Raw genomic sequence first — 72,089 nt, 5'->3', positions numbered from 1 at the left:
GTCCCTAAAGTCTTGGTGCCATTTAGCTTTAAACCATACTGTGACTTTTGGGACAACACATCCATACAAAATAAATACAAGACAGCATTTTTTTAAGAAGAGGAACTGTAGCAGTTGAGGGGGAAATCAGGAAAGGTTTCATCTCAAAGGTGGCACTTAAAGTTTTGATGGAAATTTGGGGTTCTTAGATGTAGACTATGAATGATTTCAGACACGACAGGATAGCCAAGGGTAATGCACCAGGACTGAGAGATGGAGTGCATATTTGAGAAACACCCAAAAGTCAGTTTGGTGGGACTGTAAGGGAAGTATGGGAACTGGAGTCATTCTGTAAGAAGGCTTTTTAAAAAGGGCTATTGGGAGGAGATTGCAAAAGGGCTTTAAAAGTTAAAACTGAGGAGATTATAGTTGATCCTCGAGGCAATGGAGAGTGACTGGATTTTGCTGAATAGGGCAGGGATAGGGTCAGATCTGCAGCTTGGGAAAATCCCTGGCAGCTGAGTAAAGGACAAATCTTAGAAGGAAAAGACTTGAGGCAGGAAAACCAATTAGTCGGCAACTGCCATAGTGCTGTTGAAAATCCGAGGGCCTGAACTAAGGTGATCCCCATGTGAGGGCAGCGCAGGGGGACATCTAAGCCAATTGCTTCAATTTTTTCAATGAGGCGTTGGGAGGGGAGAATAAGTGTAACACCTACTATGTGCCTGGCACTCTGCTAAGTAAATTTTATAGATATTATCTCATCCAGTCCTTCCAATAGCCCCAGGAGATAGGTGTTGTTATTATTTTACAGTTGAGGAAATGGAGGCAAATAGAGGTTAAGTGACCTGCCCAGGATTGCACAACTAATAAGTGTCTGAGGTCAGATTTGAATTCAGGTCCTCCTGATCCCAGGCCTATTGCTTTGTCTTCTATGAAATAATCATTAATGATAAAAACACACATAGTGCTTTAAGGTTTGCAAAGAATTTTATACATATACCTTACTTATTCCTCACAACAACCCTGGAAGGTAGGTACTATTATTCCCATTTTATAATTGAGGAAAGTGAGGCAGAGAATAAATGATGGAGAGGGGAACGTTGCTAGTGTCTGAGGCCAGATGTGAACTCAGATCAGTCTTCCTGCCTATGAGTCCAGTGCTCTATCCACTGGGCCACCTAGCTTTCACTTCCTTTTCACCCTCACAGTAGTTCCCATTCCTTACTCCAGTGTAGCCAGGGAGGAAGGAGGCAAAGATCAAAGAGTCTGGGTTGGTGGTCTGCATACCTAGTACTAGCTGAGTGGTTAGCCAAAAAGCCCTTCTCTAGCACACAATAGGTAAACAGAAAACAATTAGAGCATGCTCTGAAGTAGAGAGCAGGACCCTCCATGATGCATCCTAGGTGGAGGCTTAATTAATATCTATGTGGGGCAGAGTGTAAATGGGGACTCCTGGGCTCTGACTGGTCAGTCCTTCCCACCCACCACCCACCCTCCCTTACAGGAGTGTGAACACAGGAGTATTGTCACCTGAGATGAGGGGAGGAGGAAGTGTGGGAAGCTGGAAGGGGGAAGGTCTTGAATAGCCTCTGTGGGAATGGGATAGAGAATCAATTAGGGAGGAGTAGGATTATATTGCTGTGGTGAGATTTTTGTAGTAAACCCAGTCTGTTTGGCTGCCTGGTTTCCTCTATTTCCATTAGGCAGCCTGTGAATAGAGGAAAGGAGGATGGTAGGAGTCATCCAGGCTTGTGGTTTGGCCAAGAAGAAGAAATCTTGGGACAAAGGAGAAAAGGATTCAAAAGCAGAGGACAGGGTAGAGTTGATCTGCTTAATTATAGGGCTGAGTTTAAGAAGTGAGGAGAGAGGAGTTAGAACTCGAGAGAGGAGTGAAGGGTAGAGGGAATCACATTCCCTATCAGCCCATCCATCAAACTGCCCCATTTATTAAGTAGGGAGGGGAGCATGTGAAGTCCTGGGGATACAGAACTATCATATGGAACACAAAATGAAGTTCTAGAATTTGAGTCAGAAAGACCCAGGTTAACTCCTGCCCCTGACACTAGCTGTGTGACCTCGGCAAGTCACTTAATTTCTCTCAGCCCCAGTTTCTTCATCTATAAAATGGGGATAAGTAATCTGTACAGTAGCTACCTCAATGGTGTGAAACTCAGAGGAAAAATGTACAGAAAATGTTTTGCAGGAGCAGCTAGGTGGTGCAGTGGTTGGGACACCAGGCCTGGAGTCAGGAGGATCTGAGTTCAAATGTGACTTCAGTCACTTACTAGCTGTGTGACCCTGGGCAAGTCACTTAACCCCACTGTTTCCACAGAAAAACAGAAGAGGAAAAAAAGGGGAAAAAATCCCTTGCAAAGGAAAGACTATATAAATATTAGTTATGAATATTATGGAGCTCACGGCACCAGGGGTACCTCCATTCCTACATGGCCATTTCAGACAAGCTACCTTAAATTCAAGGTTTCTCACCCACTGGAAAACATAGCCCTCAAACTTCCGCTAACATATTCACTTTTACTAGTCAATCTAAAAGATAGCTTAGTTAGTTAAGCTTCTGATAACATGGCGCAGAAATAAAGATAGCAATAGAAATTACCCCCCTTAAACTCGGAGCCTTCTCTTTGACAAATACATATGCCATCAGTGAGAAGAATAAATGAACTGACATACAAGAGAAAGAAGGGAACAAGGATTTATACAGTGCCTAACACTTCCAGGCACTACGCTAAGTGCTTTTTATAGATAATATCTCATCTGATCTTCACAACAACTACATAAGATAGGTATTTTTATTTTATAATTATCTATACAGTTTAAATATATTTATTATAAATTATTATAAAATCATTTTATATAACATTTAAATACTTATCCATTTATATAATTATAAGCATCATAATCCTTATAATTAAGGAAATGGAAGCAGTCAAAGATTACATGACTTGTCCAGCTAATAAGTGTCTGAAGCTGGATTTGAATTCAGATCTTCCTCATTCCAGGCCCAGTACTCCACTCACCATGTATCCTAGCTGCCTTAACATGTGTTACCTGTGTGAGTGTATGTATGTATGCGTGCATGCATACCAGTATTTTCTACCAATGTGATCAATGGCTCTGCTTATTTGGGGGCCTTTCTCTGCTGGTGCTGCTCTCTGCTGGGCCTGCTGCCCATGAGTGTGGTGCAGTACCATGGATAAAGTGCCGGCCAGATCAGGGAGCATATGTTACTGATCACACTCGTAGGAAACACCTATGGCCAGGGAACGCATCTAGTCAGGACAACTCATCTTCGTCACCGTAGAATTGTTCTCCGTTGAGTCTCTGCTGGAGAATCTCTATTAATCTATTCCTGTTTAGCATCTTCATAGGCTTCCCAATCTCTTCAGCATAAGTGAAAAGGGCTGACAGCTCTTTAGTTTATAGCCCTAGAGGCAATAGATATCTCTTTTGTGATGCAGACCTCAGCCAGATACCCCTAGATACCTAATGAAAGAAGTCATTTGATTTTTTGAGCCTGTTCTTCTCTCTACTGCCATCTGTGTGCCCTTGATCTAAACTTATATGATTCTATATGCTTTCGAATTTTAATTAACCTATTTCCCCTTTAAATGATCCCGGATACTCTGCTTGGCAAAACTGCAAAGGAACTGGGTGAAACTTGTATGAGGAGATTCCTTTCAGTTCTCATAATGTTCCTGGTTTAGTTTTGAGAGTAAAATTAGAAAGATAATTGCATGGAGATGGTGACTTTTGCTCTGTTTCTCCCCAGAAACCCAAATCACTGTTTTCTTACCATTAGGTGGGGTGTAATAGGAGAAAGGAGAGATCCAGCAAAGAGATCTAGGAAAATTCAAGGAGTGAAAGAACACTTTCATCTCAGGAGATCAGAGATGTCATGGGGAAGGGGAAGGCTTCTTTTACTTGAGCTGAGAGCACCAGAAACACTAGGATTCTGAAAGGTAGAGATGAGCAAAAAGGAAATTCCAAATATGAAAGAGCTTGTTCAGATTTATCAAGATGGAAAATGAAATCAAATTCAGGGAATGACAAATAGCCCAGTTAATCTGGAGTTTAGATTGCATAACATGGAAAAAATTTGAAGCAAGTCTGGAAAGGTATGTTGTAGCTGTGGATGTCCCAATAAGTACAGATTTATTTTGTGACTCCCCCTTCTTTTGCAGTCACTGGCAGCAGCAGCAGCAGACAATTCTTGCTCCCCAGAGCTCATCTATGAGCTGGTCCTGTGCTACCCTTGAACTCCATTCCTTCCTACATCTCTTTACTTGAAAGTTTCCAATTCTATGTCCCATTCCTAGTTTCCCTTCTCTAAAAAGAGAAGAGACTCATGGCATCCCTGTTCTATACCAAGCATATTTGAAAGAATATATGCTGTCCTACCTGACTCTCCTCCCAATAAGCAAGGCTCTTTGGAGTTTTTTTTTCCTTTTCCTGGTTTCCACTGAGTCATCCATCCTCTGATCTGGTTGGTTCCATTTGTGATCACAAGGTTCAATATAGCCAGCTGAGTTAAAGGTGTCAGTGGGTCAAAGTCAAGCTAGCTCTCCCACTTGTGAACCAAACCCATAATCTTGGGTGTAGAAGCTCCATGTTCTAAGTTATTGAGCCAAACAGTTCCAGACAAAACACAGCAAACCTCCTCACTGCCAAGACTGCTGGATAGAGCTGCTCCTGTTTCGTACCTCTGGTGACATTTCAAAAGTACAAGTTACCCTATAGGATACTCCCGATGGGAGCTGAGCCTTTCCTGAGTTCTCCTTCAGAGGAGCGCAAGCCACAGCCTGAATGATCCACTGTCTCCCCTCTAAAGGAAGGACACTTATTTCTATGTTGCAGAACCAGTCCCTGATGGGAGAGCACGTGATCCACTACGTGGACCCTGATGCTTATTTAAAACTATGTGGCCTCAGGCCAATCACCAGCTTAAACCTAAACTAGGCTCAGTTTCCTGATCTGTAAAATGAAGGAGGTATACAAGATCCCGGTGGGTTCTTGCTGTTGCTCTGCTCCCAAACTCCTGTGCTTGATGCCTTATTTCCCACTATCTCCTTCCACAAACTCTACATTCCAGGCCAGCTAGAGTCATGCCAGCTATCTCTAATCTCACCCTGCACTCTCCTGCCTCCATGCATTTGTGAAGGCTATCCTCCAGACTTGGGATGCACTCATCCACAGTTCAATCAATGGAAATCCTTCTCTTTTTGCAGGGCCAAACACAAGTGATCTGGCCCCTAATGGGCCTGCTTGGATCTCCTCAGATCAACGGGTTATAGATTTAGACCTAGAAGGAACCTTAGAGATCGTCGCTGGTTCCAACTCCAGGTCCTGAGGCCCAGAGAAGGTTAAACTATGATCTCTCCCATCTAGGATCCTATGACCCTCATATTTCTTAGAATGCTTTTTTTGGGGATCTCTCCTTTGCCCTTATTATACTCTCTTTTAGTCTATTTTTTTCTTCTTACATTCCTTATCCTTCTATTAGATTATAAGCTATCTGAGGAAAGGGACTATTTATCTCTGGTACCTAGTTCAGTGCTTTGCAAACCATAGGCACTTAATAAGTGTTTGTTAAATTGAACCAAAATGAACTGAACTGAATTCATTTGAATTGAACGGGAGGCAACAAAGAATAGTGAAAAGAGGACTGTTTGGTGTCAGAAAAAAACTGGACTCAAATCTTGTCTCTGTCAATACTAGTTGTGTTACCTTGAGACATTGTTCCTCATCTAAAGAGGCAGCTAGGTGGCTCAGGGTCTAGAGCACTGCTGGGCCTAGAGTCAGAAAGATCTGAGTTCAAATCTCTTCTCAGACACTTTACTGTGTGACTTCCGGACATGTCACTTAACCCTGTTTACCTCTCTTTCCTCAGCTGTAAAATGAGGATAATAATAGTACCTACTTTCCAAGGCTGTTGTGAATATCAAATGAGATAATATCTTCAAATTTCTTAGCACAGTATCTGGCATATTTCATTATTGTTCAGTCATATGCAACTTTTTGTGGGGTTTTCTTGGCAAAGATACTGGAGTACTTTGCCATTTTCTTCTCATTTTACAGATGAGGAAACTGAGGCAAGCAAGGTGAAGTGATTTGCCCAGGGTCACACAACTAGTAAGTGCCTGAGGTGAGATTTGAACTCACAAAGATGAGTCTTTCTGACTGCACCACAGGCACTTAATAAATTCCCTGCATGATCTCTGAGGTCTGTTCCAGTTCACATGATCCTATGAATATCTTTTTTAGTCTTCTTTGCACAAGGCACAGTCCTGGACCCTGGAGGGAAGGTTAGGGACTAGACCTAATTTTTATTTTATACGCAACTCCCAGGTAAAGTAATTCCATCTACCAATGCAGGCCAGCACTGTCTCTTCAGCTTAGAGTGTTAGAGCCTTACAGGTCTTAGAACACTAGAGGTGAAGTGATTGGCATATATCTAGTAAGTGTGAGAGGGAGGATTTAAACTCATCTTCCTGACTCCAGGCTAAGTGCTCTAACCACTGCGCTACCTCTGACCACCAGCTCAGCATCCTTTCCAACACATGCAATGCACTTAATACTCTCCTAAAACTGGCTATACCAAATCTGCTCTCTTTTATTCAAGTGCCTGTCTCTACTACTTGGGTTAATCTCTTAATCCTGTACTCTAAGCTGGTAACTTTGTCTTCTATATTACTGAGATGAAAACCATTTGAATCACAGAATTTTAAGAGGGAGAAGGCCATTTAGAGCAAACCATGTCAGAAAAAGAATCCCCACTCCAGCAAATCCAACACGTTGTCATCCAGTCTTTGCTGGAATTCCTCCTCTGAGGTGTAACTCATGACCTCCAAAGTCAGCCTATTTCACTCTCGAACAACTCTAATTATTAGAAAGCTTTTCCTCACATCAAGCCCACATTTACCCCTTTGTAACTTCTACACAGTGCTCCTAGCTCTGTACTCTACAGCCAAAAAGAATAAGTCAAATTCTTCTTCCACATGGGAAAAAGAGAGAAGGAGGAGGAGGAGGAGCAGGAGGAGGAGGAGGAGGAGGAGGAGGAGAAGAAGGAGAAGAAGAAGGAGAAGAAGGAGGAGGAGAAGAAGAAAGAGAAGGAGAAGGAGGAGGAAGAGAAGAAAAAGAAGAAGGAGGAGGAGGGGAAGGAAGGAAGGAAGGAAGGAAGAAGGAAAGAAAGAAAGAAAGAAAGAAAGAAAGAAAGAAAGAAAGAAAGAAAGAAAGAAAGAAAGGAAGAAAAAGAAAAAAAGAAGGGAGGGAGGAAGAAATGGAGACCCTTTTCTCAGCTCTGTTACCCTGTTTCCCTTCTCCCCTTTATTGCTAAACCTCTAGAAAAAAAAGCCCATTGCCTCCACTTCCTCACCTCCCACGATCTCTTCCGTCTCCGTTGTTCTGGCTTCCACTATAAAACCACTTGACAAAAACTACTCTATTAAAGTCCTCCAATGACCTCCTCATTGCCAGATACACTTGACCCTTTCTCAGCCCTAGTCCTCCCTGCAGCGTTTGACACCAGTGACCCTCCCCTCCTTCTTCATACTTTCTGTCCTCCCATGGCTCCTGTGATACTTGAGCTGTCACATTTCTCTTCGAATCTCCCTAACCAGTTTATCTCCATCACTGAAACATCTTCCTCCTCCTGCTTCCTAAATGTAAGAGTCCCCCAAGGCTCTGACCTTGATCCTTCTCTTTTTCTATCTGCATGTTTTCCATCAGTAATATTATCTTTGCCCATGACTGTAGTAACACCTTCCTGCAAATGACCCCCGAATCTAGCTCTCCTGATCTCCTGAATTCCAATCTGCACCCAGAGGTCCTGAAACTTCTCAGGATCAAGATGCCCCAACACTGAGCTTATCATCTTTACTGTTCCTCCCCAAATCTGCGCTTCATCCCATATTCCCTATTTCTATTAATGGCATCATTATCTTCCCAGTAGACTCACTCTCCAGATTGCACCTCCTCAGCAGCCTTACCAACCTTGGGATGACTCTACCCTGGGACCTGGTCTCCTGATTGTTGTATCTCTGACTGAGACCACCATTTCTTGTGGACCCTCAGTCATGTTCACTACATCCCAAGCTCCACTCACGTGCTCCATCTCCTGAGCAATGTCACCCAGCACAGATATCCTAACCCTGCCTTGCTCACTTTTATGTTTTATCAGAATGAAAGGTCCTTTAGAAGTTATTGATAAGGAGAAAGTGCCCAAACACACAAAAATATTTAAAACAGCACTTTTTGTGACACCAAAAAATTGGAAACAGATACCCATAGACTGAGGAATGATGAACCAAAATATGGTACGTGAATGTAATAGACTATTGCAGTGCTGTAAAGAATATGGCATGAAGAGAAGCATAGGAAGATCTGTATGAACTGATGCAGAGTAAATTAAGCAGAACCAAGAAAAACATACACAATGACTACAACAACGGAAATGGAAAGAAGAGCCACCAAAAAATCAAAAGTGAATATTACAAAATTATTTTAAAAAACACATATAACTTGGAAAAAGAGATATGAAAAGACACTCCTGCGTCCACAAGTGTTGTACATTCCACATATTTTCAGGCTTTTTCTATATATTAATCAGTTCTGCTGACTGTTTCTCCTCTTTCTTTTCTGTCTTTAAAAAATATTAATTATATAGGATGGATCTCTGGGAAGAGGAAAAGAAGGGATATTGAGGGAAAGTAATGTAATATGATGTAAAAAAAGACAATAAATAATCGTTGATAAAAACTTGGAAAAAAAGAATGTCAAGTTTTTTAAATTAGGGACAGTCCTATTTTCTTATATTTGTATCTCTAGCATTTTAGCACAGTGCTTGGCATATAGTAAGCACTTAATAGATTCTCTCTCTTTTTCTCTTTCTCTTTCTCTTTCTCTCTTTTTCTCTTTCTCTCTCTCTCTCTCTCTCTCTCTCTCTCTCTCTCTCTCCATATATACATATATGTATGTGCATGTGTGTATATATCCCAGTCACTTGGACTTAGAATCAACTTTGACTACTCTCTCAATCCAATATCCAGTTATTCCCAAAATTCTATCAATTGTAGTTTTGTATATGCTTCCCTTCACATGCTGCACTATGCATAACAAGAACAAAACAACCCTGTTCTAGCCACCCTTTTCCATCTTTGTACATTCTCTCAGAGGGAGCAGCTAGGTGGTACAGTGAATAGAGCACTGGACCTGGAGTTCAAATCTGGTCTCAGACACTTACTAGCTGTATGACCCTGGACAAGTCACTTAACCCTGTTTGCCTCAGTTTCCTCATTTATAAAACGAGCTAGAGAAGGAAATGACAAACCACTCTAGCATCTCTATGACAAAAACCCCAAATGGGATCACAAAGAGTCAGACACAACTGAAAAGACTCAACAACATTTTGCTCAGGTCATCTCCAATGCATCCTCCCCCTCTTCTCTCATATCTCTGCCCTCTGAGATGCTACTCATTCTTCAAGATTCAATGTCCTCTCCTCCATGAGCCTCTCTGATAGGATGAGTGATCTTTCACTCTTTAGATGTCTCATAGATTGAATTTCTCCTAAGCATTTCTCACACTCTATTTTGAATTAGTTATTTAGGAATGTATGCACTATCTCCCCTACTAGGTTGTAAATTCTTTGAGGTTCAGAATTATATCCAATTTATCTTTGTATTCAGTTAGTCAAGAGGTATTTATAAAGCACTTACTAGGTGCCAAGCACCGTGCTAAGAGCTGGGGACTCAAGAAAGGCAAAAACAATCCCTATCATCAAAGATCTCACAGCTTAATGAGAAAGATCCTGTAAATAATTAGTTTCTGAGTCTGAAACTGTCCCTTCTCATCTCTACCTCCTGGCTTCCTTCAAGCCTCACTTCTACAAGAGACTTTTCCAGTCCTCCTTAATTTCCTTGTCTTCCCTCTGAGATGATCTCTAATTTATCATGTATATAATTTTGCTGTTGTGTTGTTTTCAGTTGTGTTCAACTCTTCTAGATCCTCTTTAGGGTTTTCTTGGCAGATACTGGAGAAGTTTTGCCATTTCCTTCTCCAGCTCATTTGACAGATGAGGAACGTGAGGCAAACAGAGTTAAGTGACTTGCCCAGGGTCACACAGTTAGTAAGTGTTCAAGGTCAAATTTGAATTCAGGTCCTTCTTACTCCAGGACTGACACTCCCTAATGCCTCCTAACTCTCCTTATTGTACATAGTTCTTTACATGTTTTCTTCCCCTTTAGACTGTGAGTAGGGACTTTTGAAAGTTTTGTTGTTTGGTTGGGTTTTTTTGTTTTGCTTTTCTTTGTCTCCCCAGAGCTTAGCACTGTGCCTGGAACACAGTCAGAATTTAATAAATTCTAGTTGGCTGACTGAGGTGCATGGAAGATATATAGAAGGAGGGTGACCTGAGGGAGAAGGAGCTTGGGCTCCAGGAGGACCTTCCATGGAAGGTGGAGTTTGAGCTAATCTTCAAGGTGATCAGGGTAACAAAGAAGAGAAGAGCGGACAGAGCATTCTGAGTATGGGAGACAAGTAGTGAAAAGGTACAGAAATGGGAGATGGAGCATGATGCTTGAGGAACAGCAGCAAGTAAGCCATGAGAGGTGATTAATCCATGCTGAAATAAATTAAATTGAATTTAAAATACCTTACATAATATGCTTTAGAAATTTTTACATCTATGATCTCAAATTTTCAGAAGAGTCCTGTGAGATGAGGTAGACAATTATTATTACCCCCACTTTATAGATGAGCAAATAATGGCTGAGTAGTTAAGGGACTTGACCATGGTTACACAGCTAGAAAAGTGTTAGAGGAAGGACTCAAACTCAGATCTTCTCCCTCCTGGTGCCATGTTCTTTTCTCTTTTTTTCTTTCCTTTTGGAGGTAATGGGATTAAGTGACTTGCCCAAAGTCACAGAGTTAGTAAGTGTCTGAGTCCAGATTTGACAGGTTCTCCTAACTTCAGGGCCAGGTGCCCTATCTACTGCTTCACCTAGTTGCCCCATCCAGTGTTTTTTACCAGGAAATCATAATGGTAGCTAGAGTCTCTATCCTCACTTTTTTAATTCCTGATTTTCTTGTTCAAAGATTTTTTCCTAGGGACAGTATCCACCAGTGACTAGCCCAAACCTCAGCTTTTCCCCCTCCTCAGGATTCCTCAAAACTTCCCCACCTCCTAGTTCTTGCCTTACCCTTCTAGAGTCCTGCCATCCCTCATTCATCGAAATAAAACTGACCAAACCAAGCACCTTTGGAAGGATGGAGGGGTTTCTCCTCGTTGGAGGCATCTAAGGGTAGCCTACACAAGCATGTGCACACATACACACATCAAGGATAATGCTAAGTGTTCATAACTTGAGTAAGGAACACTGGGGTTCCCTTCAACTATAGATTTCCATGATTCTAAAAATTCAGGGAACAGTAGACGAGCAGAAGTTTGAGCATGTGGAGGTAATGGATGTTGTTTCTATGAAAAATCATCCTGCTATCCCATAGCACATTCTACCAAATTCTTGCCTCAGAACCAATTCCCTCTCTGACTCCCTCCTTGCCTTGAACATATGTCCTTGCGAACTTAGAGGAAAGATTGTTCTTGTGATACTAGGTTATTGTCATAATCCTTTTGCATGTTTGTCTGAGGATGCCCCCCATGCCCATCTCCCCAAGAAGAAAAGGATGTAAGTTAGCAATCAGGTGGGAATGCATGGGCCACTGCCAAAGGAAGTTTGCCAAAGCTTACTCAGTGGTCAGGTAGCTTCCTGATTATCCAGATTTGTCATGGTTTTTTAAACAAACCAATGGTCTCTGCCCAGAAAGGAGAAGAACAAGAAGGACCCAGAACAGCATGGAGGAGAAGCCCATCATTCCTCAAACTGGGAGCATGTGAGGCTAAGACATTAGCAAAAAGTATTGAACCAGAACTGTCTCAGTCATGGAGACTGTTCTGGGCAGTTTTTCACTCATAAAGATTTTTTAGACCCTTCTGATTCTTCTCTAAATTTATTCAAGAAGTTCTGCATAGGATGCAAATGGATTGGGATTAGTTAAAGGGGAAGAAGGAGATTAATGAACCAGAGATTTAGAGCTGGAAGACACCTAAGACTCCAACCTTCCATTTTATAGGAAAGGAAACTAAAGCTGTGAATTTGTAAATATCTGATGGTAGTAAAGGAAGTAGGAGGGTCCAGAATTCCTACTGGGGGGCAAGGACATCTACATCAAGATTCCTCAACACCTTTCACTAGGTGGGCCTATGACGAATGAAAGGACAATTTAGGAGGTAGGGAAGGAAAGGGATTTCCAGAACTCCTATGGTTTATTGGTGTAGGAAATATAGCCAGCATGCATCAGAAGCAACTCTTGGGCCTTTGTCTTTCTTGCCCCAAAGACTAATCTAAATCAGCTATACCAGAAAAATAACAACTCATTTATATGGTGCATTCCTCATAACAACCCTATGAGATAGCAGGTACAAGAATTATTATCATGCATTTTATAGTTGAGGAAACTGAGGCCCTGAAAGGTTATGAGATCATGGTTCTGGGGCAGGAAGAAACCCTCAGAGCTCATCTGGTCTGACTGAAAAGGAAAAAGACTTTCCCAAGATCACCCAGGCAGCAAGTATTTGCAAAGTCAGATTCCAACTTGGACCTAATTTGGCAATGCCCATTATCACACAGCTGGTAAGTGTCTATGGAGAGACTTAGATGCTATTCTCATGACTCTAAGCCTAGCATCCTAGCCTCTCCGTCTTACTGCCCACTAATCCTAGCCTTCGATTAGTTTCAGCTGGGTGGGGTGTTTCCCTACACTGTGTTCAGAGCCTTATACTAGGTAGCAGAGGTCAGAGAGATACCGAAGGATGAAGCCCTAGAGTCAAGGACTTTCCAACCAGATGGAGAGGACAGGATGCTCAGAAATACATGTTTATAAACATAAATAACAGAATCTCCATCAGCCAGACAGAAATTTGTTTCTGTGTACATATCCTTGGACAGTCTTAGTAAGTTCCAAGAAGCTCCCCACCAGGTTGACCATGGGTTGATATCAGACATTACATTTGAACCATAGCAACTATTGAATCAAGCTTCAGAGAGGTTGATGTGATGATGCCTCTCTCCTCCTCAAGAAGTTCCAAGGGCTCCCTATGTTTTATTAATTTATCATTCTCTTTCTCAATTCTAGGAGGAAATCCAAAATCTTCCACTTAGTATTTAAATCTTTCACAATCTTATCATCATTTACCTTTCTAGGCTCATTTCAATCTATGTTTACTCCACTGCCCTGAAATTATCCCCCCCCCCATTTACACCACATACATCTTGTATGTACATAGCTGTCTGTGTGTTGACTTCTCTATTCCAATGGGAGACGCCCGAGGGTAGAATCATGTGTTTGCCTTTCTTTGTATCCCAAGCACTTAGCAAGGTACCAGGCACATTGTAAGCATTTAATAAATGCTCATGGACTGACTAATCAACGAAAGCACAGATCCTTGAATTGGTAAAAATATACATATATACTCATTATAAATTTTTTTAAAAGATTATACATTCCTATGGCTTTACACACAGATGCTAAGGGTAGGATGCTGAAGGGACTGGAATGAGCAGAACTAGATGAATTTCTTAAAAAGAGATTAATACAAAGTTTAAAGAGAGACATGACTTGGCAGAAGATCCAGAGGGAAGGGGGGAGAGCATTCCAGGTTGGGAGGAAAGGGCCTGTGCAAAGGTGGGAGGTGGGAGAGGCCAAACCATTTGCAGTGGATGGGGAACAGTTTGGCCAAGCATGACCTGAAGAGTCATGGAAGATCACGAAAGGGAGGAGACAGTTAAGAAGATAGGATCATTTATTTGATTTGATGCAAAAGGTAATAGAACGGTTGAGGGGTTTAGAGAAGGGAAGGGACATGTCCTAGAAATCATTTTAAGAAAATAATCCTCCATGCTCCCAGTAGGGGAGTGAGGGGGTAGGTCAGGAGGAGAAAGACAAAGGACAGAAAACTGGCAGAGAAATGGGAGGAAAAAAAGTCAGGGTGAGAGAGCAGAATGAGAGAATTTAAAGTGGGAGAAGACACAGTAGTCACAGTGGAGACTAAATCAGATTCTATAATTCGGGTGCCCATCAAAGACAAGAAACTGATAATTCTTGATTATAGATGGAAAAAGAGACCACCCAGAGAAAGGACAAGGAAAGACAAGGAAGCTGGGGAGATGCAGACACTCTGTTCATCCCATGCCCCTACCCCGGTCTCTGCCCCACACCTAGAGGGGTTCGCGAGCCTGATGTCTGACTCTTGGCAGGGAGTTGGCTGTAATTAGCATCTCCTTTAATCTGTCTGCTAAATGGGCTGTTGTCAAGATGCTTTGCTGGTGAATTCCTCTCCAGCAGTACCTGCCTTCTCTGGGAGATAGACGGCCATCTGCATCTCATTTCTGACGAAAGCAACAAGTATTTCCTAGAACCAAGCAGCCTAGGACCCCAGCTGCCCCTCTCTCCCAGGATGGTGTTGTCTGGGTAAGTAGATCAGACTCCCAAACAGAGACATTGGGACCACAGCACGAATCTTCCTGGGCTTTGGGAACATGAGCTAACTCTGCCCCCTGGCGTTCAATATAGGAAAACTCATTGGTGGAGGTGCCCCACTTCCTAGGGAGGGTCCCATGTTGTTTGAATTATAAAGAAGACATCCAGACTCCCCACTCCTCCACCCTTGCATAAGGCATTAGAGTTTCTTATAATACCAGCTGTCATCCACAGGTAAATTTCAGCGCTCAGTCCAAACTCTTTAATTTGCCACTCAAAGTCCTTCACAATCTGTCACTACCGACTTCTGCAAATTTGTTTTCCACTGTTTCCTTACATCAGGAGTTCTTAATCATTTTGTGCTTCATGGACCCCCTCTGGTGAAGCCTATCGACCCTTTCTCCTAATAATGTTTTTAAATAATTGAAGGAAATGCTAAATTTCAGTTAATGAAAACAAAGATACTTTCTTCCCACACCCAAGTTCCCAGACCCCTTGAAATCTATCCACAGAACCCTTGAGAGGAAGGTGATCTATGGACTTAGGGTTAAGAACTTTTGCCCTCTGCTCTAAGTCCCTCAAGAGTGTTTTGTACCTTTTTAAAATTTATTTTTCTATGATATTCCCAGATACAACATGCATTTGGATGGGCAGTCCATTGAGTTAGTCCATCAGTACATACATTTTAGACAGTCAAAGGAAATGAACAATGGGCACAAAAAGGAGAGGAGAAGAGTGGGTCAACCTGCCACCAACATCCCTTTTCTTTTTTTTAACACCAATATTCTTTCGGTGATGCTACATACGGCTGGGAATCATAGAATACTTTGATCTTGCTGGGAACCCAAAGAGCAGCATGGCAGGCATAATAAGGAAGCATCAGCATGGTAGCATCCATAACTCATGTAGGAAGTACGCAGAGAAGATACCATCAACTCATGACCAGAAAATCAGGAGGACCACACAGGAAGCAGGAGTGTGGGACACGTGGTGGACAAGACTGAATGTTTGACTGATATTCATGAAATACAAAAATCCCTACTGGAAGGCAGGTTGAGTAGCACCTCAGAGGAGGATTATGGAAGAGTATGGATGAGCACTGCATAGTTTGAGAGGGCATAAATTATTACAATGTAGGCTAGTGGAGGCCATGAATTTACTGAAGTCAAGATTCCCAATTCCAGTCTCTTCCCTGTCTAATTCATACTCCACCCAGCTGGCGAACTGATATTCATAAAATATTGATGTAACCATGCTCCTCTCCTCTTCAAGAACTTTCAAGGGCTCCCTAACATCTCATTAATTTATCATTCTCTCATTTGGTTCTAGGATGAAATACAAAATCTCCTGCTTAATGTTTAATTTTTAATTTTTTTTACAATCTGACTCCTATTTACTTTTCCTTATTTCATATTTTCCCTCATTCATGCAATGTTCCATATTCATGGAATGTTTCCTCATTCATGCAACTCGATGTTTCAACCAAATTGGCCAATTTGCTGCTCTCTAAGGACAACTCTTACTTTCATGCCCTTTCAAAGGCTGTCTGTAATTCAAGCCTCTGCCTCTTGAAACCTCTGGCTCCCTTCAAGACTCAACTCTGGTGCTGCCTAAGCAAGGCTTTGCCACTAGATTGCATTATGGTGAAGTCAGGAAGACTCATCTTCCTGAGTTCAAATCCGACCTCAGACATTTACTGGCTGTGGGATCCTGGGCAAGTCATTTAACCCTGCTTGCCTTAATTTCCTAATCTGTAAAAATGAGCCCAAAAAGGACATGACAGGCCACTTCAGTATCCTTGCCAAGAAGACTTCAAATAGCATCAGACAAAACTGAAATCACACAACATGAAACCACAGATCTAATCTCTGTTAATTATCCTACAAAACTAAAGACAACATAAAAAGGGCAATGAAAAGTAAAAACAAGTCAAAAACAATAGCTGAAGCAAAGCAATATGTGTCCTAGGCACCTTGTTGAGTTTCCTGGAAGAAAAGGCAAAAAAGAAATCCTATCAGGGTATATAGTCCTCTTTCACTGAGAAAATAAGCACACAATTTGGCCAAGACAGACGTTTTTCCAGGAAACAAAATCAAAGAGAAATTTGCTGCCTGGGTCTTCTTCACATAAGGGGCATTCAACAGAATAATGGGCTACGTCTTCAGCTTTGGTTTTTTGAAAGCCATAGAAATATTGATCAAATGTATGTTTCATATAGAAACCTTTCATATGTATTTTGTTTTTTCTTAATTTTGTTAAATATTTCCCAATTATATCTTAATCTGGTTTGGGATATAAGCAAGTGTTGTGGGCTCCATGCAGCCTGCAGGTCATATGTCTGACAGCTCTTTTACAAGGATAACGTCCAAGACCCATCCTGTCCTAATTGTCTTAGCCTTTTATCTAAACCTGTTGTTCATCTGCAAGTCCATCTTTCTCCTTTCTCAAAAATCTCAGTACCTAGCTAACAATAGTTCTTTCCATTTCTAACTACCTGCCTTCATCGCTGAGGTCTTTAATATGAGTTGATGTTCCCTCAAAAACCCTGGGAATTCCATTACATCAATCCCTTCCACTCCTATGACCTATATGTTCACCACCTCAGTCACTCACATTGATATGCATACAATTTATCTCACACATTTGAGGTTTTCTTGGCAAAGATACTGCAGTGGCTTGCCATTTCCTCCTGCAGTTCATGTTAGAGATAAGGAAACTGAGGCAAACAGGGTTAAATGACTTGCCCAGGGTCACACAGCTGGTAAGTTTCTGAGGCCAGCTTTGAACTCATGAAAATGATTGCAAGCCCACTGAGCCACCTAGCTGCCTGTACAGAAATGAGAGGTATCACATTAAATCCTATTTTGGTGAAGGCTTTTGCTGCAGATAGCTGATACAATATGTTTCTTTTTTTTAAAATGCAGTATTTGCTGGTGATTTGATGTTATAGTGCATAATCCACCCAAGGGTATTAATTAATTCCATAGAAACATGAAATTAGGTGAAGCGGTGTTAGGGGGAGCTGTTATTTCCAGAAGAATAATGTTATAAATAGAACATAACATTCCTGGGTGGCTGAAATCTGGACTACTAATGCTTAAAATAAGTATCCACAGAGACCTCAGATGATAAGAAGAAATAACAAAAGTATAGGGGATGGACTGTGCAAGGTGGAGCCAATCTTGTCAGGCTGACTTGTAAGATATGGCCAGAAGAGAAAGAGGAATAACTATGCCAACAGTTTATAGTACCTAGAAGGACAAGCCAGAGCTGAGTGGATAAAAAGTGGCTGCATTTGGTAGACAGCGTTTAGGGTTTGTGTCTCTCCCCCAACATGGCCTCAAAGTCGGGAGCCACAGGAAATATAGAGAGACTTGGGGACAGGGTAAAGGAAAGGTCTTTCCTGATAACTACTGCTTGTAAATGAGAATCTGAATATCATATCAAGGCCGTGAACATCCCAGAACCTCCACTGCCACCTAAAAAGGGTTTGGACTAACTATCCACAGAGGAAAAACCAAGTGAATGAAGAATTTCTATTTTCCAGATTATGGCATGTAGGCTGAATATATAGCCTACACAGCTCACGCATCAGCATGCATACACATATCAGTGTACATACATTTACAAAAACATATTATTAGCAAATAAAATGTATATGCCATGTGTTATGGCATATACATGTTTATACCTACATGTTTACATATGTATGTACATATATTATATAGAGAGAAATAGTTACATACATGTATGGATATCTACATGGTCTGTGCACATACATGTATAACATTTGTCTGAATATATGGCATATATGCATACATTATATCTATATGTGCATATATCTATATATTTATATACATTGTATCTATATATAGATCTGCACATCTATATATAGATATATCATGTATGCATACATGCCATATACACACCTATAATATATGTACTATATATGTGTTTATATATTCCATATATAGATACATGCATCTCCGATAAATAGAGATATATAGATGGGTGCACCTCTGGGGACAGACCTCCATATCCAGGTCCAGATGGGCCTGGATTTGCTTATCTTTAGCTCACATAGCTCAGATTTATAAGAAGCTCTGAAGTATGCAAAGTGCTTTTTTGAGAAAAATCTCTATGAGACCAATAGAGCAGCTATCATTTTAGAGATGGGGAAGCATATGCCCAGAGTTACACAAACATAAAATTAAGCAGTTAAGTTAGATAATTCTGAAGGTCTCTTTGTAGCCCTGAATCCTATGATCCTATGCCAAACCTACCATGGGTGAGCCAATTCCCTTCTCAGTGGTCCTAGGCCACTGTCTCAAAAGAAAGATCTCAGAGATGCTACTAATTCTTCTACATCAGTAGACACACAAGGAGTTCCCTATACCTGTGAAATGATGAGTCCAGATTAAAAAGAAAGGGGCGGGAGACACATTAAAGTCCCTTTGGAGCTCATTCACTTCCATGTCTCTTAGGTGCAATCAATCAGAAGTGTGCTGGAATTAGCTGTAACTGACTTGGGAAAAAAGATGGTTAAATTTTCCACGTGAGCCTTGACACCACAGAAATCAGCATTTGCTACAAGTCAGGTCTTGATTTATGGTTTTATTGATTTTACAGACTTGAGAAAATGTCAATAGTGCAGATTAAACTTTAAAATGCATGCGCATACATTTCCCAACCCCAGAAAGTCCAGTTGTTAAACATTCACCAGCACATTCCTGTATTGTTGTAAAAATGTTGCTTATGCTCGCCAGGATTCAAGAAGTTTCAGGGAATGAAGTCATCACCAGACAGGAGGTCTCATGACTGTAAGATAATAACCATGCTTATTATCATTATCATTAAATTATTAACTTAATCCTAATAATAATAACTGTTATTTATATAGTCTTTCAACATTTGCAAAGTGCTTTACATTCATTATTTTATCTGAGCTTCACAAAACCCCTGGGTACAATTCACATTCTCTGACTGAACGTGACCCCTGTAGCTTCATGGTTCTACTCCACCCAGAGAATAATGTCCAAAGGTAACCCAGGGCTATGGCATCAGCTGTAACCCACCCCCTACTTACCTTAGGTCCTGCAAAACCTCAGAGAGACCCACCAAGGTCTAGGACGGTTTCACTTTTGTCTTCATATGTCCACCACCCAGAATTGTACCCTGCTTAATAACTGTTTATCCATTGGTGTAACTAATGTTAGCCACCAGAGGGCACTATTGGGAAAGGTTTGTCTAAGTAAGTGGAGCCACAAGTCAGAAATACTTACACCCTCCTTCCATCTCACCTTTGAAATTTCAGCAAGCTCTAGCCCAAACTCCCAAAGCACACCTTCTTCCTCCTGCCAGGTGGCAGAGGAAACATGACTTTTCCTTGGCCCATGTCTCCATGTCACCCTAAGTTTCACTCATACTGGAACATGGTTTATCAATAACCTATGCCTAAGGATGCATGGTCCAGAGTCATATGGCTTGTATACTTCTGCTACTGAGGAGCCTATAATGATTATTTATGAAAATCAAAATCAGAGATTCTCTCTCACATCAACCCCAGTTAGGAGGAAACCCTAAGGTTTTATAGTCTTAGACAAAGAGTTTTATAACTCTGTCTTCCCTCTTAGTCTCTTTCTCCTCTCCTTCTTTCTCCCTACTCTCTCTCTTTCCCTTCCTTTATCTCTCTATTCCTCCTCTCTTCTCTCCCTCCCTCCTTTCTTTTTTCTCTGTCTCCCTCCTTCCCTTCCTTTCTCTTCCCCTCTCCTTGTCAGTCTCCCCCTCCTCCAATTCTAAATCTAACACTATTTCCACTGAACCATGCTACTCCTTAGCTGTGCTTGCAAGGTGGCATCTTCCTCAAGCAGGGCAGTGCTTTCAGTCTACAACACACAGAAGCCACAGGGGGATCTACACTGTGAGAACAGGTCAATCAGAATTTATACAAATTGAGAATGACAGGGCTAACAGGGTTCTGAAGCAGACAAGAGGCTTTGGATTTTACCAGGAACAGCAGGGGGCAGCAGAGGGCCTCCCTGCATCTGGTTGATGGACCTAACTGCTACAAGATCCTGGATCACAGGAATACACATTTGAAGGCACCTAAGCTCTGATTTGGTCCAGACATTCTCAAAGTGTGGTTCCCACATACCAGGGGGGCCTGAAACCCTTTCATGGAAAAAATGTTACTCTTCCTATTAATCTTTTGTTTTATAAAGTATAAGTTTTTTCATAAAAATATGTCATTTGTGTTAACACATAAGTATACTATTGTTCCTTTAATACTAATTAATAATAAACACTTTAAAAATTGTCAGTTTTAATTTCTAAAACAGAAATTCTTGATAGCTATAATCCACATTAAAAAAAAAAAAAGCTCCATGAGGTTTTCAGTAATTTAAAAGGTCCTGAATCCAAAAATTTTGAGAACTGCTGCTCTAGTCCAACACTCTTGTTTTACATATGGGGAGACTGAGGCTGGTTGAATGACTTGGTCAAGATCACAAGGCACTGACAGAAGCAAGAGTTGAATTGAGATCCTTTGATTTCAGAGCAGTAAATAAACTAAGGCCCTGACCCATTCATTAAGTGTTTTGCCCAAGATCACAAGAAAAAAAGATGGCAGAGCTAGAGTTTGAACTCGTATGTTCAGATTCCAAATTCAGTGCTCTTTTTTGGGGGGAGGAGGGAGGCAATAAGGGTTAAATGACTTGCCCAGGGCCACACTGCTATCAAGTATGTGAGGCTGGATTTGAACTCAGATCATGGTGACTTCAGGGCTGGTGTTCTATCCACTGTGCCACTCAGATGCCCCAAACTCAGTGCCTTAGACCCTTCGACCATGCACTCTTTAGATGTCACTCTGGATGTAAGAGGATAAACATCAGAATACCAGAAGCATGCTTTGTCCCTTCCGCTCTTAGGGGAGATCTTGGTAGAGAAAGAGGATGCTGGATAGGAAGGAGATTATTAATGGTGGTTATAGAGAGAAATATATCAGACATACACTCATTCTATTTGGGAGATGGGAGAGGGAGGATTTCTTAAGCACCTGACCTTTTAACCTAGAAAGGGGAATTTTCTGAATAATGAAAGCCTTGTGGGTTCCCTAAGTAACTCCAAGTACAAACTCTGGGGACTCAGACTTCTATCTGAAGAAAGGGAATTTCCTAAGCAATGTGTTTCTTAAGAAAAATGAGTCCGCACATAGTTGGTTCCCATTTCTGGAAATATTAGTGGCAAGGGCCAAAGGCAGTGATGTAGAGAAGCAAGGACCACCTGGATTTTGTGCTCTTTTATTTCAGTGAGTTATTTGGATAGTACAGTCATCAAAAAATGAAACTGGCTGCCTAGCAGCCCCAAGTATTTCTCCTACAAGGCAAGTCCAAACCACAGGATGATCCTATGAGTCTGGAAGGGACTATTTAGAACCGTCTGGAAAAGTGAACCCACCCAAGAGGGAGAAGAGTTGTACTAATTATTTATATGTCATTGTGAGTCCTTTGCATTTTTTCTAGGATTTATAGGGTGGATCAAACGTTGTCAGGAATCTTAAAAAAAAAAAAAAGGGTTAGCAAAGGTCAGGCATCAAGTCAGAAAGGAGGAAGAAGGTATCGATTGAACAAAGCCAGAGATAGCAGACAAGCACAGGCAAAATGTCTGAAACTGGGAAAGGCAAACATTCAGAAGTCAGAGAGGTCACTGGTGAGAGGGAATTTTCTAACTTAGAGGGGTCTTTGAGTGTGACCTCAGTACTAGTGGCCCTCATCCCTCTAGTTGTTAAAGGGGACTCAGCCTTTGGGCATTGGGGCTAGAATGAGGTGGCATGGGCACTGGACCAAAGAAGGAATTCAGTACAGTGTAAAGTCCTAGAAAGATGATGGGGAAATGGATGGATCTGAGACCAAGAATGATGCAGGAATTTTTGCTCAAGAGAAGAAAATGAGGACGTGTCTAGATTATGCTGATCCATGACCAATAGGTAGAATTCAATTCAATTTATTCCATATTTTTTAAGCACCTACTATGTATCAGGCACAATACTATATGTCAAGAACACAAAAGAGGCAAAAGGCCAGTCTAACGGGGGAGACAACATGCAAACAAATATATACCAAGCAAGTTATATACAGCATAAATAGGAAATAATTAACAGAAGGAATATCTTGGAATTAAGGGGACTTAGGGAAGGCTTCCTGTAGAAGGTGGGATTTTAGTTGGGACTTAAAGGAAGCCAGGGAGGTCAGCAGTTGGAGTAGAGGAATGAGAGCATTCCAGGCCTGGGAGCAGACAAAGAGAATGCCCAGAGCTGAGAGGTGAAGTATCTTGTTTGTGGAACAGCTAGGTGGTCAGTATCACTGGACAGAAGAATAGATGTTAGGGAGTAAGATATAAGAAGACTAGACAGGTAGAAGGAGGCTAGGTTATGAAGGGCTTTGAATACCAAAAAAAAGTATTATGTTTTTGGTCCTGGAGGCAATAGGGAACCACTAGATTTTGTTGAGTAAAGAGGTGACATGACCAGATCTACGCTTTAGAAAAATCACTTTGGTGGCAGACTGGAGTGGGGAGAGACTTAAGGCAACTAGACCCACCAGCAGCTATCACAATAATCCATGTGGGGGAGTGATAAGAGTCTGCACCAGAGTGGTGGCCATATCAGAGGGGAGGGGGGGCATATCTGAGAGAAGCAGCAGATGTTGCTGCCACAGCCATGGTAACAGATTGGATATCAGAGGGAGTGAGATAGTGAGGAATTCAGGATAACTCCTAGGCTGTGAGACTGAGGGACTGGGAAGATGGTACTGTCCTGGACAGTAGTAGAAAAGGTAGGGGAGTGGGGGGAGGGAGAAAGAGCATGAGTTATGTTTTGGACATACTGAGTTTAAGAAGTCTACTAGACATCTACTTTGAGATGTCTGAAAGACTGTTGGAGATATAAGATTGAAGGTCAGCAGGGACATTGGGACAGAAAAGACAGATTTGAAAATCATCAACATAAAGATGGTAATTAAATCCATGGGAGCTGATGAGATCACCAAGTAAGGGAGTATAAAGGGAGAAAAGAAAAGGACACAGGACAGAACCCTGAGGGACATGTGTATATGTGTGTGTGTGTACATATATATATATACATATATACATATATGTGTATATATACATATATACATATCTATGTATATATACATATATATGTGTGTATATATATATATATATGTACATATATATACCCCTAAGGGCATGATGTGGAGTAGGATCCAACATATGAAACAGAGGAGTGGTCAGGGAAATAAGAGGAGAACCAGGATAGAGTGGTGTCCCAAAAATCTAAAGAAATAAAAAGTAGCAAGAAGGAGAGAATGATCAACAGTGTCAAAGATTGCAGAGAAGTCAAGAAGCATCAGAATTGAGAAAAGACCATTGGATTTGGCAACTAAGAGATCATTAGTAACTTTGGACAGAGCAGTTTTGGTGGAATGATAAGACTGGAAGATAGATTATAATGGGTTGAGAAGAGAGTGAGAGGAGAGAAAATGGAGGCACCTATTTTCCAAAATCTTTTCAAGGAGTTACGAAGGGCAGGGGAGAAATAGAATGAGAGTTAGCAGGGATGAAAGGATCAGGTGAGGGGTGGGTTGGTTTTTTCAGTATGTTAGACATGGGAATGTTCTAGGCACTAGAAAGTGAATCATTAGAGAGGAAAAAATTGAAAATAAGTGGGGGAGGGGGTGGAAGAACCAAGATGGCAGAGTACAGGTAGCAACTCAGCTGGACTCTCCCAACATTCCCCTTCAAATAACTTTAAAATACTACCTCAAATTGACTTCTGGAGTAGTAGGGGTAACAAAAGGTCAGGGTGAATCAGTAGAATAGATTGAGTATACAATAACAGTAATAAATCACCATAGTAACCTAGTATTTGAAAAACTCTAAAGATCCCGGCTTTGGGGATAAGAACTCACTATTTCACAAAAATTGCTGGTAAAATTGGAAAGCAATTTGGCAGAAACCAGGTATAGACTAGGCATAGAGCAGCTAGCTCATGCAGTGAATAGAACACTGGACCTGGAATCAGGAAGACCTGAGTTCAAACCTGGTCTCAGACACTTACTAGCTGTGTGAACCTGGGCAAGTAACTTAACTCTGTTTGCTTTCCTCAACTGTAAAACGAGCTGGAGAAGGAAATGGCAAACCACTCCAGTATCTTTGCCTAGGAAATTCCAAGTAGGGTCATGATTATACCTGACTGAAACCACTAATCAACATCTCACACTGTATACCAAGATAAGATCAAAATGGGTATATGGTTTCAACATAAAATGTGATATCATAAACAAAATAAGGAAGTATGGAATATTTTACTTGTCAGATCTATGACTAAGGGAAGAATTTATGGCCAAATAAGAGATAGATAGCATTATGGGACATAAAATGGATAATTTTGGTTACATTAAATTTAAAAGTCTTCGCACAAACAAAACCAATGCAGCCAGATGAGAAGGAAAACGGAAAAATGAGGGGAAGTTTTACATCCAGTTTCTCTGATAAAGGCTTCATTTTTCAAATATGTCAAGAATTGAGTCAAATTTATAAAAATACAAAAGACCAAAGGATATAAACAGGCAAAAGTTATCGATAGTTATATGAAAAAGTGCTCTAAATCACTACTGACTTAGAGAAATACAAATGAAAACAATTCAGAAGTGTCACCTCACACTCAACAGATTGGCTAACAACAGAAAAAAGAAAATGACAAATATTGGATGGGATGTAGAAAAAATTTGGACACTAATGTACTGTTGGTATAATTGTGAACAGATCCAACCACTCTGGAGAACACTTTGGAACTATGCCCAAAGGGCTATAAAAGTGTATATACCCTTTGACCCAGCAATATATCTACTTGGTCGGTATCCCAAAGAGATCAAAGATAAAGGAGAAAGGTCTGTACGTATAAAAATATTTATAGCAACTCTTTTTGCATTGGCAAAGAACTGGAAGTTGAAAGGAAGCCCATCATTTGGGGGATGACTGAACAAGTTGTAATATATGACTGTGATTTAATATTGTTGTGCTATAAGAGATGACAAGCATGATTTCAGAAAATCCTGGGAAGACTTACACAGATTCATGCAAAGTGAAGTGAAAAGAACCAGATCATTGTACACAGTAACAGCAATATTGTATAATGATCAACTGTGAATGACTTAGCTTTTGATACCAACATAATGATCCAAGACAATTCTAAAGGACTTATGATAAAAAATTCTATCCACATCCAAAGAAAGAACTGATGGAGTCTAGATGCCAACTGAAGCATATTTTTTTGCATTAATTTTATTGCTTTTTTTCCAGAATGGCTAATGTGCAGATATGTATTCCATGATCTCACACATATAATTATGTCACATTTCTTGCCTTCTCAATGGGTGGGGGAGGGATGGGAGAAAGGAAGATAATTAAGAATTCAAAATTTTAAAAAATTAATGTCAAAAATAAATAATAAATTTGAAATAATTAAAATAAGTGAGAGAGCTTCAGAGAAAGAACTGGTGAACCCTAAATACAGTGAAGCATACTTTTTAAAGAATTTTCTTTCTTTATTTTCTTTTGCAACATGGTTAATATGGAAATATATTTTGCCTGACTTCACATGTGTAATTAATATCAAATTGCTTGCCTTCTCAAGGACAGGAGAGGATTGGGAGGGAGGGAGAGAATTTGAAACTCAAAATATTTTCAAATAAATGTCAAAAAATTTATATTAAATATTTAATGAAATAAACAAAAATATACTAAAAAGAAAGTAGCTAACAGAGTGGAATCAAAGCTACCCCATGGCGGGCTTGAGTCAGTACGAAGAACATTTTAGCAATCAGAGCTGTCCAGCAAGATAATGTGCTATTCCATGAGATCTTGTGAGTTTTCCATCACTGCAGGTACTTGAGTAGAGACCAGACAGCTGCTTGTCAAAGAATGTGATAAAGGAGATTCTCACATCAGGTTGAGGGTTAGATTAGATGATATCTGAAATTCCTTCCAACTTTGAGATTCTGTGATTTTGTCACTGACCCTATTGATGGCACAAGAAGGAGTCAAGCTGTAGGGGTAGAGTGGAAATAGGGACGGCCAAAAGTGGGAGGAAGTTTCCATTTAGGCAGGGGCTGAAATCAACCAACACATCTTCTAAGAGGGGGTGTTGTAGCATCATCTCCTTAAATCAGTGCCCACATTTCTAGTTTGGAACCCAAACTAGAGCAAGGTGAGTAAACACAAAGAGTAAGGACAGATCTTGGACACAAATAAAAAAGCAAGGTCACCCTAGCTTGAATGATAATGCCTTCTTCTTTGTGTGTGTCTCTGTGCTTTGTTGACACCCAGATGGAGAGAGAGGATAACCAGCAGAGTGGGTCTCATGTATATTCTCTTTTATGTATCTAGTGAGTCTGCAGCCACACTGACAAGTTGGCTAGAAAAAGCACATAGAAAATCAATAGGGCAACAGTAAATTAAACTTCTTGAGATCAAAAGATGTTTCCCTTTTGTCTTTGTGGGCCCTATACCTAGAACAGCACCTTGGACATAGTAGATGCTTAATGAGGGTTTAATAAATAAAATCAAATTAAACAGAATTGATTAAATTTCATACACCAGGCTTACTTTTGAGACATGACTGAACCAGCATTACTAAGAACATTCACTTTCCCCAACAGAGCAACAACAGAGTCCAATGACTCTGTTAGTTTTTTTTTTTCTAACAGAAAGGAAATTGTTATTGTTTCATGTGCCTGGAATCCTAAGGGGAAAAGAAGTCAAGTACCCAAATTGACAATGTGAACAGATGTTGAGGATAATAACCCCTAAGGAGATGCTCCATGTGGATGAGAAAAACCTCCATTATATTCTTTGTCCAAAAGTCTCTTTCCTTTGTCTTTCTGAGCATACTAGCATTCACATTCATATTAATATTCATCATCTTAATTGTCATCATCATCATCATAGTTGTCATCATCATTCTTGGCACCAATGGCATTTATATAGTTCCTTGAATGAATGAATAAAAATTACTGATGAATTGTTTACTGTGTGTCAAATATTGTGCTAGGTGCTAGGGATACTCATGGCTCAAATGGATCCATGATCCCATTAGGTTGGAAGTTCCTTCCAATCCTATAAAATGCATCCCATTCATAGATGCCCATCCTCTTGTTCATGGCCTGCCGTTAGTTCAACATGGGCTCTACCTAATATGTTAGAGGCTTTCTTCATTTTCTTCTGACATTGAGAAGAGACCTTTGCCTTTGCCATGTGACCAATTCTTTTCTTTCTATCACATAGTTCCTTAATGATGCTTTTTTCTCCTGCTCTAATGAGTCTCTCATTTTTTATATGTTGAAACTTCACGTAAACCATGTGTTTTTCTTTTGCCTTCTGTATGATATTTATGTTTAATTCTTTGGAAACCCTCATATTCAATATTTTGCTTCCATACAGCAACACTGGTAGTATTTTGGGTTTAAAAAATTAGGTCTTTGATTCCATAGAAATACAAATACAAAACATGCCTACTCCTGCCCTCAAGGAATTTATATTCCAACAGAAGGATACAACACGTATAGGCAAGTGGTGGCCAAGGTGGGGAGTTTATTTTCAGAAGTCATAGAATGGTGAGCAGAGCCATAAGGGAGTTGATTGATACACTCTTTCCAGCAGCAAAAGCATTATTGATTTGATTATGATCCCAGACCTGGAAATTGAGGTAGTGGTGGAGGAGATCAGGAGTGGGTGTCAGGGAGAAGGGTAGAACCTGAAGCATAGTTGGAGCAGATCCTTTCCACATACTCTGCTATCCACCTGCAATGGTCTTCCTGCTTCTTCTGCCCCTCATGTCTGGAAGACTTTTTCTCTTCACCTTTGCCTCTTCATTTCCTCAACTTCCTTCAAGACTCTACTCAAAAAAACCTTCCGGAGTCCCCTTCCCCTCCTCACATGTTATTGCCTTCCTTTTGTGCTAACTTTACATTTACACTGTAAATGTTCCATATGTACAAGGTTGCTTGCATGTTAGAACAGAAGCTCCTTAAGGGGGGTGACCCTGGTTTAATTTTCTTTGTATCTCAAGCACTTGGGATATTAAGCACTCAAAATATACTAAGTGCTTAATTAAGTCTTCTTGACTCACTCATAATAAGCCATGTCCAATCACGATATCAAGGGAGTTTCAGAAAAAAATACTATGTTAGATAGGAGCATGAGTCATTGTTTATAACTAGGAATACCCTCCTCCCCAACACCTCACACTGAGATGTAATAAAGGAAGAGTTACTCATAAAGCTTTAAAGTTTTCAAAGGGTTATCCATTTGATCTCACAATAATCCTATGAGATATAAATTCTGTGGTTATTACTATATTATGTTATTATATATTACATACAATATAAATAATATATTATATCATATATTATTATTATTTCCTCTTTTACAGCTGAGGAAACTAAGAGTCAGAGAGGTTAACTGGCTGGCTCAATTCTAGATCATGGTTGGCAGGTAAGTATCAGAGGCAGAATCTGATTCCAGGTCTTCTTAACTCCCAGTCCAACACTTGATCCATGACTACTCCACACAACTGTGGCAAGTGAAAGATGAAATGACTGAGGAAACAAAGGTTTGAGTTTCCAAGCACATCAATTTATTAAGCAATTCATGTCAATTGCTCGAGCCCTCCTCAGCTTTGGCACTAGACCCCAAATATAGGAGGAGACAGATTTTATCCAGTAAAAACAATTAAGACCAATTAATTAAAAGAAAACAATTAACCAGGATACAAAATTAACTGATTTGATTTCTAATTGGAGAAAAGATTAGGGACTTTCCAAGTTAGGAGGGGAAGAGTGAACAGGAGTAATTCCCTAAAATCAGAAAAAGAGATGTCCCACTCCCCCCAAGTTTCTGTATTCAATCAAATCTGTATTCATGGAAATATAATTAGTTGACTACTACAGGGCCAATTTCAGATAAGACATATGGGTTGCTTGAGACATTTAGTTATGAAAAAAAATCCTTATATCAGTCTTTGGATCTGACCGGGCTTCTGATCAGCATTACCTAGGTCCTTAGTTAAGAGTCTCTAAGCAGCAGGTAGCAGGTGGTCCAGCCTCCCAGCGTTTCAGGGTTAGGTTCAAACAATGCAGCATAGTTTTCTCACAATTCCCACAATTAAATGACATTTTCTCACAAGACAGAAATTAGATTAGACTCATAATTGAATAGAAAGAAAACCAAGATAGCTCCAGAATTGAGTATGTTCACTCCCCTCCCACTAGCCTTTGCTGTTCTAATCCCCTCACAGCCTAGCTCCTCTCTTCTGGAGGTTTTGGGAATTCAGTCTTCTGGAAGCATCATCCATCATCTATCAGAGGTTCCCAAAGTGGATGATACTGTACCCTGGGGGGTCACTGGAATGATGGGGAGAGGGTAACAACCTCCAGTGCAATGGTGGTGGAAATATAAAGAAGAGAAGAAAATTTTTGAAAAACCGTTTGTACATGTTTCATCTATTGTTGTGTAATAGAGTTAAGGTTGTAGTGACTACATTATTTTCCAAATAAACACACAAAATGCAAGTTATAACTGATCAGTGGTCAAGTCTATCAACAGGTCTTAATAAGCAAGTGTTGGCAGGCAAGTGTGTTGCACGCTGTGGGGAAGTCCAGCATGCACCAGCAGGAATATGTGCATAAAATGACTTGTTTACAATACAATACTATACAGTTAAATGATGCAATATCACATCATCAAAATTTCAATGCAGGGAAAAACATCACAAATTTACAATAAATTATTAAATTTAAGATGTGTCATTTTTTAAAAATTTATATATTTTTTAAAAGAAGCAAATTTCAAAAAAACTGTTGAAGGGTTAAAGAAAGTCGATTTCTGGGGGGAGGCAATGAGTAAATTTTTTTGAAAAGGGGGTGATAGGTCAAATAAGTTTGGGAACCTCTGAGATTCTAGATCTATTTTCTCTGTCCCATGTGGTCCTCTGTCTACCTGCAGGGTTAGTCCTACTGTTCTTTGAAGATGGCTACTCTACCCACCTCCCTAGCCTGGCATCTGAACTCTGTGTTCCCCAGGAAAGTCATGTTGCCTCCTTGGACCTAAAGTCTAAACCACCTTGTTCTCTAGGTTTGACACACACTGCTGCCACCACAAGCTTACTTCACTTCTGTATCGATCATGCTATCCACATCCAGAGAAAGAACTATGGGTCTGCATGCAAATCAAAGCATACTATTTTCACTTTTTTTGCTTTTAGCTTTTTTCTTTCTTGTTCTTTTTCTTCTTTCAGAATATGACTAATGTGGAAATATGTTTAGAAAGGAGAAAAATTTGGAACTCAAAATTTTACAAAAATGAATGCTGAAAACTACGTGTAATTGGAGGAAAATAAAATACTATTAAGGAATCTTTCTCCCAGAAACCATTTGCCCCAAGTTCCTTTCCACTGGATTCCTATTTCCTGATCTCACTTCTTCTAGCCTATTGATAGGCCTAATAATTATAGACATACCCTGGGCCCAATCAATAATTTTTCTTTGACCCTTGCCTTACTCCTTAGTCTCCTTCTGAACCCCAGGCGTCTGCGTCATTGCTCAAACCCCTCCCCAGGGAGTGGCATCTTTGTTGATTCCAGGTTACCAGAATCAAGGACAACAGACAGAACAAAATGTCAACAAGCCTTTAAGTTCCCCTCCCTCATAACTCACGGCAGTCATATCCTAGATTGGTGACTGTGTGGGTCAAGTATTCTTCTATAGCGTCAGGATGCCAGTTTCTAACTGATCTTTCAATTTCCCTCCAGCTTTAAACTTCCATTCCAGGGCTACTGATAACAATGACGTAAAGGATAAGAGTTTGGTGAGAAAAGACACAATAGAGTGAGGAGCAAAGGAGATGGAGTAATTATGATGATAATAAGATTGACAAAGCTGGGGGTAGAGACAATAATAGTTAACATTCATATTGCTGCTTTGAATGCATTGCCTAATTTGATAGAATGACTAGGAAGATAAGAAGTGTCAGGGGTAGTATTAAAACCCAGATCCCTAAAGATGCTTAGTTCTAGGTCTCATCACTATGCCCCCACTGCCTCTAGCTTAAGATTGGGTCAAATAAGAAGCTAAGTATGGCATTTGGTCCTGGATAATAAGTGGAGAAGAAGTTGGAGAAAGGGCTGAAGATGGTGTGTGTGTTCATCCTTCGTTGCCGAAGAAGACCATGCCATCACAGAAATAATGACATGACTTGCACTTGACTTTGTTTTGAGTGAGAGAAGGCTGTGCAGGTCACCTGCCTCACTTCTCCTCCAGAACCAGCTGAATCCAGTGACCAGGTATTCATCAGGATGACTGGAGATGACCTAGGATGAGGCAATTGGAGTTAAGTGACTTGCCCAAGGTCACACAACTAGTGAGTGTCAAGTGTCTGAGGTGAGATTTGAACTCCTGACTCCTGCACTGGTATTCCATCCACTGCACCATCTAGCTGCCCTATAAAGATGGTACCATTGTTAAAACTAATGTGGAAATGAGGGAGAGCCTATACTTAGTTGGTCATGAAGTTGGGACTTGGGGAAGGGGATGCTGAAACCAACTGGTTTCCCTGAGATAAGTAGAATGTTAGCTTTGGAATAAGGAAGACCTGAGTTCAAATCCAACCTCTGATATTTACTAGCTATATGATTGTGGATAAGTTGTCTAACTTCTCTGAGCTTCATTTTCCTCACTGATAAAATGGGGATAATAATACTTTTAGCACCTACCTTACAGAGTTGTTGTAAGGAAGGAAACAAAGAAATGAACGTTTATTAAATTCTTGCTATGTGCCTCTAATACCTCTCAAGAGGAAGAACCCACCACCTCTCCAAATAGTCCATTCCACTTTTGGACAGCTCAAAATGTTAGGAAGTTTTGCCTGACATCAAGACAAAATTTGTTTCTTTGTAGTTTCTATGCTTTGCTCCTGATTCTATGCTCTTAGGTCAAACAAAACAAGTGTAATGGCTCTTCCACGTGATACTTCATCAAATACTTGACCACAGTTACCATGCTCTCCTTGAATCTTCTCTTATCAAGGCTAACCATGCCCATTTACCTCAATCAGTGTCTATATGCCATGAATTCAAGACCCTTCACCATCTTAGTTGCCTTCCTCTGACCCTCCCTTCTAGCTTATCATTGTCCTTCTTAAACCATGGCACCCAGAACTGAATATAATACTCAAGAAGAGGTCTTATGAGAGGGACTGACTTATCCTTAGAAGTTCTTAATGCAACCCAAAATTGCATTAACTTTTATGGCTATCATATCACACTATATTAAATTCATGACTCACTTTTTTTCCTCAGGACAACTGCTGTCTATCTATTCCTTCCCTATCTTAAATTTATGCTGTTGATTTTTTGTATTCAATCACAAGACTTTATATTAACCTCTATTGAATTTCATCTTCTTAGATTCAGCAGAAAGATTCATTAGTTGACAAAAATGGCTGGGAAAACTGGAAAATAGCATGGCAGAAACTAGTCATAGATCAGCCTTCCACACTTATACCAAGGTAAGACTGAAATGGGTACATGATTTAGACATAAGGGATGATACCATAAGCAAATCAGGAGAGTAAGGAATAGTTTACCTGTCATATCTATGGAGAAAGGAAAAGTTTATGACCAATCAAGAGCCAGAGAACATTATAAAATACAAAATGGATAATTTGGGTTGCATTAAACTTAAAAAAGTTTTGCACAAACAAAAGCAATACAACAGGGCAGGGGGGAATTTTACAGCCAGTATTTCTGATAAAGGCCTATTTCTAAAATATAGAGAGAACTGGGTCTAATTTATAAGAATACAAGTCATTCCCCAATTCATAAATGCTCAAAGGATATGAACAGGTAGTTTTCACAGGAAAAAATTAAAGTTATTTATAATCACATGAAAAAATACTCAAAATCACTATTGATTAGAGAAACACAAATTAAAACAACTCTGAAGTACCACCCCACATTTAGATTGACTAACATGACAGAAAAGGAAAATTAAAAATGTTGGAGATGTGGGAAAATTGGAACATTAGTGCATTGTTAGTGGAATTGTGAATTGATCCAGCCATTCTGGAGAACAATTCGGAACTATGCCCAAATGGCAACCAAACTGTTCATACCTTTTGATCCAGCAATACCACTACTAGATCTGTATAGCAGAGACATCATAAAAAGGGGAAAGGACCTACATGTACAAAAATATTTAAGGCAGCTCTTTTGTGGTGGCAAAGAATTGGAAACTGAGGAGATGTGCATCAATTGAGGAATGGCTGAACACATTGTGGTACATGAATGTAAGGGAACACTATTGTGCCATTAGAAATGATGAGCAGGCAGATTTCAGAAAAATCTTGAAAGGTTTACTTACACAAACTGATGCTAAGGAAAGCGAGCAGAACCAAAGAAATGCTATATACAGCAATGTTTGTGATGATTAGGTACGATCGATTTAGCTCTTCTCAGCAGTGCAATGATCCAAGACATTTAAAAAGACTCATGCTCTCCACATCCAGAGAAAGAACTAGGGAGTCCTCATGCAAATCGAAGCATACTATTTTCACTGTTTTTTGCTTTTTGTTTTATTCTTTCTTGTTCCTTTGTCCTTCTTTCACAATATAACTAATGTGGAAATATGTTTAACATGATTGTACATATATAACCTATATCAAACTGCTTGCTGTCTTGGGGAGGGGGGAAAGGAAGGGAAGGAGAAAAATTTGGAACTCAAAATTTTACAAAAATGAACGTTGAAAACTATATGCAGTTGGGGGGAAATAAAATACTATTAAAGAAAAAACAGTAGAACAGGGGAAAAAACAGATTCAACAGCATGCCCTTGCCTGTGAAGATCCTGACTCTCAACCAGTGGCTTAACTTTGCACCCCAGCTTTGTGTCATTTGCAAATTGATTTGCTATACCAATTATCCCTTTAACTAAATAATTGATAAATATGTTCAACAACATAGGGACAAACACAGATCCCTGGGCTACTCTTCTGAACACCTCCTGCCTCGTTGTCATTGAACCACTAACAACCAACTACTCTTCAAGTCTAGGCATCCAGTGATTTCTGAAGCCAACTGATTGTGTTACTGTCTTATCCAAATCTCACCATCTTCTTAACAAAAAGAACATGTTGGACTTTACCAGAAGCTTCATTAAATCCAGGTGAATAATATTCATAGCATTCCTCTCATTTTCTAGTTTAGTAAACCTGTCCAAAAAGGAAATAAGGTTAGCCTGGTGTGACCTATTTTATGAAGAAGTCACATAACCTTTTGGAATCATTGCTTCCCTTTCTAGAGGTTCACTGTCTCTTTAATTACCCATTATAGAATTTTCCCAGAAAGGAAGGAAGCATTAAGTGCTTCCTAGGTGCTAAGCATTGTGATAATACTTTTTCAAATATTATCTCATTTGATTCCCTGGGAGGCAGGTGCTATTATAATTCCCATTTTACAATTAGAGAAACTGAGGCAGGCAGAAGTTAAGTAACCCAGGGTTATACAGTTAGTAAGTGTGTAAGGCCAGATTTGAACTCAGGTCTTCTTGACTCCAGGTCCAGTACTCCATCCACTGCTCTGCCAGCCTTAAATCTTGGTCAAGTTCACTGGCCTGTAGGCCTATCAGTCTATAGATTACAGATTCTTTCCTCTCCTCTTTGGAGGATAAAAGGTAAATTTGCCCTTCTCCAATCTTGCCACACTTCTCCCATTTTTCAGGATCTTTCCAACAACACTGACAGTCACTCAGCATTTATATGTGGCAGTTATTCCAGGAAGTGAGTTGGTAGTTCATAAAGTCCAGATGATTTGCATTCTCAAGGGCATCTAGGTAGTACTTTACAATACATTTACTTATCTGGGGTATCAAGTCCCTGTTAGTCATTTTTGTTCCATCATTTCCAGTGCAAAGTTCTTTGTCCTTTGCAGGAAAAAAAAAAACAACCAGAAACAAAATAAGATTTGAGCCGCTCTCCTCTCTTTTGTCTGCTGTAACTGTCCCATCCACCCCAGCAGAGAGTCTATCCCATCTTTGATCTTGTTTCGGCCAACACAGAAATGTATGTGTGTGCATATGTATGTATGTATATATGTATGTAAGTATGTATGTGTGTGTCCTTGCTGTTGAAGCAAAAGAAGTCATATAAAAATTATTTACAGATGTCAAGACTGCATAGATATAAAAGCTTCTTAAGCAATGCTTATTATTCTAATCATTTCCAGGAATCTCCGTTACTAGGTCCAAGGTGAGCTCTGGATTCCTCTATAGAAGTTACTACTAAGCAGGGGGCATTGGGAAGGAAGAAGATTTTTAAACTCTACAGTGACTTCTCTTTCTGCAGGAAAAATCAGGAACTAGGCTGGGAAGTAAGTTAGTTAGGCAAACTAGGGTGAGGAAAGGAAGAATATAAGTTTTGCTCCTTTGCTTAACAGTTCCCAGGTCCCAACCGGGAATCTAGGGAGCTCCCACAGGGCCTGAGGTGGGGAGTAGGAGAGGTGAAAAGACAATTATGGATAAAGGTAGAAAGTCAGTCAGTCAACGAGCATTAGTAAGAGATTACTATGTACCACAGAGAACATGGGTAGCTAAGTGACACCATAGTGGATAAAGCACTGAGCTTGAAATCAGGAAGATTCATCTTCCTGAGTTAGATCCCAACCTCAGACACATGTAGTTGTGAGACCCTGGGCAAGTCATTTAATCCTGTTTGCCTTAGTGTCCTCATCTATAAAATGAGCTGAAGAAGGAAATGGAAATACTCCGGTATCTTTGCCAAGAAAATCACAAAATGGGCTTTTAACAACAGTGTGCTAGAACTCCTTCCCCTCAAGGAGCTCACATTCTAATGGTTAATAAGTTAACCATTAATATTAATTAATTAATTGATAGTTACTAAGTCTAATTCTAAGTCTAATAATTAATATGAATATACAAGATATAATGATAATAATAGACAGCATTTATCTAGTAGCTACTATGTGCCAGGAACCATGTTATTGATGGGGAAGCAAAGACAGACCCAAAAGAATTAGCCCCTGCTCTCAAGGAGCTCCCAGTGGAATGAGTTACACTCACAGGAAACAAGATTTTGTGGAGAGAGGACTGCATGGAGATAAAAGGCTGAGAATCAGGGTTGGAATTTCTGCCGTTATTCATTGTCAGTGCGACCATGACCAAGCCTCAAATTATTTATCCCTCAAGCAAAGGGGCTGGACTAAATGATAATGAAAGTCCCTTCCAGATATCAGTCCTCTGACCTATGATCTCACCTACACAAACAAGAAAGGAAATAACTTCCTAGCACTTAGAGCTTTTCCTGAGGTGGAATATGTGGCCTCTAGGAGTGTTAGCTGCCCATCGATGGAGGTCTTCTGGCAGAGGCTGGATGGACCACATGTTGAGAATGTTATTTGAGGGACTCGTGATTTGGGAAGGGCTTGGGTTGGATGACCTTTGAGGAGGATAAAGGGAACTGAGAAAGCTAAGGAAAGGGGAGGGCCTCTTCCCTGCAGCCAGAGGTCCTGCTAAAGCTTCAAATATGAACAGAGGACCAGAGCTAGAGGAGGGTGGGAAGAAACATAAGGGTAGGAGCAGGGAAAAGTCCCAGGGAAGCAGGGATGTGAGGAGTCAGGCATCAACATAGCCAATCACAGGTCAGGGCATGTGCCTTCCTAGAACAAGGATGAGAGGTGGGGGTGGGCAGCTACCCATGGATACTCTCCGCCTACTAAGAGTCCAAAGACCATAAGGTGTGGCTGCTGCTGCTGCTATCATCACCATCTTGCAACCTGGGAAAGAAATCTTGTTGTCTGCTGGGTGGGACTACTGCCTTCCTAACTCCTCAACACACACATCTAGTGGGCTGATTCTCACTTCAAGGAGTCAGACGCATCAGCTGGACTTCTAGGACCTGGGGCCAGTGCTGCAGGTAATAGGGCAATTGTGGAAAAGGGAATGGGGATGGGGAAAAATGGAACCTAGTCACTTTAGAGCAGTGTTTCACCCTCTTGGGGCCCCAGGAGCCTGCATTCTCAAAGATCAAGGACCCTCAGGGACCTTGACATTCCAGGTCCACTCCTGATCCTAAGGAACCTAGAGGCATAGTCAGTTCTGGGCTTGAATGGACTAATTGGGAAGCCACAGCTTGAAAGAACATTGGAATCCAGACCCAACCCTGCCACGAAGGGATCAAGGGCCTAGGGTGGGTTATATCCCCCTGGCCAAGGATGATTGATTGGGAAAGCCCTAACCCTGACCCAAAGGAAATGAACTGAATCCTAATCGCCTTACACCTAGCTGACAGTTTTCTATTGCCTTAGCTCCTGGGTGGTCTTTTCATCCACTCCGGGGGTGGATATTTGGGTCATGGCGTCAATGATTTTCTTCCTGGCTTCCTTTTTACTCCCCAAACTTTTCCCAGATAGAATCAGGAATTTCAGACCAAATAGGGGTGTAGGGGACCAGGACAGGATGGAATGGGTGAGTGGGGTTTTGGGGTTGATACCCATTATTACCAGATACTTAGATTCCTCTCTCTGTCTCTATTTCATCCCTCACTCCTCCTTGGTCTCAGTCTCCCTTTCCCTGAATCTCTGCTTTCTGGGAAGCAGACATTTTCCAAGGACATAGATAGTACTGACTGTGACTTTTGCTCTATCACCAGTTCCTAGACTACGGAGAATGCTTATGGTCAAGTGTTTTTCAGCCTCTTCCCATGACCAGACCCCACAATCATGGGCAAAGAGGGTCAGCATCCAGACCCGTACCAGATAGGCAGAAGGACTAGGAGCCCACAGGGATACAGGTACATAAGAAAGAACTAGCCAAGGTCTCCTTTCCTCTCCTTTGAGTTCAGAAGTAGAGTTTGTCACGCTCAAGGGTGAAATTTTTGAACAAGGGTGAGGAAAAGGAGGACTTAGATCATGATAGTAGCTAGCAATTACTATACTGCATTTAAAGTTTGCTCCTACATATTATCTCAGTTGACCCTCACAACAACCAAACGGGGTAGGAGCTATTATTATCCCCATTTTACACATTTAGGAAACTGACATTGAGAGAAGTTAAGACTGGTCCAAAGACATACAACTAATTAAGGTCTGAGCTAGGCTTTGAACTCAGGACATTCAATGAGCCACCTGGCCGCTCTATTAGGCACTTACCTAGGGGAGAAATGAGATCCCTGGGCTCTTAAGAGACTTTGACCTAAATTGTCTATGGGGGTTTCCAAGGCAAGAAAGGGCCCAGGGAACCTATCTCCCTCTTTTATCCTCCTAGTTTTTGTTATTGTTAGTAATTATTATTGTTAGTAACTATTATTACTGTTAGTAATTGTTATTATTTAGTAATTATTATTATTGTTAAGTTATTATTGTTAGTAATTGTTATTGTTAGTAATACATTTACTGTAACCAAAAGGGTGGTGTTTTTATAAAAGCTCAGATAAGTAAGGTGATGGTCCTCTAATTTATACTTTTCCCAAGTTCACCCAGTACCTTAATAGAGCCCACACACACACACACACACACACACACACACACACACACACACACACACACAAACACGCACCTCCAAAGGGTCTTCTCTGTCCAAGGAATCCATCATCCTATCTGTAAGATGGAGAAACCAAAGACTAGAAAAGACCCCAAAATTTCCTTAGAAGGCTCCTCTCCCCTCTAAGAAACTTTGCAAGCAGGAGAGCCCCAGTTTGATCGTTAGCCACTGATTCCTGGGTCATACATCTATACTCTAGGCCAAAGTCAACGACTTGGGGCTTTGATCTCTAGCACATGCTAACCTGGGTTTCTGCTTCCTGACCCTCCAGAGGCCTTCTAGCGAAATGAGGAGTCTCATCCTCTGACCTTTAGAATAAGTTTCACAAACCAAATATTGGGAATTCTGTCTCCTCAGAGTTTTAGGATTATTCATCTGGAGCTAGAAGGGACTTATTTTACAGATAAGGAAACTGAGATTTAGGGAGCTTAAGTGACTTGTATCTGGTCATATCAGTAGTAAGCATATCCCAGGCTGGATTTGAACCTAATTTGTTTGACTTCAGAGTCATTTTTCTTTCTAACGAAATGGGAGGCAGCTGCTTCTCTCTCACATACCCATTTCCCTGATGTTCTGATGTGGTTCCTTCCCCTCAACCTCCAGATAGGATATTGGTCAATAGGCCCTGCCCTATGAAGAGAGATACCCAGAGACTTTGTGGGAAGGGTCTCAGGAGATAGAAGTTTGAGGGCTGGAGATTAGAGGAGTCCTACTTCTCGGGGCTATCAGAGGTTGGACTGAAAGGTCAAGAAGTGCAATTTTTTCCCTAGGTTTCCAGAGCACACCACCAAGCATAAAGGATGGATTATGTCACTCACAGGGATGACTGGCCCTATCAGTGAGTCCTAGAATTTTTCAGACTCCCCAGACCCCATTATTCCTTTCCAAAGTTTCATTTCCTTTCCCAATGATTTTCTTTCCCCTTCCCCCTTTCTTTCTCCTTCCCCTTCCCTTTTCCTTTCCCTTTCTCCTTTTCCTTTTTCTCCTCCTCTTCTCTTTCCCTTTCCCTTTCCCCTTTCCCCTTTTTCTTTTCCTTTTTCTCCTCCTTTTCTCTTTCCCCTTCCCCTCAGGGGTCTACCTTTTTTTCTCTTCTTGGGAACTTAATCTTGTTTCCCCAAGGCCCCCACCTTCTGTTCACTCCCTTTCAGACCTATATCTCTGTATATCCAATCCCCATATCCCTCTTTTTGCACCCCACCATCTCCTAGGTTCTGATCATATATCTTTTGGGGTTGGCTTTCTAGAGAATCCAGGTCAGCCCTCAACAGATCCAATAGCATGTCCAGACCCAGCAGCAAAACCATTTACCGTAAGTTTCTCTTCTCCATCCTTGCCCTCCTGTTCTCTCCCTTCCATTCCTTTTCCTATATTCTCCTGCCATCCACCCCCCCACAACTTCCCATTCTGCCTCTTCTCCTTTCCTTCCCTTTCTCATCCTCACCCCCTGCCCTCAGTCTCCTGACCTCCCCACCACCACCACAGCCCAGCCCTTTGCCCTCTTCATCTTCTGTTCTCACCTTCAGAACAACGGAAAGAGTATTCTCAGGCCATGGCTTCAGAACCCATCATCCTAAAGCAACGTGTGGAGGTGAGAACCGCTACTACACACACACACACACACACACACACACACACACCCCTTAGTTCTCCCAGGTCCCCCAGAGATTCTTTTAATTCCATTTAATTAATTTATTTCAAATACATATGGTTTTGCACTGTGCTAGTGCTTCAGGAGAAGAGATGGCCTCTACCCTGGAAGAGCTTACAGTTTAGTTAGGGAGTCCAAATCTATAATCATTAAAGCAATTAGAGATTGATTAAGTGCCAAGGTGCCCTGGGTGTGGAGAGGAGGGGAAGGGAGGAAATTCCAGGAGAAGGGTCAGAAGCAGAAAGAGTGCTGATCATGGGATCATATCATGGGATCAGTGAGAGGCCAGACAGTTCAATCTCCTCATGTTACAAATAAGAAAACTGAGGCTCAGAAAGGCTAAGGGATTTGTGCAGCTAGTGAGAAGGAGTGTGATGTTAATAAATGAGAATGACACTAAGATGAGGATCTGCCTGTTAGAACAGAAGGGTAGACCACAAATTTGAGAGAGTTGGCTATGAAAGGTAGTTAGAAGGGCTGCGATCTCAGAGTTGGAATGTCAGGTCATATAATCCAACCCACACCTGAGCAGGAATCACCTCAATTAGCATCCAGTCTCTGCTTAATGATTCTCCCTCCAATGATAAAGAAATTCCTTCTAGCATCTCCCCTTTGCCTCTCTCTCCCATCTGCCAGGTAGTCTATTGATTTTTGAACAGTCTCAATTGTCGGGAAATCATTCCTTATGCTGAGAAGAAATCTTCCTCCCTGTACCTTCCAACGGTGTTTTTCATTCTACTATCTGCATCAAAGCAGAGCTAGCCAATTTCTCTTCCAGATGCTACCCCTCCAAGGGTCAGCAAACCACTGCCTTGTACTAAAAAATATAAAAACTATTCTTAGCCTGCTGGCCATACCACATTTGGCCTTTGTACCATGGTTTGGGGACCCTTGGTAGATAATCATCACCAAGGCTTCTTTTCTTCAGATTAAGCATTTCCAGTTAATCTTCATGTTACATCATCCCAGTGACCTTCTTTCAGTTTATCAACGTCCCTTCTAAACTATGGGAGCCAGAACTGGACACTGCTCTGGATATGGTCTGACCATGGCAGAAGACAGTGCTCGATTAATACCAACAACTTTCATTTCATCCATAATTTACTGGAACCACTAGGCTGTTTCCATATAAAAGGCTTTCTAGCCACATATCTCCAATCCTGTACTTATTGTCACCTATTGTTTTAACCTGATCATAAAACTTTAATTGATTCATATTAAATTTCATTGTGCTAGCTTTGGCTGACTGTTATATCCCATCCTTTGGGGATAACTACTGTTATAGTAATTGTAGCATAGTAAGTTCTTCCTTCCTTCAGAAAGTGAAAGATGTTTGTTTTATTTTGTTCTTAAAAAATAAAGTAAATGACTATGTCCAAAGGAAGAGGAAGGTATCTGGACAATGAGACGGTGATAATGAGAGAGGGGGAGCTAATTGTGAATTTAAGGAGCGAAGAAGGACTAGAGAAATTGACTTCAAGCAACAGTTAATTTTAGAGAAGAGGAGAAAAACTCTTTAGAGGAACTAAACCTGGAGGGAAAGACAAGGGAACAGATATAGGCACAGTGGTTGACATGCTGAAATTAGAATGGGAGGACAAGGGAAGTTCACAACATAGGATCTAGATATTTTCTGTCCAGCATAAGTTGAAGTCATCTGCTCAAGGTGGGTGAGGGGAATGGAGGCGGAGGTGAGAATGAGAAGATTAACAGAAGAGAAGGTGTAGGACAACCACTGTGGGAAGAAACAAGAGGAGTAGAAGGGAGGATGAGCAGTGATGCCAGGTCGCTGTCATCTTCCCTTGGTGGGAATCTGGCCAAGACCACACAGTTCTTAATTATCTTCCAACAGAGAGACCCTGGCAGTGGTTTCTGAAGTCAGCCAGTGACATTCAGCAGGCATTGTGAAAGTATAAGGGAGAAAGGAAATCTTAGATTATGACAATTTAAATCTATATAGTCCTTTCAAATTTACAAAGCACTTTTCCCTCAACAATCCTGTGAAGGATTACATACTGCAAATATAATTATGCTCATTTTACAGATGAGAGAACTGAGGCTCAGTGGGATGAACTGGCTTGTCCAGCAAGTGTCATAACTAGGATTTGAACTGAAATCTCCAAGTGGAATGTCATTCACTACAGAGGGCAGCAGTAGCTTGGCTTGGAGTCTTGCATATAGAAGGATGGGGAGTGGGGGGGAGGGAAGGCTGAGATGGGCTGCAGTCCATTGTGACCCTGGATAGGTCACTTAACTCTGTTTGCCTCAGTTTCCTCATCTGTAAAATGAGCAAAGTATCTTTGCCAAAAAAAAAAAAACCCACATGAGGTCGCAAAAAGTTGGAACAGCTGAAAAATGACTAAACAACAACATGGTATAGGGAATGAATGTTGGATGCAGCATCAAAAAGACCTGGGTTCCAATTCCAGCTCTAACACCTACCAATTCAATGACCCTGAGCAAATCCCCTAACTTCTTTGAGGTTCAGGAAACTCCCAGTCTTATCTCTTAAGTCATAGATTATGGAGGAAGTTCTAAACAAATAATGCAATTGACATATTGTTATTGATGTATGTGTCATGTTTCCTACTGGATTAGACTCCATCATATCAATTTGGAACGGAGAAGGACCTGAGAGGTACTGAATTCAATCCCTCTATTTTACAAATGAGGAAAGTGAAATCCATGGAGGTGAAGGGATTTGTAGCAACCACCAAGGGCAGAATTTGAACCCAGATCCTCTAATCACAAAACCAATGGTCTTTCCATATGAGGGTAAGGGCAGTGTTTTATCTAAGCTTTGGATCTCCCCCTATCAATGTTGCCTAGCAACCTTATCTGATTGCTGCCACTGCGGTTTATGCCAATGGTCTACGACTGTGACCTATGATTCATTTTCACATTCCCAGATGACTCTAACACTTGGCTCAGATTCTTTACCTCTTTATCTATTTACCAAGATCCACACCAGGTCACAAAGAGTTGGACACAACTGAACAGTGACAGCAAAGTAACAGTGCCTAGAGAATTGGAATCAGAGTTAGGAACAACTGAGTTTGAATCCTGCCGCAAACACTAACTGTACGATCCTGGACAAATCACTTAACCTCTCACCCTCAGTTTCCCTATTTATAACATGAATTTCACACTGCCTGGCTCCATTAGGTGGACTAATGAATCCATATGAAATATTCACAAAATCTGAATTTGTGCTACATATTTTGATTGGGCTGGAATAAATGACTATATTTTATATAATAAGAACTTTGAATAGGGCAAATTCAACATTTGCCAACACTTCAGGTGACTCATTATTCTCACTAATCTGGACCTGGCTATAATAGCATCTGCCTCAGGGATTTTTGCAAGGACTAAGTGAGATAACATATAATATACTGCTTTGAAGCATTAAGCTGAAAGTCATAAAAGACTTTTGAGACAGTCTGTATAAATGTCAGATTGACCCTAGAGTCCTTCAAGCTGGAGTTAGATCACTCAGTAATCAACAAGCATTTCTTAGGTTACTGTGTGCTGGGCACCAGATGGCCAATTGTCAGGAATTCCTGTTCGAGTAATAATAGGTAGACTAATAATGGCTGAGTTCCCTTCCAACCTTGAGAGTCTATAATGCTGAGAAATCAAATCTTTGCTGAAGTAGAGAAGGAGAGGGGAGACATGAGGGTTCTGACAGAGACTACGTTTGTTCACAGAAAGGTGAGTGTGGCCAACAGAGGCATTGTGGGGTCCATATGAGAGGCAGGAAAGGGAAGTGGAGGGAGAGGAGAGAGATAGGAAGAAAGGAAGGAAGAAGGGAAGGAAGGAAGGAAGGAAGGAAGGAAGGAAGGAAGGAAGGAAGGAAGGAAGGAAGGAAGGAAGGGAAAGGAAAACAGGAAGAAGAGGTAAAGAGACACAAGGAGAAAGAAAGGCAGAAGGTGAATGAGAGGGAGAGAGAAAGAGAAGAAAAAAGGGAAAAGGAGAAGAAGAGGGACAGGGAGAGGAGAGAATTGAGATGACAGCAACACACTTGTAATTTGTAGACTAGACCAAGTGAAAAAGACAGATTCATGAAACAGTTGAATAACCCAAGCTAACAGATACAGCATCCAGCTTGGGAGCCCAGAGGAGGCAGGAAGTGCTGTAGAAGCCAGAGACTTCATGGAGGGCATGGGGTTGGAGCTGCCTCCCAGACACTGGGTAGGGGTCTGTGAAGGGACAGAATTCTCATATGTGCAGTCACAGACACAAGAACAGGATTCAGCAAGCACAATAATACAGCACATATTTATGAGGAACCTCATATGTGAAAGATAGATGGCATGGCCTAGTGTCTTGAGAGTCAGAGAGTTCCAGCCTCGCTCTGATAATATTGTGGGAAAGGCATGTAATCTTTCAGTGCTCAATATAACTCTAAGACAGAGGAGGTGCCAGCTTGCACTGGTAGAAGGAGTTCCCTCACCCAAGAGTTCCCTATGCTAATGAAAGCTTCCAGTCCCTCTCCCTCTGTGCAAGTTCCCATGTCTGGCTCTGGGGATGCAGAGATGAAATGACAAGTTCTGGGGCTGCCTGGTTGGAGCTGAGCATGGCTTGGGGAGCAACGTGAGACAAGATAGTCAAAGAAGGGAAAGGCTGGTTTGTGTCTCTGAGAAGCAAGCAAAGGAGTGTGGACTTTATCTCTAGGGCACCAGGAAATCAAAAGGGCAGCCAGATCTTTCTCTGGTATCTGAGACCCCATAGATTCAAGATGGTCCCAAAGTTCTCCCTTTAAACAGATCATTCTCTGACCCAAACCCTGAAGTATGCCTAAAGTCGGCCTTCCTTTGCCCTCTCCCCTGAAATATTCCCTAACTCCAACCTTGCCCTTGCCCTTGCCCTTGACCTGGGCAAGATTGAGGGTAGTTTCTGGAGATCCTGGGGATCATTTCACCACCCCAGAGCACTTCTTACCACATGAACAAGGGGTCTGCTGCACCGCCTCCTCAAAGTTCCCCCAACTCCTGAGAATTCTCCCTTCTTATTCCTCAGCACCTGATAACCTGTAAGCTTGGCTCAGGAACTATCCAGGAACCTAAGGATGTAATCCGGAAGCTACAGATGATGGATGCTCAAGGTCAAGTGTGGGGCCAGGATATGGTCCTACAAGTCAAAAACCACTCGCTCCAAATCTTAGATATTGAGACCAGGGTGAGGACTTCATCATAGCCCTCCCCTTCTCTTTCCCCCAGGGAACCTTGACCATTCATTCTCATACTGATCCCTCCCCTACGACTCCCCCAGGTTTGGGAGGGCCAGATTAGGGTTATGGGTTTTCCACGGTAGAAAGAACCCCCAGGAAAGAATGTGTCCTGGTTCTAAAGAAGATACCTTTACTGAACCCTTCCTTTTCTCCCACAGGAAGAGCTGGATTCCTACCCCTTGGATGGCATACAATCCCTGGATGCCATATTGAATAGCTGTTCCTACAAGTCCATTCTATTAATCGTCCTTCAGGAGTTGGCCCAGCCTTTCACCAGTATCCTGGCATTCCAGTGCTGGGAAGTTGGGGTGAGCAGCCTGGGGAGGAAGGATGGAAAGTAATGACCTTACTGTCCTGGAAGGAATAATAGAAGAATCCCAGGTTTAGGCCGGGGAGAGGCAGGGCCCCTGCCCAGACTCACATATTCTGATCATCCTTTCTCCAGGCTGAGATCTTGAGGAATAACCTACAGAAGGCTATCAATGAATCCAAAGAGAGAAAAGAATCAAGGTAAAGCCTCCCTCTAACACCCATGGCCCCGTGATGTTCCCAAGGATAGGTGGCCCTTAGCTCCAGGGCCTATCCTTGAGGGTAGGAAAGGGGTCAAGAAAAGGGACCAAGCTAGAGGAGACAAATAAAGACTGAGGATGGAGATGGGGCTGGAATTAGAAAGGGCAAAAAAGGGAAGCTGGGGCAGCCAGATGGCACAGTGGATAGAGCAACAGACCTGGAATCAGAAAGATCCCTCTTCCCAAGTTCAAATCTGCCCTCAGACTCTTACTAGCTGTGGGACCCTGGGCAAGTCATTTTACTTTTTTGCCTCAATTTCCTTGTCTGTAAAATGAGGATGGAGAAAGAATTGCAAACCACTAAAGAAAGAAAAACCAGAAATGGGGTCACGAAAAGTTGGACATGACTAAAACAACTAAACAAGAACAAAGATGAGAGGCTAAGGAATGGGGATAAGGAAAGTATCTAGAGATGGGGAAACATCTAAAGGCTAAAGAATAAAACAGAGAAGGAAATGGGATTGGTCCACCAGGGACAGGGTTGACACTAAAATGAATGGGGATGGTGGGATGAAGGGGAGAGGAAGCTGGAGTTACCTTGCTAGAGAAGAAGGTGAGACAAAAGGCTATCCTGAGGTCCTGAAGTCTAGTGGACAGGAACCCTCTATCCCTGTTTCTAAGATCCAGAATCAGATCCAATTATATTCTTCGCAGATTCAGATTTGAGGGTATCCAACCCAATCAGCAAAGTTGGGAGGCAAATCCCCCAAAGTATCCCCAGAACTCCATTGAGCAGAGTGAGTAGGGTCCAGGGCATAGAGGGAGGTGGGATGGGGGGTGGGGAGAGATGTTGATTGAAGGAGGGGAGGAAGATGACTTCCTCTGCAGCCCTGGGGGAGACTGAATGACCACATCCCTTGTCTTCTGAATACTACAGGATTCCTTGCCTCATACCAGCCTACTACCCAGGAACCACAAGGGTTTACCCAGTTTCCCTCACAGAAGGCAGATCCTGAGCCCCCTCTGGACATGCAGAGAGACATAGTAAACATATCCAGCCTTAACCTGGGACCCTCTGACTTTTGGCACTCTGTGGAGGGAAGGTGGGGAGGGATGAAGGAAGGACCCTTCCTCGTCCATGGAAGACCAGAGGCTGGACCAATGGCAAAAATGCTGGGCAGGTGGGCGAGGCTAGTGCTTGTTACAGGGACAGGTCGGGAAGCTCCCGCATGTGGCCAATGGTATGGAATTCTGAGGGAATGCAGGGGTCACTGGCCTATTCAAGGTCAAAGGCTCAGCCTGGGGGGGGCGGGGTGCGTTGTCTGTACACAGGAGGAACTAAACAACACCCTGGAGGAAATTGAGCTATTTGTGGAGATGGCAAAGGGGACCCAGAAAAATAAGGCGAAGAAGAAGAAGAAGATTTTAGGCAAGAAGACCCCAAAAGGTGAGCACAGGCGCTAGGTGGGACAGGGGCCGCCAGGAGAACATTTAGGAATGGTGAGGTTAGAGGGAGAGGCACGGGCACAGGACTGGGAGTGGTCAGGCTGTCCTGTCTCTGCCTCACAGGGCTTCCTTCAGAATCTCAATACAGAGAGTGTTTCCAGAAGATCAAACATTCATTCAATCTCCTGGTAAGTCAACCCCTGGGGAGGTGGGGGAGAGGGGGCAGTTAGTCCTAGAACTGTGGTTAGTCCTTCTCCAGCCTCCTACCCCCAAAACAAACCTCCTTCACTCCTCCCCATTTCCTAAACCTAGCCTCAGTTCCTACCCTCTTGTCCAAAAATCATCCTAATCCCTGAAATTTACCTCTCTACAATCAGCTCTAAGAACAATGATTCCCACTTCCCCTCCCTCTCTACTGCCTGCAAACTCAGTTAATTAAGTAACAGAGGGCAAAGACCAAGCCCTAAACCCCTTTGAGGGAGCTGAGTGCCCTGGTGGTGACAGGGTGGGTTGTTCTATTAATATATCCCCAGGGGAAGCTGGACCCCTATCTACAGCCACCAGACATCCCTAACTTTGTACACCTCCTCTTCCAAGCTTTGAACTCGGTAAGTTGAAATGGCACAATAGACCATGATGGAGAATGAAAGGGGAAGAGATCCAGGCAGACAGAAGATTGAGGGAAGCAGAAGAAATGGGGGGGTGGATATGGGAAGGAGTACGATGACCAAGTAAAGGGATGGAAGGTGGGAGACAGAAGGGAGTCCTATTTCCCCCTCAATTTCATCCCAGCACACTCAGATTCTTTCATATTCCAACAGAGCTAATGCTGGTCAAAGCCATTGTCTTCAATTCCAAGATAGTCAGGGATTTTCTGGACTGAGAGTAGACCTCAGAGGAAGAACTCAGGGAGAAGGTCCCGTGAACTAGAGAGATAGATCCTTCAACATATTGGACTCTACACAAATATTCAAACATTTTTAAAAGCATCTATACATATTGGGTCCTGGCGTGTCAAGGTCTTTTTAATGCTGTCTCCTGCTCAGGTCTTCCTGGCAATGAACATGCCCTCTGTTGTTCCTCCAGGTGATGTCCAACTGCCCCAACCCTCATTTGGCAGCTTCAGTAGATGTTCCCTGGTTAACCCCCAAGACCATAGCCTTACTGGATTCTTGTCTGACACCAAATGAAATGGATTTCTGGAAAAGTCTAGGAAAATTCTGGACCACCAGCATGTGAGAGCAAACTCTGGTCATGACATTAGTCCCAGATGCCTGTACGCCCCTCCAAGCCCCAACCATGCCCTTACATGGGTATTTTACTAAATTCAGAGAGTCTTAGATTTGGAAGGGACCTTGCAGTTCACTGAGTCCAACTCCTGCCCAATGCAGGAAATCAATTAGTGTATTTTTGGCTGCTTATATGGAAATCAAGGTTAACCCTACACTCCAATAGAGTTGTGTACAAAGTAAAGCTGACCCGCAACACATCAGTAAGATATAGTAAAAAGAATTGGAGATGTTTCTGTTGCTTGGTGACAGTGAGCAGTTCTCTCCCATCCTCTCTCATCCTCACAGTCCTTATTAGTAAAAGTGAAGGGGGTGGATGGAAGACCTTTTCCAATTCCAAATCATACATGCCCATGATCCTTAATAGCTATATGTACAGAAAGTTATAATACCTGTGTAGTTCCTTACAAATGCATTAGTATGAAAAGTAAGGAAGGGAATAAATATTTATATAGTACCTGCTATATGCTAGGCACTGCTTTACAAATATTATCTAATTTGATCCTCACAACAACCTGTAGGTGCTGTTATTATCCCCATTTTACAGAATAAAGGAAACTGAGGCAAATCAAAGTTAAGTGACTTGGCCAGCTAGGAAGTACCTGGAACTGGATTTGAACTCTGGTATCCTAACTCCAAACCCAGCTCCTCTATCTACTGTGCCACCTAGTTGCCTAGCTAATATAGCTATAAAGCTAGAGGGGAACTTGTCCAACCATCTCATGTTACAGATAAGGAAACGGGCTGAGAGAGGTATAGTGACTTGCTCAGAATCACTCCCATATTAAGTGGCAGAGTTGAGAATCAAACCCTGGTCCTCTGATTTTAAGTGCAATATTTTTTCCAACCATGTTGTTTTCTTTAAAATATAGTTGGCTGTGTACTTTTCTTATATGTATGCCTAGAGTTTTCTTTGGTAGCATGGTGTTGTGTGCAAAAAGGGCTGGATTTGAAGTCAGGGGCATGGGTCTGAGTCCCAACCTTTCTAGTTAGTAGCTATGTGACTTTGGTCAAGTCACCTGACTTCTCTGGGTCTCAGTTTCCTGATATGTAAAATGAAAGAATTTTGGATAGGTAGCCTCTCAGGGGCCTTTCAGTTTTGAATGGATGATCCTATGTTCCCCCATAGACTAGGAACGCTGTTGTCTGCCTCCTGTCTTCCTTGCACCATAGTTCAATGTAGAAAGGGGCTTGGCTCAGAAAGAGTTGGTTATTTTTTTCCCTTCCCCAGGGATGATGGGGCAGACCAACAGTCCACAAGTTCTACATATATACCCAGAATCCATAGGCTATCTGAATCATCAGAGTCCTCCACGGTCACCCACCAGCACAACCTAGCCAAGGTAAGAAACAAGAGCCACTTCCTGGTTCCTGGGGACAGAGACCCCAGCTGGCACCTTCTGCATTGGTGGGTGGCAGCCCCCTCACCCGTCCCAGAAATCCCTCTGACTCCAGGTCTCTTCCCAGGCTCCTCAGGCTTCAGATCAGATAGGCAGCCTTGCCCAAGCCCTTTTCTTTCCTCCCAGTCAAATTCAAAGTGACATTACCCTCAATAAGGGGGTGTGTTTGTATTTGTCTGGCTCTCTGTCTTGAGGGTGTGAGGAGAAGTATCATCACTAATTAGAAGGTTTCCCACGGCCTGAGGCTGGTTCCCTGCTCTGATCTGCTCCCTGTTCTTTCTTCTTTACAGGACCAGGATCCCATCGTCCCCAGGTTTGTCCTAGGATCAAGAGGAGTGGGTCATAGCCCAAGGACGCTGGGCTGGTGTCCTAAAACATAAATCTCTAATTACCCAAGAGTCTGCAGAACTTTCTCTGTCTGTCTCCCTCCCTCCCTTCCTCTCTCTCTCTCTCCCCCCCCCCACCTTCCTCCACCCCACCTCCTCTCTCCTTGTTAGAGGCATCACTGTGCCCCAAGGACACTAAGTGCCATCCTCATGGGAGAAGAGCAGACCATGTTCCCAGACCCGGAACAAGCTGTCTCTTGCCCCCATACTTCCTGACTCTTTCCTAGCCCGTGCCCCCTGCCCCCACAGTCTAACAATGAGACATTTAGAGCTTCATCTTCATGCCTGCCCTGATAAACTCTGGGGGAAGAGGCCAGGTTCCCAGCAGGAGCTCAGGCACAGAAGTTTCTGGGATTTCAAACCTAAAGAGAATCAGGCCCCCCATTAAGGGTCCCCAGCCCTCAGACTGCTCCCTGCCTTGTTCTTGAGCCCCATGGTTATGTGTAAGGGTGGGGGGAAGGAATGAGGCAGAAGGAAGGGTAACCTAAAAGGCCCCATGAGACTCCCAACTACTGAGAAGATTCAACCGGGCACCAGATGTCAGAGGTCTATCCTCCAGAATTCTCTTCCCCTATGCCCTGGTCCTCACCCTAGAGGCCTAAGAACTCTCCCTGACTGTCCATCCCCTACAGGCCCAGCCTCTCCCAGCAGCCTCTACTAATGCAAGTCCAATATGAGTTTAAAAGCAAGAATCCACAGGAGCTGACGGTGGCCCAGGGTGAGGTGCTGGAGGTGAGGAATGAAAATTGTCAAGAGATGAAGGGGGAAGGAATACGCATTTATTAAGTGGCTTTTGTTTGCAAGGCACTGTGCTAAGCATATTAAAATATTTTCTCATACAAGCCTCATAACAACCCTTTGAGATAAGTGCCTTTATCATCCCCATTTTATAGTTGAGGAAACTGAGGCAAACAGAAATTGTGACTTGTCTGGCATCATACAAAGCTAGTGAGTGTCTGAGGGCATATTGGAACTGTGGGCTTCCTGATTCCAGGTCCAGTGCTCTATGTACTGAGCCACCAGCTGTCTCTGATGATGAACGTATTTATTGGGAGGGACAGAGAGTAGAACGGAGGGGACAGAAAGGGCAGACAGCCTGGAAGGGGGAGGGGTTTGAGTCTAAAAGGACTTTTCATGATAAATATGGGGAGAGGGGACTATAGGGAAGAGGAAGGAAGAAGGTAGAGATATAGGAAGAGAAAGAGAAAGGGAAAATCTACTTCCATTCCTCCCATGGAGACTATTTGGTGGTTCCCTCCCCCTCCCCCAACCAGGTAAGGCACAGTCCCTGAGATGAGAATTGCCTTGACTTTCCACAGATTCTGGACCAGAGCAAACAGTGGTGGCTAGTGGAAAATGAATCTGGGCAAAGGGGTTACATCCCTAACAGCATCCTGGAACCCCTGCAGTCAGGCCTGCAAAGGAACAGGGGCTGGTCTAGCTCCCTAACTCGGGTAACTGCAAACTGTAACTAGGAAGGACAGAACAAGCTTCATCTCAGGGCTCCAAAGTTCAGAGGGTGTCTTCAGTCCTTCAAACCCCTTAAAATGGAGCACTAGAAGATGTCGTTAGAAGCTGCCTGAAGGCTTCTTCCTCGAGCACACACCAGGAGTGCCCCTCCTCGATCCCCTCCCATCCCCAGATCCTCTCACCTGCCTCTAGCCAGTGAAGCAACAGTCTTTAGTTGTAACTGCAGAGAACTGTCTGCCTGATCCCCTCCCAAACCTCTAGCTGTTTAGGAAAATAGTGAGCGCTGAGTTGCGTAGTTAGATGTGGGAGGGAGGATGTCCTGAAGGTAGGATGATGCTGTGAAGAAAAGGGAAAACACATGTCAAGTCATTAAAAGGTCACAAGAATGAACAATACAGAAAACTTGCTGTGACCCTATGGAGGGTTCTTGTGTATTTTTCAATTCCATTTATTCAAAATATAAACATGTATTAAGCCCCCTCATAAGCAAAATTTGGGAGATAGCAACTTATCCTTAAAGAGCTTACAATCCAGTAGATGGATTAAAACAAAACCAACAAACACAACACAGCTAACACCCCTGGCTTCTCTGTGTTCTCCTAGGGTCCCATGCTGCGGCCCACCTCCAAGCCACAGGAGGTGAGGGATTGGCTGGAGTCAGAGAAATTCTCCACCATGTAGGTGCCGGGCTCTAGGGTTTAGGGGAATGGAGAGAAGGGGGGCCCTGAAAAAGGAGACACTGGGAATCCCATTCCTCTCAGATACTTTGATCCACAAAATACCACTCCCCCATCCCCACTGATTCAACAAGAGCACTTTACTAGGCTAGGGAGCTACAAATATGAAGTAAGATATAGTCCTTGCCCTCATGTAATAAGGCATCTATAATAAAAACACATAAAAAATGCAGAGGTGTGCTGTGTGATATCCAAGGATGATGGTGAATCAGGGTAAGGATTGGGGAAGATTCCATGAAATAGGTGGCATTTGGTTTAGGATTTAAAGAATGAATAGGAATTTAACTGAAATAAAGGAAAAGGAAGGCATTGCCCCTCAATCCAGAATAATATCATCTCCAAGATTCCAATCACCATAACTGTCTATTCCCCCAACTGTATCTTTGGAGCCAGAACTAAGACAGGGCAACAAGATTTTTGTGGTACTACCATCTCTTCTGGAGTCTTAGACAACAAAGTTTAGCACTTAGTTAACAAGAATAATTAGCTAAAATAGGAAGTTCCAACATGGATAAGATCTCTTCCCCACTTTCCACTCCATAGTCTCCCACTCCCCCACACTAATATCCTAGTCTATGCTTCCCCAGAGCTTGTCCTGGAATCATTACAATGTTCCTAATTACTAGTTAGAATCTTCTGTCTCTCATAGCACCATTAAGAGTTTGGGGATGCTAACAGGAAGCCAGCTCCTACACATGCAACCCCGGGAACTGCAGCTGGTGTGTCCAAAGGATGCCCCCCGAATCCTGGATCGGCTAGAGGCAGTGAGGATGACGCTAGGGGTAAGGCTAGCCGAGGTCCCTGCTTTCTGAATGTGTGTCCCTGTTGAACATTGGCAGTAGTGGGGAGAGGGGGTAAAGGGATCAATAGCACCTTGTGACTACAGGAGTTGGAGGTTACAGTCACTGATTCTGACCAGAAGGCCCATGGTGCCAGTTGCTTTAGGCATGTGACCAGTTACTCAAATCTATGTTTACTAAGTCTATGGCTTCTTGTCCCTGTGCATCCTGAATTCAATCCTTTTTTTTCCCCAGATGGGCCCTTAGACTCCACCCAGAACAACCAAGGATAAAGGATTAAATCCCTAGTTTCCTCAAGCAAGGCAATAAATTGGATGGTCCCAGAGGTCCTATGTCTTTGGATACCCCACCCACTCACCCACATTTGACACCTCATTCTAAGCTCCTTCCTAACATCAGTTCCTATTCTAGGACCCCACTATCTGCCAAGCTCTACGCCTGGCCCTACACCACTTTGAGATGAAATGGGAATATGGACGGTGGATGGAGGGAGGAAAGGGGTGAAACAGATGGTTACCAGGATGATGTTTTTCTTATCCATTCATGCCTGTCTGGAGCCATGCCCAAACACTAAATATTTATTTTACTTCTTCCCCCCCACTCCTAATAAACCAATGCCTATGACCAAAGTGCCTGTCTCTGTATACTTTCATTCAACCTTTGGGGAAGATCTTAAGTGAATAATTTGGGAAATGTAAATTAAAACAATTCTGAGGTTCCACTTCACTTCCATCAGATTTGCAAAGTTGGCAAAAAAGAAAAAGAAAATGATAAACATTGTAGGGACTGTAGGAAAACAGGTACCTTATAATGCACTGTTGGTGGAGATGTAAATTAGTCAAAGCACTGTGGAAAGCAATTTGGAACTATGCCCCCAAAGCTATAAAATCATATATATATATATATATATATATATCCCCTTTGACCTATCAATACCACTACTAAGTCTCTACCCCAAAGAGATCTAAGAAAGAGGAAAAGGACCCACATCCACAAAGATTTTTATAGCAACTCTTTTTGTGGTGGCAAAGAATTAGAAATTGAGGGATGCCCACAAATTGGGAGAGTGACTGAATAAGTTATGGTATATGAATGCGATGGAATACTATTGTGCTGTAAGAAACTATGAAGGCGATGATCTCAGAAAAACTCGGGAAGACTTGTAAGAACTGATATGGTGTGAAGTGAGAAAACCAGGAGAATGATTTCTATAATACTAACAATATTGTAAAGACAAACACAACTTTGAAAGACTTGAGAATTCTGATCATCACAATAACCAACCACAGTTCCAGAACACTCATAATAAAACATGCTACCCACTTCCTGTCAGAGAGGTGATGGGCTCAGATGGTAGGCTGAGACATTTTTCTAGACATGACCAAAATGGGGATTTGTTTGCTTAACTTAAAACATTTGTAACAGGAGTTTTGCTTTCTTGTTTTCTCATTTTGGGGTAGGAAGGAGGAAGGGAGAGAAAGTAGATCTTCATTTGAAAATAAAACAAAATTTAATTACGTTTAAGAGATCTTAAATAAAGAGGAATCTATTGCCTCTGGAGGCAGCCCATTCCACTTGATGAATTGTTGTAACGGTTAGAATTTTTCCTGACTTCAAGGTTCAATTCAGTATTTCACAACTCCTACCCATTACTCATGACTGTGCACTTCACAGCTAACACCCCAAAAATGGAGACTCTCAGCCCTAAGCTATGGCAGGTCCAGTTCCTAACTTCACCTAGCCTCCTACTTCTCAGGTTCATACTCTTTCCCCTATGTCATTTGAGTTTCCCAGCTGGGGTGGAGAATTCTAGCCAATCTGGAAAAACTACATACATGCCATTTATTCTTCCTGTCTTACAAGTGGGTCAACAAGAGCAAAGGTGGTTTTAGTGCAGAATATTAAAAGCCACTATGGTCAACAAACAAAAACTACCAGCCAGAAGAGCAAAAGAGCTCAGCACATGTCAAGTCATTAAAAGGTCACAAGAATGAACAATACAGAAAATTTGCTGTGACCCTATGGAGGGTTCTTGTGTATTTTTCAATTCCATTTATTCAAAATATAAACGTGTATTAAGCCCCCTCATAAGCAAAATTTGGGAGATAGCAACTTATCCTTAAAGAGCTTACAATCCAGTAGATGGATTAAAACAAAACCAACAAACACAACATCATTACATTGGAGCATTTGAGAGGAGAAAGTGCTATCAAAAAAAAAAAACTGATTGAGACTTCAAAGATCTATGAATTTCTTGTACTATAAATTCATTATGAATTAATAATAATTAATTATTAATAATAATAAATAAGAGGAGGTGTTAGCCCAAAAAAGCTAAGGTCATCCCAGGCAGCATTAAGAGAAGCATAACTCCCAGGAATCAAGAGGTGATGGTTCTTCACTCCTCTGCCCTGGTCAGAGCACATCAGAGCATTATGTTCAATTCTCAGCATCCCATTTTATCAGGGTCATTGGTAGGCTGGAGGGTAAGTTACAAAGGCATCCACACGATGTCAAAAGATCTAGAGAAATGCCCCCAGTATATGAGAGTTCCCCATAGCTCTTTCTCTTTTACCCCTTTACTGTTCTTGACGATCTCATAAGCTCCTCGATAAACGCGTATGTCTATACTAATGATTCTTAGATCTATTTATTCAGCCCTGACTCCCAACTGCCTGTGTCTCATAGTTAACATCAACATGTCAAAAATGTAATTTGTTATCTTTCCCCAAAAACCTTTTCTTCTTCCAAACTTTCCAGTGACTCCTGCGGGGTACCACCATCCTCCCAGTCACCCAGGCTCGCAACCTATATGCCATCCTTGACTCCTTACTCTCCTTGAAAACATCCCTTCTCTCTGCCAGCAGCCTAGTGCAGACCCTTATCGCCTTACCCTGACATAATCGTAGTAGTTGCTAATAGGTCTGTCTGCCTCAAGTCTCTCCCCATGCCAGGCCATCATCCTTCACTCAGCTGCCAAGTTCACCTTAACGAAAACACAAGTCTGACCTTATTAACACTGTATTCAGTAAATAGCAGAAGCTCCCTATTAACTCCAGGATTAAATATAAAATCCTCTGTTTAGCTTTTAAAGCCCTTTATAAACCATCCTTTTCCTACTTTCCGATTTTCTTAGATACTATTCCCTTTCGCATACTCTCTGATCCAATGACGCTGGCCTCCAGGCTGTTCCTTGAACAACACATTCCATTCCTTCACTCTGGGCATTTTCCCCATTCATTCCCCCACTCCTGGAGCACTCTTTTACCTCCTGCACCTCTTGGCTTCCTTAGGTCTCAGCTAAAACTCCAGCTTCTGCAAGAAGTCTTTCCCAATTCCCCTTCATGCTGGTGTGCTCCAGCAGAGCTTAGTATCTCTAATTTATTTTGTACAAATCTTTTTTATATGTATTTATTTATGTGGAGTTTCTGCCCTTACACTGTGAGTCCCCTGACAGCAGAGACTAATTTTTTGTCTTTCTTTATATGCCCAGCATTTAGCAGACTGCCTGACACATAGTAGGCACTTAATACATGTTCATTGACTTAACTTGCTGTCTCGATGAATAGATGCCCGGTGGAGGATTTACAGAAGGATGTGAACAGGCATCAGAAAGGATGAGAAAGTGCCTGTGAGGAGAGTCCTGCTGCAGAGAGCAAATCAATGAGATCACAGATCTAAGGATCAAAATACATAAACAGAAACTTACAAGAAATTAATACCATAACTTCTCACAGTCCCTATGCTTACGCAATCAGGCACATATATCATTTTAGAGAGTTGTTTTCTAGGCACATGGGGGACTCCTAATTCTACATTTTTTTTCCCTTTTTGCTTTTTTGCATAGACTTTTTCCATATATCTGCACAGTCTTCCTAATGACTGGTAGGTAGACAGTATGATATCAATCCATCAATCCACAAGCATTCCTTAAGCATCTAGCTAGGTGACATAGCAAGTAAAAGGGTTGGACTTGGAGTCAGAAAGACCTGAGTTCAAATCCAGCCTCTGACATTTACTAATTGTGTGACCCCTGGGCAAGTCATTTAACCTCTGTCAACCTCAATTTCCTCGTCTATAAAATGGATATAATCATAGTGCTTACCTCCCAGGGTTGGGAACACAGACAAAAGCAAAAAATTCCCTGACCTCGAGAAGTTTATAGTCTCCCAGGGAAGGCAAGATGTACACACAGGGTGTCCCAAAAGTCTTAGTTCAATTTTAAGGTTTGATAGCTTAAATAAATTTAATAGTTTTGTTTAAAACACACCAAATTTCAAAATACTCTGTGTGCATATACGTATATGTATATGTATAAAACCTGAGTATAACCTGCATGTATGTTTATATATATGTGTGTGTGTGTATGTATGTATATATACCCACATATACATACTTACAGATATATGCACATATATAAAACCTGAGTATAATCTGTATATATAGATACATAGATATATACACAAACATACATGTATGTCTGTATAACCTCTCTGTGTGAGATAGATGTAGATATACACACATACACACACACATACACACATATCTGTGTGTGCATCTATCACAAGGTGGCGCTGTACAGCAATGTTTAGAAAGGAGGTCGGGGTCGAAAGCTTTTACTGAAAGTTCATCTCATTGTCCCCTCCCTTCCCAAAACGACAGGGTTTGGAAAATCTATCCTCCCTGAATTACAATCAAAAGAAATGAGAAAGATCTGCTACAGGTCAAACAAGAACTAAATCCTGTTTCAGGTCCTCTCCTGAGATGTTTGGGGGGTGTTCTGTTTGTTTTTATTGTTAAATAATAAATTCTGCTTTTAAAAATGACTTGTTAAATATACTCCAAGTTATAGAAAGATTCTCAACCCTCAGTCAGGGATTGGGACCCCAGTCCCAAACTCGAAGGCTGTCTAGATGGTTTCTCGGATTACCAGAACTATCCCACCATACAGTCACACCACTAACGAATGTTCCCATACCTGTTTGGATTGACCGTAGATGCTAATAAGAAATAAAACCAAATCATTTTTTTATCTTAATAGCAGAGTAAAGGAACCCAATTAGAAACAGATACCAGCCTTATCCAGCTGAAGTAGGAAAAGGATAGAAAGGAGAGTTCAGCCTCTACTTCACCCAAAAGGCATCTGAATTTAGCTGCCATCGATCAGAGCAGTCTAGCAGTGTACATCTCTCTTGCCGCTCCCATTGTCTCCCCTTCTCCCATGAGCCTGCAAAGAGAAACCTCATGTCAGTTGCTGCCCTGGCTTGACCCGGCTTCTGTGGAAGAGCCCTCATCTGCTTTTGCATCCTCTCTGACCAGAAGATGGAGATCTGGCTACCACTGCTGAACAGTCTCCTGGCCAGAGATGAGAATCCCACACCTCCATGCCCCCTCTCTCTACCTACCTCTGTTCTTTTCCTTTTTCACAGACTCAATTCAATTTCAGATAATTCCTCTATCTTCTCCTAGACTAAGGGGAACATTGTGGGGGACTGGGAGGAGAGGAGAAGAAAACTACAGTTCCCAAGAGGCCTAACAATCCTTCAAAATATTTGCCCAAGTGAGGTTTGCAGCCTTAGACTCATCTATGGAATGTTACATATATAAAGGAATTATAAAGTTAACAGATGAGGAAGGAGTGGTATAACAGAAAAACAAAGAGCAAGGAATAACTTTGGACAAGTCATTTCATCTCCATGGTCCTTATTTTCATCACAGGCAAAATGAGGGGATAGACAAGACTTAAAGACTCTTCTGTCTCTAGCATCCCAAGATTCTGCCCCACTACAGAAAGAGACCAGAGTGTGGCAAGGCATCACCCATCCATTGGGTATTGGTGCCGTTTTGTTCCCACTTTTGTTCATTTTTATAAGTAACACAGCTATAAGCATCTTTGTACAAATTCAATATTCCCTTTTCATTATTTCCCTGGGCTGTATCACCAGAGAAAAGGCTCTTATTGCTTATTGACAGATTGTCTTCTAGAAGGATTTAATTAATTTGCATAGCCACCCACATTGTACAAGTGGACTTGCCTCCCCCCAGCAATCTTTATTTTTACTCATTTAATGGGTAGGAAGTAGCACCTGTCACACCAGGTACATTCCATGCCCTAGGTTGTCTTGTTCCTTCTGAGTGCTCTCCTAATACAGAAAAGGGGGGAGCTCAAAAATCCATGATTCAGATATGGGCAGATAAGAAAGAATGGAACCTTACTAGAACTAGAACTAGAACTAGGGGGGAGTCATTGGAGTTTTGTCTCAGGGTGCTAACATTTAAAGAAGCACCAATTTGCTTTTAGTCTGGTGTTAATATCTCCTGTAGGTGGGGAAGAATGGCCTGGACCTAAATAGATTTTGGGGATTTGGAGTAAAAACTCAATAAAAACTCATCTCCTTGGACAAGGAAATATCTCCAAGTTTGAGACTAGGGGTGGGACTTAAAGGTGATCTGGAAGGAGAGAGAGAGCGAGACAGAGACACAGAGACATAGAGACAGAGAGAGAGAGAGGGAGAAGGAGAGAGAGTAAGAGAGAGAGAGAGAGGTGGGGGGAGAGACAGAGGTGGAGGGAGAGAGAGAGGTGGAGGGAGACAGAGAGAAGTGAAGGAGGGAGGGGGAAGGGAAAGAGGCAGAGAGAGGGAGAGGTGGAGGGAGAAAGAGAGAGAGAACACCAAGAGCAGGAGGGTGATTGTATTTACCCCCACCCTTCAGACATGTGGAGAAGTAGTGGGGCCACAGTAATGGTCAAAACTTTGGTAGAGCCCCTTCATGAACCCCACATTTCCAGGAAAACTAGAGAAATGCAAGCTTAAGGAACGAACAGCAGGATGCAAGATTGTCTTCCGGTTTGCTTGTCGGATTTTTATTTCTGTTTTGCCATTGTAGGTGCCTACACAGGTGGTTGCAGGGCTGAGATTAAAAAAAAAATTAAATAAATACCTTGTGGGGAATGTGGAGGAACTGGCCATCCTTATCCCCTTCCCCGCCTCACTTCAGCTGCCTGCAATGGATACCCTCTTGTGAAAGACTACATTTGACTGATCTAATCTGGTTTCTCCTGCCCCAGTCCCAGGAATTTCCTTATGTCCCTTTGTTTGCAGCACAAGGGTAAAACAGGGCTCTGGAAACGACACACAGGAGAGAGTGAGCTTTCCTGGGGCAGGCCTGGAATCCCAACCCCTTCCCCCCAGACCATTGTCAGGAAGTTTTCTGTCTCTAACGAAGGGCACCATCATGAGTCATTTACATATCCCATGACCTCTCTTCCAAAGGAAGAATCATCACCCACCTGGGCATTCTAAGTCTACCCCATAAGACTAAGCCTAAACTTCCACGGCACCGTGGTACACTGACATACTTCAGTAATGGGAGAACTGGGACACTATGACCCAATGTACTACCCAGCCCCCACACATCATCTCTCTCATACCGGTTCCAGGGAGCGACTGGGGTTTAGCTCATTGTTACAGACCTCAGCACACACTCTCTCCTCTGCCACACTACACTCACCAAAGTCACTCTGACAATAAAGCGGCTTGCAGTGAGCCTCTGACGTCCTTTCCAGTTCTAGAGCTGAGAAGGAAGAAGGGACCAAGCACTGTGCTAAGCCTCAGTGTTCCTCAACTCTAAAATGGGAGTCAGATTAGCAGCTAGCTTCCAGTATTGTTGTGAAAATCATCAAATAATGGAAAATGCCATCCACATCCAGAGAAAGAAACATGGAGTCTGAATGCAGATCAAAGCAAATTATTTGCTCTTTTTCGTTTGTTTTTTCTTTCTCGTGGATTTTCCCTTTTATCCTGATTGTTCTTTCACAACATGACTAATGTAGAAATACATTTAACATGATTTACATGTATAGCCTATATCAGATGGCATATCATCTTGGGGAGGGGCAAGTGGGGAGGAGAGGAACGGAGAAAAAATTGGAACTCAAAAACTTATAAAAATGAATGCTGAAAACTATCTTTACATGTAATTAGAAAAAATAAAATACTATTAAGTGGAAAAGAAAGAAAAAGAAAAAATCCATCAAATAAGATAATATTTATAAAAACACAGCACAGAGCCTGGCACGTTATTGCTGCTGTTTAGTTATTTTTCAGTCATGTCTGATTCTTCGTGACCCCATTTGGGGTTTTCTTAGCAAAGATACTGGAGTGGTTTGCCATTTCCTTCTCCAGCTCATTTTACAGGTGAGGAACTAAGGCAAACACAGTTAAGTGACTTGCCCAGGATCACACAGCTAGTTAGTATCTGAAGCTAGATTTGAACTCACAAAGATAAACTTCCTAACTCCAGGCCCAGCACTCTATCCACCTCAGTACCTAACTGCCTCAAATCTCCATTTTACAGTTGAGGAAACTGATGCAGACAGCAGTAAATTGATTTCCCCAGAGTCACATAGCTAGTAAGTACCTGGATTTGAGTCTGGATTTGAACTCAGGTCTTCTAGTGCCCTATCTACTGCACCATTTAGTGGGTCCTACGATCCTAAAATACATGTGTGTTCATGTAGGTATATGTGTTTGTGTCCGTGCACTCTGATATTCTCTCCTACTTGTCTGCCATGTACATTTTATTATCATTTCATCTAATTATATCAAATACCCAATTGCAATTTTAACTGGCAGTGCATTTAATCTATAAATTAGCTTGGGAAGTATCATCCTGTGTACTGTAGTTAATCTTCATAACCATAAGAATAAGCAAGAAAATTCTCTCCATTTATTTAGCTCTTCCTTTATGACTTTCATTAAAATGTTGTGGCCCTCCTCATAAAGGCCTCCTGCATCTCTTGGTAGGTTAATATTGACATCTTTAATATTTTGGGTTGCATCATGATTATAGCTTCCAGCTGTTTCATACTGGTACATGAGAATACAATTTATTTTTGTGGGTTTGCTTCCATATAAATCCTACTCTAATGCTTTACCCTGGTATGCAGATGGCCATGAGACCATGCAGCTTTTGTTTTTTTGGACTGGACCTGTAATTTGATTGGTACAAGGATCTCCTAGGTGAGAAAATTTTCTTCACCGACATAGATCTTCAACTTGTGGTCTAAGAATCTAGTGGTTTATAAACCTGGGGCCATGTCTAGTGACTTCTCTAGGGTATCACAGACAATGTGTAAAATAGGTGGAATTTGAATCTGGGTCTTCCTAAATCAGAGGCCAGTTCTCTACGACCATGGGTTCTTAAGGTCTATGCCAGCACAGCAAAAGTCTGATGAGTCCTACCAAAACTGGGATGGTAGGCCAGTAAAAGTCTGGCATCAGCTTATTTGTCACCCAAACACCCTAGAATGGAGAAACTAAAAATGAAACATTGGTCATGAGGTCACTTTTTTGGCCACAATGACTCACAAAAACATCTGCTAAGGTATGGAGAGATTGTTATATCTATAATCAGGGGAGAAAATACCCCAACTAGATGAAATCACATATCTTTTGAAGTACTAAAATATCTTATATCCTGTATTTTTTCTGGACTCAAATAATGTATCATAGAATCTTAGAATTGGGATAGCCTTCAGGAGCCATCTAATCAACCTATACTTGACTAAGAATATTTTCTATAACACCACTGGCAAGTGATCTTCCAAGATTTGCTTAATGAGGAAGAACTCATGTTTTCCCAAGGCTGCATATTCCACTTTCAGTCACCTCAAGATGTTAAGATAATTTTTCCTCTTGTAACAGTGGTGTTGCCCTTCTGATAATGTGTTGTTGTGTAAGCAGGTAGATCCATAGGTTCCCATTACTTCTCACTTCCCACATTTTTGTGGGTCAGACTGCTTCCTCAGAGTATTTATTACTTTGTCTCTAACCAGTCAGCACAGTGGTTGGCACAGTGGAGAGAGTGCCAGGCCTGGAGTTAGAAAGACTCCTCTTCCTAAGTTCAAATCTGACCTCAGTCACCTACTAGCTGGGTGACCCTGGGCAAGTCATTAGCCTTATTTGCCTCAGTTTCTTCATCTGAAAAATGAGTTGGAGAAGGAAATGATGAACTGCTCCAGTATCTTTGTCAAGAAAACCTGAAATGGGGTCATAAAGAGTCAGACATGATAGAAAATGACTTAACAATAAGAAAAATATCCTTCAAGCCTGAGGAGACAATGGATGCCTACCTCAATATCAACCTAACCCCTCACCAACAACCTCTGCTGACTCACTTGCCTAGACAGACCCCAACAAATGTATTATCTCTATCCTGGGAAGTTGTAAGATTGAATAGATAGCTGTCTTCTTTAGTCCAAACTCCCAGACAGAGATCATGCACTGGCATAATGCTGAAGTTTTTTAATCTATATATTTGATGGGGCAAATGCTTCACCACTAGAATCATAATGTACAGTTTAACAACATGGGTGGTTAACAACTTTGTCTCAATTGCCAGTTTAAGAGACAAATTAAATATTTACTCACAGAAGGGTAAATAAACCATAGATTAAGAGCAGAAAAGTACCTTAGAGGCCACAGAATTCGACCTCATCATTTTACAGATGAAGAAAGTGAATTCCAGAGAAGCTGGGATTTATTCAGGGTCACCTAGCCAATAAATATCTGAGGCAAAATTTGAACCCTTGTCTTCCTGACCTCAATAATGCCTGTCTATTGCACTTTCCACATCCCTCCAAGGAAGAATCTCATTCAGAAACACAGACTTGACACGTTGGGAAAGGAAAGGAAAAGAAGAGGAGAGACTGAGGAATCACCAGCTTTCATCTACTGCCTGAACAGGAGCTGGCAATGACTCATCTGGATGGCATCCAGTGTTAGTGACCTCATGGCTGCAGCCCCTCTGCTGTTTTTGTGGTAACCCCATGTTTGCTACTTCTGCCTCTCTCAGTTATTCCAGTTCCTCTTCTCAAAAGCCCCAAGAATGGGCTGGGCTCACTTCTGATCCCACAACAAATCCTTCTGCCAATCCAAAAGTCAAAGCAAAATTCCCCAGGACATAAAGAAGAGAAAAAGCCTAGGGGATCTCTACTCAACCAGGAGGCTTTCATCTCCAGTGTCCTTATCACCTTTGTGACACTTCCAAGAAGCATGGAAAAGATGGCGATACATTCACATCAAGCCAAGACTTGCCTCTCTACAATGTCTATCCACAGCCCCTCATTCTGCCTTATGAAATGAACATAACAAGCCAAATTCCATGTGTACAAGATGGTTTTTCATATATTTAAGGATCATTATCACATCCAACCAAAGTCTTCTCTTCACCAGAGTAAAAATTCCTTATTTCTTCAATCAATCCATTGATGGCCTGATGTCTAATCTTCTAATTATTCTATTTGCTCTCCTCCAGATAGCTCCAGATAATCAATGCTCTTCCTTAAATTTAGTGCCCCAAACAATGCTCCCAAAGTGATCTGACCAGGGTCCAGAATCACAGAGCTATGGACTTCCCTTATTCACTGTTTTAGAAGCATAAGATAACTGCCTTTTGACTACCATGTTACCCTATTGATTCATTTTGAGTTCAAGAACATCTTCGCTATCTGGGTTCAATGTGTCTGCCTGAAATAATTAATTATGCAAATCACATACCAAGCCCCTACACCAACCACAACACTCTTTATTACCAGGCCATACAGAAGTCATAAATTCATTAGCAAAAAGTAGTTAATTAAGTCATTAAGGAAAAATAAATAGTAAGAGGGAATCAAATCATAGAATTATTCTCTGTCTTGTACATGACCACTTACATCCCACAAGTTAGTAGCAGATGGTGAAGAAATTGCCCTGTTAAAATTTGTGAGGTAAGGAAATCACAGTCATTCTTCCCATCTCCTCCAGTCCTGCTCTGAGTGGCCATAATAAAGAGCTGCTGCTAACCTCTCAGAGAAGAGTAAAATCTGTCAATGCCTCTCAACATGGCCCCAGGGTCACCAGGATTCTTCCACAAGGACAAGGTTTAGAGATCACTCACATTCCTTTTCAGCCCTCTGCTCCAATTATCTCCTGAGACTTGGGCCATGTCTGTCTCACAGCAGCTAAGGAATAATCCAAGATTCTCCAGACATTGAAATGAGATGTCTCTCTATACCACTGTCCATTCCTTCTTTTATTTCCCCATTCCCCTCTTTTGTCTTTATTTTTCCAGTTCTTGTCACTTGATACAATTCTAGCATCCAAGTGAAAGACTCCACTGGCATCTGCGTCCTAGAGTTTTTTCCAGTGAATAGCAGCTACTTTGAACTTTCATTGTGGGAACCGAAAGCTCTATGGTAATTTAATCCCCACCATATTACCAATGAACTCTTTGGCCAAGACTCTTCCACCCTGTATTTATGCAGCTAATTTTTTAATAAAAGCTTAGAATGCTGCAATCATCCCTATTAAATTTCATCTTATTATTCAAACAGCAGAGTGGGTTGGGGGGTAGGAGTTGTCTGGCCAAATAAGAAAACCAGATACTCCTTCTTTCCAACCCTAATCCTTCGTGTGAGCAGCTACATTAGGTGTGGTCCATTCCTTTATTCTTTCAATATATTTTTGGGTCCTGACTCCATCACATAAAGATTGACTATCCCTTCCAATTTCATGTCATCTACATATTTAACATAGACTCATCTATGACTTCATCCATGGCACCAATAAAAATTTCAGATAGTTCAGGGTCAACAGCAATGCTCTAAGGATACACTAGACAGCTTCATTTGAGCTGACATTGACCCATTAAGAACTGTTTGGCTCTGCTTGAATCGACTTAACTATACTATCTTCTAGCCCTCATTGCTCTATCTGGTCCATGCTGCATTAATAAGAGTTTTTTAGGTTTTCCAAAGTTCTTTTCTTTTACAATATTGTGGTCATTATAGAAATAGTTCTCATTTTCTGCTCTATTTCACTGTATTTCAGTTCATATAAGTCTTCCCAGGTTTCTCTGAATCCCTTTCATCATTAATAGTGAAATAATATTCCACTGTATTCATATGCAATAATTTCTCCCAAATTATGAGCATCCACTTGGTTCCCAGTTCTTTGCTTTAACAAAAAGCACTGTTGTAAGTATTTTTGTACATATGAGCCCTTTCCCTCTTTGATCTCTTTGTGGTATACACCTAGCAGTAGTATAACGAGGCCAAAGAGTATGCACAATTTAATGGTTTTGGGGGTATAATCTAAATTACTTTTCAAAATGGTTGGAAGAATTTACAGCTCCAAAATCAAAACATTAGTATGTCTGTTCTCACATAGCAATTCCAGCAATATTTTTATAGTAATATTAATATCATTAAAGTGCATAGAACAGTTCTTGGCACATAGTAAGTTCTTAATGTTTCCTTTAATAAGTGTTTCTTCCCTCCCTTTTTCCTTCCTTCCATCCTTCCATTTTTCTTTTTTCTTCCCGCCTTCCTTTTTTCCCCTTTTTCCTTCTTTCTTTCCTTCCTTCCTTCCTTGCTCCTTTGTCAACTTTGCCAATCTAATAACTCTGAGTCATTTTAATTTTTATTTATCTTATTACCAGTGATTTGGAACATTTTTTCATATGCTGATAACTCAGAGTTTCTTCCCTTGAGAACTGCCTGTTCATATCCTTGACTATTTATCTCTTGGAGAATAAGTTTTGTTCTTATAAATTTGTATCAAGTCGCAATATACATTTTGAACAACAAAACTTTATCAGAAAAATTTGCTGCAAAAAAATTTTCCCAGCTGGTAACTTCCCAATTCTAACTACTTTGTTTTTGTTTGTTCAAATAGCTTTTAATTTTATGTAATCAAAATTGTCCATTTTATCTTCTGTGATACTCTCAATTATTTCTTTTGTGAGGAAAACCATAGATGTGAAAGGCATCTTCTTTCATTTTCTTCTAATTTGTTAATATTATAACCTTCCAAATCTAAGTCATGTATCCTTTTGAAGAATATTGTAGTATACAATGTGAGATATTACTCTAAGCCTAATTTCACCCAGATGTCTTTCTAATTTTCCCAGAAGTTTTTGTCACTATGGTGAGGCCTTATCCCAGTAGTCTATGTCCTTGGATTTAGTGAACACTATGTTATTATGTTCATGTACCTAATCTGTTTTGTTTATTCACTTTCTAAATTTTAACTACATTACTTTGATGATTCTTGCTGTATGGAATACAGTTTGTAATATACTCCTTCTAGATATCTTCTTTCTTGCTTTTTTTCCCCTTAGGATTTTTAATTTTGTGCTGCTCCAGATATTTTGGTACAATTTTTTTCTAGTTCTGTAAAGTAACCCCTATCAGGGGCTTGGACCTGAAATCAAATGGATTGCCTAGTCTTTGTTACAAGCTAGTAATTCTTTTAAGTTTATTATCCTTTTTAACTCCTACTCAGCAATTATTCTTTGTATAGAGCCTGTTGATTGACAGCATGGAAGAAAGTAAAAGGAAAAGCTGAATAAGATGGAGGCACAAGAAGAGAAATTTGGTTGATGAACATTTATTTACATACCTCCAGAGTGACATCAGAAATTGGTGTAGCCTAACACGATTATTCCTTCTATGCTTTGGGAAGTATGGGACACAATCCCAACATGATCTGGAAAATCCACATAAAATTTTTGACTCTCTCTTTGAACCAGAGAAGAAGTCTGAATTTTTTTTCTTTTATGGGTACCTTATTGTAAAATTTGGGGTGATATTATACAATATTATACATATATTTTTTGTATTTCCCAGTTTCTAAATCTTTTTCTTTGTTGTCTTCTGGTCTTTGCATGTCATCTGTAGCTTCTGAAAACTCCCAAAAAATTCCCATTTAGTTTCTTATGCCAACCCATGATACACTGAAACCAAGATGGGGAAAGTTGTGATGTGGAAGAGACGACTGTACTGAGAGTGAAATCAGTGGGTGACTGAGTATCTGAGGGTGACTGAGGGTGAAATCAATAGGTAGCTGCCCTGAGGACCCTGATTTAGAGGAGAAGACAGACTGGGTAATACAAAGAAGTATAGTCATTCAAAGGCAAAGAGATTTCTAAGAAAAATTTTAGAATGGCTTTTTTTCTATCACTCATCCTCCTTGATTTTCTTAGGTTTTGTTCATGTTAATTACTCTTCCTGTTGTGTTTTTTACCCTCCCACAACTTCAGAAATGCCATATACTCTTGGTTTTTTTTCTTCTCTAATCATTCCTTCTGTGTCAACTGTACTGGTTTCTATTCTTTGACTCTATAATGCAAGTGTTCCCCAAAAGTCTATCTCTGGTCCCCTTCTCTTTTCTCTCCATATTCTATCCCTTGGTAAGGCATTCACTCTTACAACTTTAATGACCCCCTCTATGAAGATTACTCCCAAATATCTATGCCAACCAGAATTGGTAAAAGGAGTTTTTTCATATGGGAGTTCCCTAGACTGATGAAATCATAGATCCAGTCTTTATCTCTATACCACATTGCTTATGTGTAGATTCTGGCTGTTACTCTGCTACAAATAAAAATCCTAATTGCACACTATGTGAAGTTCAAATTTCTTTGCCCAGAACTCAAGCAAGGCCTCTAATAGTCTGGTACCACCTAGTGATACCTTTCCAGCTATAAATCAAATGACCACCATTTATCAATGAGTATTTTAGCTCAAGTCAACTATTCTCCTGAGAGAATGGATGTGACTCATCCATTAATTCTTCTCTCTGTTTGAGTCATTCCTAGGTTCTAAAGTCTTCATCTAAGGAGGTGTCTTCAAAGAATCAGATCATTTGGTACTAAGATCCACCTGCTAGCCACCCCCCTTCTATCCCCTACCCTGTGACTCCCTGGATTATTTTACCAATATCATTACTTCTACAAATTTTTCATCACCAAGTATAGTTTGACCCTGCATTGGAATCACCATGGAGATAAACAACCTTTTCCCAGAATTTATTGTGCTGATTTTGTCGAAATAAGGTATTGTAGGGTTGTTCCATGGAGAATTCTAGGAGAGAGACATCAGAAAAAAGAGAGTAAGAAAACAGGTTTAACATTCCTGTGGTATCCTCGATCTTGACACCATGTAGACAAATGTCAGGTGCACACATATTATAGTGATCCCTCAAGTTCTTCCCTTTAGAGGATATGGTGACAAGTCATGGAAATGTAGTCACTGGTGTCAATGAGAGTGTTTGCTGCACTCATGAGAACAATGATTGGTGAACTAGCCTAAGCTCTCCCTTGGAAGCATTGCCCTTCTCCCTCGCTTCCAGGTCTGGGAAAGATGCTACTCTTCTGAGTGACTTCTCTAAGGTTTATCTTTTCCCTCCTTCCCATGAAGGAAGGGAATTTAAGCAGCAAAACCATTTTCTGTCCTGTGCTTAGAAGCACTTAGTGCTGGCTACTATTTTATCCAATGAACTACACACCTCTACCCTTTGGCTCGGGCAGCTAGGTAGTGGTGCAGTAGATAGAGAACCAGACTTAAAGTCAAGAAGATTCAACTTCCTGAGTTCAAATCTGGCCTCTGACACTTACCAGCTATATGAACCTGGGCAAATCACTTAACCTTATTTGCCTCAGTTTCTTCACCAGTAAAATGAGCAGAAGAAGGAAAGGGCAAACATCTTTGCCAAGAAAATCCCAAATGAGGTCACAGAGAGTCAGACACAACCAAACAACAGCATCTCCTCCCAAAGTCCACAGTCCTTTTCAGTCACTCTGCACTTGTGTTTATTATGCAGCTCAAGGTTGATGTGAGCAACTAGGTGGTACAGTGGATAGAGCACCAGTGCAGGAGTCAGGAGGACCTGAGTTCAAATCTCACCTCAGACACCTGACACTCATTAGCTGTGTGACCTTGGGCAAGTCACTTAACCCCAGTTGCCTCGTGCTGGGTCATCTCCAGTTACCTCACCCTAATGAATATCTGGTCACTGGAGCCAGATGGCTCTGGAGAAGAAGTGAGGCTGGTGACCTGCACAGCTCTCCCTCACTCAAAACAAAGTCAAGTGCAAATCATGTCATTATTTCTCTAATGGCATGGTCTTCTTCAGCAACGAAGGATGAACACACACAAGGTTGATGTATAAGACAGAGTATAACTAGTCAGAGATTCATAATGTGAAGAGAAAAAAATTCCCTGCATTAAAGACAAACCCTTTCATAAATATATGAGAGTCCAAGATAACAAAGGAAGAGAATTCCTTTCTATAAGTTCCATATGAATCCACTTTTGGTTTCTTTTGTTGGGGTGCACATTGATGTTCCTCTATACCTACCTCCCATTTCAGCCATTTATACCCATAAGTGAGAATATTTTTAGAGTAAGGGTCTTCCCTCAAGCCCCTCACTCATCATAGTGCTATGTATGCCTGCGCACTGGTATGTCCTCATAGGTACATCCCAACACTCACTTGAGGGCTACCTTCCATAGAATTTTATTACTTATTAGAGAAAAACCTTAGTCTAATTATATCAATAATATCAATGTACATGTCACAAACAGCTCAGATACTCTTCTCATCTATCCTCTCTTCCAACCCTGTCCCCTACAGCAAGGGAAAAGCAGAAGGGGATAGAGTAGACTTGAAGGTTCAGTTATCTAGGGCTTCCAGACTGAAGCTGAGTGATTCCTGAGCTGACAGCAGCTCAGAATACTATGGAAAATGCAGGAACACTGGGGGTCAGTCTCTTTCTTGAACACCACATATAATAGTGAGAGGGCTACTACCTGGGACTCATGCCATGCATTTGCACAAGACTCCCATCACTGGTGGAGGGAATGGTTACTACATGCTCTACACCTGTGCAAGGCAAGGAGCAGAGTTGGCAACAGCTTGGAGAGAAGACATCCTCCTGGTCATCTGGTTTCCAACTTTGTAGAGGACAAAGAGCATGGTTCTCTCCACCAGTGAGGGGAGTCTTGTGCAAAAGCAAGACTCCAATGCCAGAGGATTACAAGCTCCTTTGTGCTGGAACCAGTTCTAACCTACTTAGCCAATTGTTAAATTTTCTATGTGAACATTTATACCTCAGCAATTGGCAAACAGCACAGATCAGACCTTGATTTATT

The 72,089-nt window shown here is 41.5% G+C and overlaps 1 protein-coding gene and 1 long non-coding RNA gene across 4 annotated transcripts in view; one reads left to right on the top strand and one right to left on the bottom strand.

Annotated features, from left to right (window-relative positions):
* The window catches only part of LOC140527376 (uncharacterized), a 95,665-nt gene extending 90,859 nt beyond the window's left edge, over window positions 1-4,806 (bottom strand). The window contains exon 1 of the long non-coding RNA XR_011974781.1: window positions 4,399-4,806. This is a non-coding gene — a long non-coding RNA (uncharacterized lncRNA). The remainder of the gene's footprint in view (window positions 1-4,398) is intronic.
* Window positions 4,807-36,800: 31,994 nt separating this feature from the next.
* Window positions 36,801-54,741, top strand: LOC140527375 (epidermal growth factor receptor kinase substrate 8-like protein 3). Of its 3 annotated transcripts, none has more exons than XM_072644270.1 (19): window positions 36,802-37,569; window positions 39,965-40,032; window positions 40,439-40,503; window positions 40,718-40,782; window positions 45,865-46,023; window positions 46,234-46,383; window positions 46,521-46,585; window positions 47,299-47,381; window positions 47,522-48,031; window positions 48,154-48,218; window positions 48,564-48,638; window positions 49,117-49,265; window positions 50,551-50,662; window positions 51,010-51,032; window positions 51,738-51,837; window positions 52,425-52,559; window positions 53,179-53,252; window positions 53,962-54,094; window positions 54,347-54,741. In XM_072644270.1, the coding sequence occupies exons 2-19, from the start codon at window positions 39,995-39,997 to the stop codon at window positions 54,356-54,358; spliced, it is 2,013 nt and encodes a 670-aa protein (XP_072500371.1). In that variant the 5' UTR covers window positions 36,802-37,569; window positions 39,965-39,994; the 3' UTR covers window positions 54,359-54,741. The 3 variants fall into 3 exon arrangements, with proteins under 3 accessions (XP_072500370.1, XP_072500371.1, XP_072500372.1); XM_072644271.1 differs by lacking the exon at window positions 54,347-54,741 and having other exon boundaries at window positions 36,804-37,569; window positions 47,522-47,628; window positions 47,917-48,031; window positions 53,962-54,237; XM_072644269.1 differs by lacking the exon at window positions 54,347-54,741 and having other exon boundaries at window positions 36,801-37,569; window positions 53,962-54,135.
* Window positions 54,742-72,089: the final 17,348 nt, after the last annotated feature.

Source organism: Notamacropus eugenii, chromosome 2, assembly GCF_028372415.1.
Source record: "Notamacropus eugenii isolate mMacEug1 chromosome 2, mMacEug1.pri_v2, whole genome shotgun sequence".
NCBI lineage: Eukaryota > Metazoa > Chordata > Mammalia > Diprotodontia > Macropodidae > Notamacropus > Notamacropus eugenii.
Note: the sequence above shows the minus strand (reverse complement) of the source record. Positions and strands in the feature narration are given on the sequence as shown.

Coding starts and splice junctions, on each gene's coding strand:
- LOC140527375 (XM_072644269.1), top strand. CDS start 39,995: ATGGATTATGTCACTCACAGGGATGACTGGCCCTATCA. Junction 46,024..46,233: donor TCTTAGATATTGAGACCAGG/GTGAGGACTTCA, acceptor TTTCTCCCACAG/GAAGAGCTGGATTCCTACCC. Junction 46,586..47,298: donor AAAGAGAGAAAAGAATCAAG/GTAAAGCCTCCC, acceptor TATTCTTCGCAG/ATTCAGATTTGAGGGTATCC.